Source organism: Cherax quadricarinatus, chromosome 26 (genome assembly GCF_038502225.1).
Source record: "Cherax quadricarinatus isolate ZL_2023a chromosome 26, ASM3850222v1, whole genome shotgun sequence".
NCBI classification, from domain to species: Eukaryota; Metazoa; Arthropoda; class Malacostraca; order Decapoda; family Parastacidae; genus Cherax; species Cherax quadricarinatus.
This window is the reverse complement of record NC_091317.1, coordinates 8,748,616-8,820,704: the sequence shown is the minus strand read 5'-3', so window position 1 is coordinate 8,820,704 and position 72,089 is coordinate 8,748,616. Positions and strand designations below refer to the sequence as shown.

Genomic DNA, 72,089 nt, shown 5'->3' with positions numbered 1-72,089 from the left:
TAATATACAGTCCACAAATTTATATATTTACCAGTATTCCTGGTGTATGTATATTTCACTTAATTAATAGGTCCAGAGCAACTTGTGGTTATGACAGTGGTAGGTATCGAAGGGGGACATTTTTTGCGACCTAGGTGTCCCAAATTCCTACTTGTCTATTAACATTGATAAATAATAATTATCTTTGTTATTTACTGTTATGTACATAATGAGTTACATACAGATAAATGCAATTTTCCACATTTAATTTGCCCGTTGGTCCTTCTTGAACCGGAGGTAATTAGTGAAGTCATTAATTGGTTAATTACTTAATAATTATATGTGAAATGACAGGAGGTGGATGTTAAGTTCACAAATTTACTTAATGTGTAGTGGATTATAATAATTGTGGAAATTTATTTGGTCCCTAAAGTTCCACAGGACAGATCCGGCATGGCCATAATGGAATGGCTGAGCTGGGTGGCTCTTATACCCCACCCAAAACAAAGCATTCTCTAGTTGGCGTGGATTGTTGGTAAGCTTATTTAATTTATAGATTTACCCTTCAGGGAAGGAGTAGGTAGTTTTACTGGTAGTACACTAATATTAGGATCATTGAGGCAACTGTAGATAATAATGTTAACCTAAGACCTTAACATAGGTAGTAATAGGCCGATAATGTAGGCAAACACTAGGATAAGTTAGCTAGGGAGAACTGGCAGCCCTAGTTTGAATGAAGAGACAAGGGTCTGGAAGAGAGACCAGCTCGTTCTTCTTAAGACAGACACCAACTGGACAAGACGTGCCGTGATCAGCAGACGGCGCCCCCCACGTGTCTTCACATAAGAGACCTGGGGAAATCTGGTAGAGGCACCTCGATGTACCATAGATGACCTCCTCCGTCAGGCCCATACAGTAAGATAAGACCTCCACTTTATCTCGTAGATTTCTGGCCAGTGTCTGGGGAGAATTGTGAGTGAGTTTGATCTGTGGGCCTGTGTTGCAGATGGGAGTGCATGCCCAGTAAGTACCAGTGTCTCTCGTCTATGTAGAAGCTAGTGTAAGTGTCTGCATAGTTGTACTAGGGGATACACACCCTCTTGGATATAGGAATTTCTGAGGTGCAGGCAGGTCACTAATAACGACTGAGTATTGCAGGAATTAAGGCTCCCGGTTGCACGTGGTTTCTGAGGGAAAGTCCAAAGGGGTTAAGGCTAAGCTTAGGGAAGTTGAAGATCAGGATATATGCTGCAACACCAAGTAAGTTAGTCCTTTATATGTGCATGCAGGCGAGTTTTCTTGCAACATCAATCATTTATGAAAATCTGCCCTATAAGCCACTTGTGAGGCTGAGGTACCCACCTCAGAGCTCGGCATCAACAGAGTTTGCCAGGGTAGGTGACTCACTTGGAGGCAGTCCACACAAATTTTCACAAAAAGTGGTCCTTCAAAACCGTGATGTGGAATAGCTAGGTTAAGCTATCATAGCTAGGCCACAGTTAGGAACCAGTTTAACAGAGTTAGGTTAAGTTAGCACACCTAGGCCCAGAGTTACACAGAGGCTAGGCCAAGCTGACTATACACAGAAGTTGTTATTTGCAGTAATTTGCAGGCAGACCAGGTAGGCTAGAGAAGCTTGTGAATTTAATTATTTACAGTGATTACAAGTAATCCAGAGTAGGAGACTTGTGTGTTGATTACTTACAGTGGATTTGCAAGGTAGCCACAGTTAGGCTAGGCTTGTGCAATATTTACAACAGTTATAGTAGCTAGGACAGATTTAACCTAGTTATTATTTATAGGGAGTTCTAAAAGCCAGGTTTAAGTTATAGCACACTAGTTAGGTTAGGATTTACCTTATCCAACCATCCACGCTAGACAGAGTAAACTGGGCAGTTAGGCCAAGCTGTTTACATACATTATTCATTTACTGTTTCACAAGTTGATTTGTTGAATTTATTTGTGTTAACCAAGTGATTTTAATTTGTATACTGCACTTTTTATTGGGTGATTTTCATTGTCTTTGATTCATGTTAATGTGGGATTTGTGAATTGTACCTGAGACTAGGTTAAGTCCTGTAATTATTTGCTGGCATTGTACAGGAAAGTGCTAGGTTAAGCTTTCACATCGATACACATTTTGATTGGGATCTGAGAGCTAACAGTGTACATTTTAAGTCAGAGTAAAGACAATATAACAAAGGGAATTGTTAAGCTTGTTGAGAAGCCTTGAGACTCGTTCATTCTTACCTAACACCGTGACGTGCTGTGGGGTGGACTGGGTAAAGTACAATTAGTGTCACACTCCTCATTAAACTTCGACAATGGCAGATGGGAGTTCAGGAGAGTCTGGTTCAGTGTTAACAAAATTAAAACGACCAGTAGCGGCATACAAAGGGTATCTGAACAGAACACGTAACAGGTGCAAGGCTACTTGCCAACGCAGTAACGTAGACTGCGATGATTTGCAAGACTGCTTGAAGAGTTTGGGGGAAAAATGGGAAGCCTATGAACAAGCATTCTCAGCATATGAGCTACAGGCTATTGAGGATAATGAATCCCAGGGTAGTCTTCAGCAGGCTCTGGACGAATTCACTAAGGATGATGTAGATTGTCATCAGGAGATGAATATGTATAAAGATAAGTTAAGTACATTAAAGGCTAGTATTCCAAGGGTGGTGTTGAACACTGCAGGTACCCCAAACAGCCACACACCTGTCAATATGTTGCCCAGGTTGCCCCAGTTGAATTTACCGACATTTGACGGAACCCTAACTGAGTACATTGCTTTCTGGGATCAGTTTAAAGCCCAGATAGATGACAGGAACGATTTGTCAGATGCCGTCAAGTTGCAGTATTTGCGGTTGCAGCTCAAGGGTAAAGCCTTAGACCTGGACCGGCACTACCAGATTACTGACACTAATTACCAACATGCCAAAGACCAATTACAAGACATGTTTGGCAACACTGAAGAGATAAAGGTAGCTATACTTTATCGGTTGTTGGATCTAGAGGCTTGCCGACATGACCCTCAGAGCCTAGAGAAGTTCCGTATTGAAATTATGAGCTTGACAAATAGTTTCAGAGATTTGCATGATGAGGATGATTCAGAATGGGTCCTTAGCCGGGTGATTCAGAGGAAACTGGCTAGCACTACAGTGCATGAGTTACACTTAAAATATCAGACGAATAGGTTCACGATACAACAAATCGTTGAGGGGTTGGGAAATCTCATTTCTCATTTGAGTATAGGTGTGAGAGAAGAGTCACCACCATCGCCACATAAAAACCCAGAAAGTTGCTCAAAGATCTCGAGAGATCAGTCTAAAGCTCGTACGACTAACGTTGGAGTGTACTATGGTAAAGAAGTGTCTAAGGTAAGAACCTCTAAGCAGAACCTCAGAGGCAATCATGCCAGAATATGCGTATTCTGGGAAGGCGAACATGCTAGCACGAGTTGCTCGGAGTATATAACACTGAGCAGTAGGCAACAGAGACTAAGGGAGTTGAGACTCTGCTTCAAGTGTTGTGGGGAACACTATGCGAGAGACTGTGGCACCCAGCTCAGTGAGTGTCGAGTCTGTTGCAAAGGTAAGCACCATACCGCACTATGTCCCAATAATTTAAGGGAACCCCAAGCTAGTAGGGATATCTCTCAGGTAGAGATAGAAAGTGAGTCCGAGCCTGAAATGGTAGCCAGCGTGATTAGTGGGAGTGAAGTCTCTAATCCGAGTGAGAATCACGGAGGTGCTGCCCTACCTACAGTCATGGCAAAGGTTGTGAATGGGCACAGGTCCGAAACAACCCGATTATTCTTTGACTCAGAAGCACAAGTATCCTTGATAACAAAGAAGTTGGTGGCTAAATTAAAGTTGAAGGCCACAAAGAAAGTTAGTATGATGTTGGGAGGGGCTATAAGTCAGGTCCCACCCAAATCTTATGATGTGGTGGATGTCACAGTCAAATTAGGTGGACATCGCAGAGACATTACAGCCTTGGTGGTAGAGACGCTACCCACGGCAATTACAGCGAGAGGTCTTGCTGCAGCAGCTAAGCGATTGAAAGACCTTGACATGAAGCTGGCAGACCAGGGAATTACCACTGACACAGTCAGAAATGTAGGTATCCTGGCGGGAGCCAATCATATAGATGACTTCCTGTCTACACGACGGACGTTTAAGGAAGGAATTGGTTTATACAGATCCCCAGCAGGATACATCATAGGCAGCAGGATTCCACCTGAATTCCCTGCCACACCAGATAGAGGAGAAGCTGTCCCCATGATAGCTGGGGGAGTAGTGATAATGAATACCAGTATACACTATGAACCGCCAGGGAAGCTGAACCAGGAAGGTAGTGACAAACACTCGGCCACCTTCGGAAAATACTTTTACAGGGTACGTAAAGAGGGAGACAGATTGCCATTAAATCTAGGGAACCTCGTAACAGTGGGAGGAAAGGCTACCAAGGCATGTGGGCCACTGGGTGGGAAAGTATGGAGCCGCTCAGTCAAGGCTAGACATACAAAAGACGTTAAAGTTAAAGCAAAGGGTACTAAGACCACCGGAACCAACAAGTTTACACCCCCAGAGGTCCACACAGGGGAAACTGGATGGTTGAAGTTAGAGCGGAGTCTGCTCGACGAGAGTGGCCGGACGGCACTCGTGTCCAGGGTCCACTGTGGGGGCTCGTGGAAGGTGAACTTGATTTAGACTTAGCGCCTACCTTTGCCGGCGGGAGGATGTGGAAATTTATTTGGTCCCTAAAGTTCCACAGGACAGATCCGGCATGGCTGTAATGGAACGGCTGAGCTGGTTGGCCCTTATACCCCACCCAAAACAAAGCATTCTCTAGTTGGCGTGGATTGTTGGTAAGCTTATTTAATTTATAGATTTACCCTTCAGGGAAGGAGTAGGTAGTTTTACTGGTAGTACACTAATATTAGGATCATTGAGGCAACTGTAGATAATAATGTAAACCTAAGACCTTAACATAGGTAGTAATAGGCCGATAATGTAGGCAAACACTAGGATAAGTTAGCTAGGGAGAACTGGCAGCCCTAGTTTGAACGAAGAGACGAGGGTCTGGAAGAGAGACCAGCTCGTTCTTCTTAAGATGGACACCAACTGGACAAGACGTGCCGTGATCAGCAGACGGCGCCCCACGTGTCTTCACATAAGAGACCTGGGGAAATCTGGTAGAGGCACCTCAGTGTACCGTAGATGACCTCCTCCGTCAGGCCCATACAGTAAGACAAGACCTCCACTTTATCTCGTAGATTTCTAGCCAGTGTCTGGGGAGAATTGTGAGTGAGTTTGATCTGTGGGCCTGTGTTGCAGATGGGAGTGCATGCCCAGTAAGTACCAGTGTCTCTCGTCTATGCAGAAGCTAGTGTACATGTCTGCATAGTTGTACTATGGGATACACACCCTCTTGGATATAGGAATTTCTGAGGTGCAGGCAGGTCACTAATAATGATTGAGTATTGCAGGAATTAAGGCTCCCGGTTGCACGTGGTTTCTGAGGGGAAGTCCAAAGGGGCTAAGGCTAAGCTTAGGGAAGTTGAAGATCAGGATATATGCTGCAACACCAAGTTAGTCCTTTATACGTGCATGCAGGCGAGTTTTCTTGCATCATTTGTGAAAATCTGTCCTATAAGCCACTTGTAAGGCTGAGGTACCCACCTCAGAGCTCGGTGTCAACAGAGTTTGCCAGGGTAGGTGACTCACTTGGAGGCAGTCCACACAAATTTTCACAATAATTACAATATTAATTTTGATAAGCTAAGCTCAAGTCTGGCTAAGTTTATATTAATTTGTATAATACTAATTTGATAAGACAATTCTGGCCAAGATTTATATCATGTATGTGTAATTGATAAGACAAGTGTGGATAAAGATTATATTGTGCATAATATTAATTTTGCTATGCCAAATTCTGGCAAGGATTTATTAATTTGTATAATATCAATTTTGATGAGCCAAGTTTGTATTAATGTACATTTAAAATTTATCTTACAATTTTTTACATGTAATTGTTGAGCTCAAGTAGCTGGGATTTATTCAAAGGTAGGTTGTGTCAGTGTTGTGAGTTGTAATCAGTGTTATTAATTGGGTTGAATTTAATACATTGCATCATGGCTGAAAATGGGGAAATTAATAAAGACAAAAATATGGAGTATAGAGTAAAGAAAGCATCACTACAGGCTAAGAAAGTTCATGTAACCAAGGCATATAATAAGTGCTTGGAATTAACGAATCAAGAAACTGTGAATACTGATGATTTAAAATTGTATTTAGATGCTTTTGGTAATAGATATGATTCATACAAATTATATTACAACAAATATGAAGGAGATTTGTTAGTAAAATGTGTAGATGAGACTGAAGTAGATCAGTATTATGAATTAGAGGAAAAGATTCTTTCTTGTAAAAGCCAGGCCTTGAATAAATTAAAATGTGTAAACCAGGCAGTTAATCAGTCTGCTCCAACAAATAATATGTCTGTGCCAAAACTCCCAGAATTATGTTTACCTGTGTTTAATCCTGGAGAAAATTGGAAGGAATTTTGGTCAATTTTTAAAGCAGCTGTGCATGACAAGAGTGACCTAGCCTGTGTAACTAAATTATTTTACCTCAAAGGACAGGTAAGAAGAGAGGCTCACATACTGATACAAGCCTTTCCCAATGTAGATGACTCTTACAAGGAAGCAGTTGACTTGTTGAAAGTCACTTATGGTAATATAGAACAAAGTAGGTTGGATCTAGTGAATATCATTGTTAATTTAAAATCTCCAGATCAAACTTACAAAGGTTTACAACAGTTTAGAGTTAAACTGGAGAGCACTCTCAAAACTTTAAGTAATAAATATAATCTGAAGGAATCAGACTGGTTATTGAGTGCCATGGTACAGAATAAATTAAGCTGTAAAACACTTGAATAGCTCTCGAATAAATATCACATGGGTTATTTAGGTCTGGAGGAAATAAGACTAGGTCTACAAGAATTAATTGTTCAGTTGCAGACCAGCCAACCAACTCATTTTAAAGATGCAACACATCATAACTCTGAGGTATCTGTCAAGTTTCACAAAGGGAAAATTTATCCCAATGTTAATAATCAAATTTCATTTCCTAAAAAGAGTTGCATAGGGGCATATCAAGTAGCAGGAATCAGAAATAATGATTCTCCACAAGGTAAGAAGAATAAGTACCCTCCTAAGAGTAGCCCAGTTAATAAGAAACCAGTCAAAGAAAGGAGAGATTGTCTCTTCTGCAAGGGTACTCATTTTTCTAAGAATTACAATGCATACAATTCATGGAATGATAAAGTTGAAAGATTGGAGGAACTTGACAGATGTATCAGGTGTTTGGGTAATCACAATGTAAAGGATTGTTATGCCAAATTAAACTTCTGTTATCAATGTCACAAAGGAAGACACCATATAGTCATGTGTGAAGGTCTATATGATAATGTTGATAATAATGATAATGTTGACAATCCTGACACAACAGTGGCTAATGTAAAAATTGCTGTTAATGTTAATAATGATGGTTTTGCTGAAGTAGCCTTACCTGTGTTACAGGTAAAAATTGATGATAAAAGGCATAAATCAAAAAATGTAAATGCATTATTGGACCAGGGATCCCAGCGTACTTTCATAAAACGTAAATGTCTTGATGGTATGAAAGTACAGATGGGAGATCCCACAACTTTAAAATTATCTGGTTTTCTCTCGGATAAAAGGGCTCAATTGTATGACACTGTTTATGTAACTGTCAGGTTGGGCAATGAGAAAAAACGTGTTAATGCAGTAATTGCAGATAGACTTCCAGAGAAAATATGTACAGTAGGGCTTAGTAAAGCTACAGAAAGACTTTCACATAATGTAAATTTAGTACCTTCTGGGGTAAGTGATGATTCTGTAGGCCCAATAAATATTTTGATAGGTAGTGACTATTATGCCTCCTTTGTAAAGGGTATGGTAAAGAAATGTGGTGTCACCCTTTTGAAGACTGCAGGAGGCCATGTAATGTATGGTAGGATTCCTCGTAATAATAATTCATGACAAGAGGAAACTACAAATACTATAACTGTGTCTTACTCATGAAGTCGTGCCCCAGTATAATTCTTCCATAGAGGATGGTGTTGAGCCAGTGCATAAATTGTGGGAATTAGACAGCATTGGAATAAATGTAAATGAAGAAAGTCCAGACAATTCTTTTACTAAAGAACAATACCTGAGAGATGTAAAATTTGAATCTGGACAATACTGGGTACGACTTCCGTGGAGACTGAACCATCCAGAATTGCCCACTAATTACAGAATGGCATATGGACAATTAAAGGCTCAGCTCTGCGAACTGAGTAAGACACCAGAATTGTTAACTGCCTATAATGATATAATTGCTGAGCAGTTAATTAATAAATTTATAGAAGAGGTACCTCCTGAGCAAGCCAAAATTTATGGTCACTATTTGCCACATCACAGAGTGAAGAAGGATTCTAAGACCACTCCTTTGAGGATTGTGTTTAATTGTAGTGCCAGGAGTAACAAAAATGTACGTAGTTTAAATGACTGTTTGATGACAGGTCCGTCGTTGACGGAAAAATTAGGAGATATCTTATTAAATTTCAGAGTAAAGAATTATGCCTTTATGGCTGACATAAGTAAAGCTTTCCTAAGAGTGGGTTTATAAGAGGCTGACCAGGATTGTACCCGCTTCTTATGGCCTGAGAATCCTATTGACCCACTTAGCCCTCTGAAAACCTTTCGCTTTAGGAGCTTATTATTTGGTGCTACATCCAGTCCGTTCCTACTTCAAGCGACGATAAATGCACACCTTAAATGTACGGGAAATCCATTGAGTTAAGTAATGAGCAAACAATTTTATGTGGACAATTTCCTGGGTGTGACGTCAACTGAAGAGGAACTGTTAATGACTTATGGAGAGGCTAATAAAATAATACAAAGTGCAAATATGCCTCTGAGAGAATGGAATAGTAATTCGTCCAAATTAAAGGACAAAATAAGTAAAGATTTCCCTGGAGATGAAGTGCCAAAATGTAGTAATGTATTGGGATTAACTTGGGATACTGAGAGAGATTTGTTAATGTTAAAACCTAATAATTACAGTATGCCCAACAAATTAACTAAGAGAGTTTTGCTTGCTGAAGTTTCCAAATGTTTTGATCCACTAGGTTTAGTGTCACCCCTTACTATAAGAGGGAAATTATTAATTCAGGAAGCATGGAAACTTAAATGTGCTTGGGATGAAATTCTACCTGAGGAATTCATTAACAGGTGGGATGAATTAATTGGTGATTATGAGAAAATTCTAATGTTGGAGTTAACACACCAGGTGGCCAATCCAAATGGGAAAAATGTACTCCACATTTTTTGTGATGCTTCAAAATTGGCATATGGAGCAGTTGCTTACCTTCAATGTAATAGTGTTAGCTCTCTTGTTATGTCTAAGACTAAAGTGTCTCCAATTAAATCACGTACCTTGCCTCAGTTGGAATTAACAGCCATTTATGTAGGTGTCAAATTAGCTAATTATATAAGAAATAAGTTGCAGGAGGTAAATATTAGCGACACTATAATTTGGTCTGATAATGAGGTATCCTTACAATGGATTCGCAATGGAAACAGTAAAATTGTGTACGTACAAAACAGAGTTGCTGAAATTTATCAGATGCAAGAGAAGTATAATAGTTTGGGTCAGCATATGTTAACATTTAATCATATACTTGGTGAGGAGAATCCCGCTGATTTCTTGTCTCGAGGTTTACCTTATGCTAAATTTGTAAATGCTGTATCATGGTTTAAAGGACCGAGCTGGTAGGTAAATAAAGCTAATTGGCCTGTACGAAAGGCGTATATTGCTCCTGTTGAAATTACTGTGACCACCGCTCCAATAGTTTGTCCTTCTTTATCCATTAATATAAATAGGTATTCTTCTTTACCCAAACTGATCAATGTAACTAAATTGGTGTTTAAATTTCTAAACAAGATGAATATTTCATATAAGTTTTCACATCCTCTTGAATTTTGGATAAAGAGGGTACAGGAGGAAATTTATGGAAATGAGATTAAATTGATGATGGAAAGAAAAATTGTGAAAGGTTCCATAATAGAGAAATTGGGGCTGTATTTAGAGAACAGTGTAATTAGGTGCAGAGGTAGGTTACAAAATGCTGAATTGGGTGATTATGCTAAACAGCCTATCTTTCTGCCCAAAACTCATCATCTAACAAATTTGATTGTTCTAAATGCCCATAAAAATGTAAAGCATGGTGGGGTACAAGATACCTTAAATTGTATTAGGGAAACTTTCTGGATTCCACAAGGATGGCAAAGTGTAAAAAGGGTGATTAAATTTTGTGTAATATGTCGCCGTGTGGATGCCAGATCCTATATGTACCCAGGTCCTCCACCATTATCAAATGAGCAATTTGAGTCGTTTAGCAACGAACTCCTTCCGGCCGCAGTGTGGAAAATACTGCATATATTTTCCGGAAATACAGTAATTTATAGGTAAATAGATGCCCTATATTGTATTTTTAAAAAAAGTATGTTATCGAAAAAAAAGAAGAGAGGCTCGCCATGTTGGTTTTGAATTGAACAGAACGTTAGAGTGAATGGGAAGAATTTTTCGTGCTCTAGAGGTTAAAATTGGGCTGACACCTCTCAAATAGGAGGCAAAATTGTTGGATGTGCATTCCTGCATAATTTGGGTATCAGACGACTGGACAACACAGCTCCAGGAACCTCAGATAAGTCTGTTTATGTTTAATTCTGGCCAGTAATTTCATAAATTTAGACAGTGAGGTTTTCTGGGTATAATATACATTAATCTCCAGTCAAATTGGTGAGTGATATTAAGATATATTTTCCTTCTGTTATGTAATTGTGTATATATATATAACCATTTATTATTTTTAATATACAGTCCACAAATTTATATATTTACCAGTATTCCTGGTGTATGTATATTTCATTTAATTAATAGGTCCAGAGCAACTTGTGGTTATGACAGTGGTAGGTATCGAAGGGGGACATTTTTTGCGACCTAGGTGTCCCAAATTCCTACTTGTCTATTAACATTGATAAATAATAATTATCTTTGTTATTTACTGTTATGTACATAATGAGTTACATACAGATAAATGCAATTTTCCACATGTGTAGACTGATTTTTTTCTTCAGAGAACTGCAGGATAATGAGAAAAATAATTATGGCAGCCTGTATCCCTCTAATAATGCCAGCCATGTTCGCTCTACACTAACACTTCACAACAATTTTTTAAAGAAACCACTGACCACTGTTAGTCACTTAGCAATGGCCTAGCAGCTACTAGTAAATTTCCTGTTATCTTATTCCCAGAGATCCCACCTAACCTGACTGGGAACTTAAGTAAGTAAGTAAGTAAATTTATTCAGGTATACACAAATACAGTTACATAGAATTATCATACATAGCAGCATATGTGTAGAGAACCTAGGATAACCCAAAAAAGTCAGACAGAGTGACTTATTTCCATTGGGGTCCTTTTACCTTATTATTATAATATAAAGGTTATAATATTTTCTTATTATTCTACAATGAAGATAACATCTTATTATCATACTAAAAAGACTATCTACTACACGAGGGTCATTAAGACTATCTACAATACGAGGGTCATTACTAGGAATAAAGTAAAATTTACACGTATTTTAGCTAAAAAATAGAAAATCATTCCCCTCTCTTTCTGTAGCTTCATTCAATGCAGAGACAGACAGTATAATAACCTATGTGACATGTCAAGATATCTTATTAATGAAAATAAGATACCAGATATACTAAGCAAATTTCCTAAATTTGCTTGTAACAGATAAGTGAACTATAGATATGTAGATATAAATCCATATGTATTCCTGTTAACCCTTTGGGGCCTAGTTCCTAGGCCTTTTGTGTATCCATATGCTCTCGCGCTACCGTCCACAGGATGGATATGGGGTGCACAATAAACTAGCCACTTCGGTGGCAAAATCTAAATCTAAAAATCTAATTCATCAGACACTTTTTGGCAGTCTTCTTGAACTGGTTCATGCTATGACTGGCTTTGACATGTGCGGGTAGTCTGTTCCATTCCTTTATTGCTGTACAATAAAAGGTGTTTGACGCCTGGCCACTGACTGTGGGTACTACAAAGTTGTGCTCTCTCCCCCTAGTACTATGATTGCTTTGGTTCCCAACCTTGACAAAATTGACAGCAAGATATTCTGGACACTGTTCGTGAGCAATATTATAAACATGATTTAGCTTCAGTTGTTTTACTCTGTCTTCAACATTCAGCATATCCAACTGCTGTAATTCATCCTGGCCTACATGTTCTCTTGGTCCCAGCCCCAGGATGAATCTTACGATTTTGTTCTGGGTGATTTGCAGTCTTTCTTTCAGTTTTTTTGTCAAGGCAGAGTACCATGAAGAGCAAGCGTAATCCATATGGCATTGTATAAGGGCTAGACATAAGGTCCTGCGAGCCTCAGTAGGTAGACACTGTGCTTGTCTATACAGGAACTTCAGTCTGGCATTCGCTTTCTTTACTACACTGTTCCCTATCAATTCTCCTGACATGCATGGGTCAAAGGGGATTCCCAGATATTTTACTGATGAAACCAAAGTGATGGACTCCCCATTACACTGAACATTAAAATTATTTACCCTTCTCAGTTTGTTTCATTCCAAAGAGAATGGCTTCAGTTTTCCCTAGGTGTAATGATAGTTTGTTGTCTACTAACCATTTGCTGCAGGACTCCAGTTCCAGTGTTAAAACATTAGCAATATCTTGTGGGTCTTTACCTGTCACTAACAGAGCACTGTCATCTGCATACAGTAGGAGTTTGCACTTGACACTGATAGGCATATCATTGACATAACATAAGAATAATAAGGGACCCAGAATACTACCTTGGGGAATTCCACATGTTATCGGCAGGGGTTCTGATTCCGTTTTGTTGATTTTGACTATTTGTCTCCTGTTGCTAAGGTAGGACTTAAACCAGTCTACAGAACCTATACCGATAGCTTGAAGTTTCTTACATAATATATTGTGGTTGACAGTATCGAAGGCCTTTTGCAGGTCTAAGGTTACCATACCTATGAGGTTCCCTTTTGACATTTCAGTTCTCAGGTAATCCATCAGATTAATAAGGGAGGTATCGATTGAGTAGGATCTTCTAAAGCCCGATTGATAGCTATGGAGAATGCTGTTGTCATTAAGGTACTTAACTACTTGAGAATACACCGCCCTCTCCAGAATTTTAGATATTATACTGAGTATACTAACAGGTCTATAGTTGCTTACATCAGACCTATTATTTTTCTTGAAGATAGGAGTAACTCTGGCCTCCTTGAACCCCTCCGGTACGGTATTAGTGGTTATTGATAGATTTATTATGTGAGCAATAGGGATTGACAGTTCAGAAGCACCATCTTTTAGGAACTTAGACGGGATGTTATCAGGGCCTGTGCTCTTAGTTGGGTTTAACCTGCTTAGTTCTTTTTGAATGAAGTCATGAGATACACTTACTAGTTGACAACTGTTTGGGGTTACCCCTTTATTGGTATAGTATGTTTGAAACTTATCAGAGTCTGTGTTAAAGGTATTTGATGCAGCTGGTAGTTTACTTACTAGTGTTGATGCAACAGATGTGTAGTAGGAATTAAAGCAATTTGCCACCTTAGATGTTTCGTGGCATACCTCATTATCGATAGTGAGTACTATGTTAGACCTATCTACTGGCTTATGGCTATACCCCAACTGTTTTAGTTGTTGCCAGAGCTTTCTGGGGTTATGCTTATACTCTTCAATTTTTGAGCAATAGTGCTTTGCCTTTGCTCCTTTTATAAGCCTCTGTACTCTGTTCCTCACCCTTTGGAATTCATTTAGTGCTGCAATATCCTGTCTGTTTGCTTTAAATCTTTTTAGCAGCTGGTCTCTGAATTTCATATTATCTAATATCTCAGTATTCATCCAGGGTTCAGTTCTTCGTTTAATCCTAACCTCTTTAACTGGTGCAATATTATTAAGAATGGTAGTGAACATTGTTTTGAATTTTTCCCAGGCATCGTTTATGTCCGTGCAACTTGTTATCTCTGTCCAGTCACAATTGTGTAGCCTATTTACCAGTGTTTCTTTACTGTAGTTTCTAGTTGACCTTATTTTTATTGTCCTGTGTAGGCCTATCCTATCCCTAGTGATTTTCCCGGTGCAGTAAATGATGAAATGATCACTAAGACCTGTGGTAATGACGCCTGACTGACTAATGTTCTCAGCGCGGTTGCAAAGTATGTGGTCAGTTAGGGTGGCTGAGAACTGTGTGATCCGGGTTGGTGTATTAATTAGTTGGGTGTAGCTATTTAATCCTAGAATTTGCTTATACCTTTTGCATAGCCCGTTATTTTGCTGCTGAAAACAGATATTGAAGTCGCCCAGTATTATTGTCTCGCAATTGTTTTCAACTCCGGACAAGACTCTGGAAAAGTCTTCTAAGAACTGGTCCTGGGTAGGAGGGCGGTAACTAGTTCCTACTAAGATGGGTTTGGTCTTGGGAAGCAGCACTTCAAACCATAGAATCTCCAGTTTATTGTTATTTAAATCAGGTCTTGGGTTGTAAGCTAAGTCATTTCTAATGTAGGCACATACTCCACCACCCTTTCTGTTCCTATCTAAGTGTTTTATATTGTAACCTTCTATTTTGACCTCGTCGTCAGTCACCGTATCATCCAACCAAGATTCAGAGATGGTTATAACTGCCGCCCTAATTTTGTTAGCTAGAATCCTAACTTATTGTTCCCGTTTCTCTTTCCGGAGAAATAAGTCACTTTGTCTGACTTTTCTGGGTTATCCGAGGTTCTCCACACACATGTTGTTATGCATGATAATCTATGTAACTGTGTTTGCGTGTACCTGAATATAATTCCCTCACATATTTGAGCAGCATATTTTTCTCATTGCCTTACGGCAGTGCGAAAACTTTGGTCGCCCTTAATAACCCCACCATCACCACTAAATGTTTGCAGCAGTGGGAATTCTGCGCCAGTCTTCATCGAGTGTGAACGTCTTGCTCTCGCCTGAGATCAGTGACAAATTTTCCCCGTTCTCTCTGAGACACTTGTTCTCATCTACTTTGCCCATTGGGTACATTACAGAAGGGGCCCCAGTCATCGAAATGCCTAGCCATGCTAGGTGTTCTAGTGGTACACTCTGTAATCATTATTTTACTACATGTAAACCACACAATAACCAAATTCTGTAAACTCAGTATTGTAATCCTTATAGAGAGTTCTCGAGTTCTGATGACCAGAGCTTTGGTAAGATGGGTAAGGAAGAAGGATGGGTAAGAATGGAAATATTGGAAAAGGGTGGGAGGGGGGGGAGAGGTAGGATATAAAAGGTAAGTGGCCCAACCACTTTGGTGTAATTTAAAAAGTGTATGTGAATTGATAAGATATTTTTTAAGAGGTATAATACTAACCCATCAGAGTCACATAGATATAATAGGTATATAAGTACATGACTCTGAATTGGTAGTAGTTATACAAGTTGCAATTTTTTTTTTCGCGATTGCACAACGGATATTTATACGACAAGAAAGGCAATAATTTTCTGGCTAGTTTATGAGTTCGTGACAATAGCTTCTTAATGGTGGTGTCCAACCATAGTGAATAGCATAATTTTACATTAGAAAGTTATTTAAGATGTCTCCCTAATTGGGGGCGATGATTTTCTCAGTATACATAGAAGGATTCTGGTGGTATCCAATCTTCTTCATCAGGTAAGTTGCTCAAAATCATGGGTCGAGGGTAATCATCTTTATGAATAAAACGACGAACCCTCTGTGGGAGAGTCATTCTTTGAGTCCTGTGAGGCGGAGTATTGATGGTGTAATCGGTGGTATTTATCACTTGTATAGGATGTTCTCTATCTGGCATGTATAGTTCTTGCATTGTATAAAGTTGTTTCTTTTTTAGGGTGTCAAGGCGTACATTTATGGCAGTAATATCTTGTGTGTGTAAATCTGCCATTTTAACTCTGTCTCTCCTCCTGGTATCGGTAGTAAAGCGAAGAGCTCTATTCTGGACCCTTTGTAACCGTAGCATGTTGGTCTTTGTTGTTAATGACATTGGGACACAAGGGTATTCGAGTATAGGTCTTATTATCATTTTATACAGATGTTTTTTGACATGTTGAGGGGCTTGATTGAATCGAAAGAGTCTGCTAAGACCGGCTTTGGCTGTGTTGATCTTTTTAGTTACATGAGATGTTGAGTGGAGCAGCCTGTCTATTTCATATCCCAAGATCTTGTTAGGGTTTCTAATGGCTACAGGTGTACCTCTGATGGAGATACCCCCTTTATCTTCGATGGTTGATGCAAAACATCCTATCGTGCTAACAAGGACCTTGTCAGGATTAGTCGTAATTATCCATTTCTTCTCCCAATTAGATGTTCGACGAAGTTCAATATTCATTTTTTCTATGACTCTCTCATACTTGTATTTTCCTGTTACTGGAGTTGATGAGACGACATGAATAACATCATCTGCAAACTGTGTCACAATTGTGTCATTAAACTCTGGTTGAGGAAGGTCATTCACATAAATGTTAAACAGAAGTGGACTGAGACAAGAACCTTGTGGGACACCAGCCGTCGGTATAAAAGGTTCTGTCGACTTGCCATGAAAGGTGGGAATGAGTTTTCTTTGAGTTAAGAAATTATAAATTACTCTGAGAAAAGTCCAGTTATGGTCTGGTAGGTCAATGAGTTTGTATATAAGGCCATCATGCCATAAGCTATCAAAAGCTTTATGAACATCTCTGGTGGCAATTAAGGCAAGATTGCCCTGCTGTTTTAGATTTGCTACAGTGTCAAAAATAACATTTATTGCATGATTGGTACCTCTATGTGTTCTAAAGCCAAATTGTTTTTCAGTAAACAAGTGATTAAACTCCATATAGTAATTCAATCTGTTGGAAATGACTCTCAAGAACTTTTCCAGTGACTTCAAGTAAAGATATAGGTCTATAGTTCCCAGGTTGGTGGATGTCTTTATTGGGCTTAGCAAGAAAGATCATCCTAGCAGTCTTAAAAACAACTGGAAAATGTCCTGAGGCCAAGATGGCATTAAAGATATTTACCAAGGACTGTTTGCAATTTCTAGGTAGGTACTTTATTTGTTTCATTGTTATTCCAGAGAGGCCAGGGGCTCTATTTCTCATTCTTCCAATAACCTGACTTATCTCTAGTAATGTAATAGGTCTAGTAAGCGGGTGGGTATCTTCAAGAGTTGAAGTATCGATGGTAGGTAGTGGTTGTAGATCATCCAAGTTCTCATCTCTCCATTCATTTACTAACTGATAATGATTATTATTAAATTGACGACTGTTATTGTGAGAGAGAATTTTCTCCCATACATCACCCATCAAATTAGCCTGGTCCTGTGGATCGTCAAGTTTAATTTCAACATCTTCATCATCCTCATCAGTGAAGGTATGAACTAGGTAGTTAGGAACCTTGTGCTTTCCCCCTAAAAGTTGTCGGATCTTACTCCAAAATTTTGCTGGTTCACGTTTATATTGATTAGCTTGAAGAACTAGAAATTTCCATATGTCTCGTTTGTGTTGACTAATCATGTTAATTAATTCGTGCCTTAATCGGTGCAGTGTAGCTGCTGGTGGTTGTCGCGTTTGAAGATGCCTTCGACATTCTGCTTGATAATTTCTTAAAGTGTCTCTAATTTCTCTAGTAGGTTTATATTGTTGGTATATCTTTGTGGAAGCTAATTGGCAATTTGCATTGGTAGCTTCAATTATTCGATTGTGCAGGGACCTGATTGCATCATCAATTGCACTGGAAGGTAGATTTTCCAAAGACACAATTTCATCCTCACCCAGATATGCCCTGAAGGGGTCAAATCCTAGGGTGTTAAGATTGGGTTTAGGAGTTACAGGTATTCGAAATGGAGAAGTTTGTAGTTGTATTATAACAGGGATATGGTCAGATCCTACATTTCCACCAGGAGATATACGACAGTGAAAGATGTCACAGTCTCTGTTTGTCAGTACTATATCTGGTGTTCCTGGATGAGGTCCAATGTACGATTTGAAGAATGGGCCTTGAAATGACAAGTTTCTAGCTGTCATAATATTAAAGAGTTGTTTTCCTTTTAAGTCACCCAGTGGAATACCAGCTCCACAGTTGAAGAGGGCAGGGTGATGAGCATTAAAATCTCCAGCTAGAATTGTTGGAATATTTCTGCTTAATATCCTATGTAGAGGAATTGACTCTATATATGGCTGTCTCGGGGGAAAATATCCAGTTCCTATCACTAGTTGTCCATGCGACGTTGTTAGTTCTATTGCAAGAATGTTATCTTCATCCACATGAATATTTTTAAATGTATATCCTAATTTAACCAAGATGGCTACACCACTAAAGGGTCCTCTCGATTTCTCCACAGTACAGTATCCACGTAATTTAATATGTTGATCAACTCTTGCAGCTGTCTTGTTCAAAAGTATAACATCGGGATTGTAGTTATGTAGTTCAACCTCAAGAAGGTAACGGTTATTAAACAAATGTTGACCATTAAGTTGGAAAATTGTAATCCCCATTATTTCTTTTTCTTCGCTCGTACACTGCGTTCTGAACGCCTGCAAGTAATGTCATGTGTTGTATCTTCACTATCCCTGCTGGACTCGTCAAGGGGAGGAGGAAACTTTTGCGTGGATGCTTGTGTATTAAAAATGCCATCATCTTCACTAGAGGTAGTAATATTAACAGACTCATTAGAATCGTTAGAGTCATCATCATAAAACTGAGTTGTGCTATTCTCAGTTTCAGGAAGCAGAGGCTCGTGAGAGTTAATGGGAGACTGTGTAGGCTCCAAGGGAATATTAGATAGGCAAGGTGAGTTACCTTGGGAAAGTTCCTGTGCAACAGGATCAGCTACAATAGCGGGAGAGTAGGCACCACTTTCTGGGGCATTGATGTTCAGGTGTTGACTTATCGGGTTGAGAGGAGCTGACAACCTGGGTTTGCGAGGAGGGCGATCCCTGGGCCAGGGATGACTTAGGCTTATTTTTAGATGTAGAGTATGGTACATACTTCTTGTTATGAGAAGGCTGGGTCATAATAGCCTTCACATTTTCAGGGATAGTGATGGGAGTGATCCCATTAGCCATTAACAGATCATTTAAAACCTGAGAGCAGAGTTGAATGTCACCACCTGCTATGTCTTTGGCCATCAAGTACATTAGTTGTGCTCTCGTTATATCCCCGTCAGTGGATACCTGAGACATATGAGATGCGACTGAACCTTGTTGTTGTGTCTGTTGTAAGTGAGGGTTAGATTGGGGCGCTCCAAGAGGGGCAGAATTCCAAACATTGGAACCATTGGTAGAGACCTGAGGAGTCCCACTTGATCCAGGCAGAGCTGGGAAGAAAGTTTGGGACATGGTTGGCGGTGCCTGGGGAGTGGTCTTCTTAGAAGTGGATAGTTTCTTGGCGTCAAGAATTTTCTGCATTTCCTTTTTTCTTTCAGGACAAATAGCAGAAACAGCATGATGTTTTCCATTACAGAGGACACATTTAGGTGTATTTTTGTTGGTACAATCACGATACGAATGTTGGCCAGAGCAAATGCTACAAATTTGCCCTTGTGTACTGCATTTGTTGTTGTTATGACCAAAGGCATAACACTTGAAACATTGTGTCACACTGACAAAGCGTTCCAGAGAAATTTGGTCAGGTGTACATCTGGTGCCAAAACATTTGAAGCCATTTTGACACACAAGTTTGGCCTCCTCAGGTGTCTCGAGTATTAATTTTAAAGTTACCTTATTGTTGTTGGGATTCGAGAATTTATGTGCTTCTACAGCCCTAAGGTCAGAATTCTCGGTATTAATGTCATCAACAATTTCATTAACAGTGCTGTGTTTCATAAAACTGTTGATTCTGGCCACAAACACAGTCCTCTGAGCTTGATAGCTGTCAGGTGCAACTGGGGTAACACCAGAAGTCTTCAGTTTATCCAGGACATCATGCTTTAGTAGTTGAAGTAACTCTTCTTCCGAAGAGAGGAGAAGTACTGCTCCAGCGTGGGTTTGAAAAACATCCACTGGAGCAACAGTTGAGTTGGAGCAAATACATTTGAGAATTTCTTTCATGGACATTTGATTTCCATCAATGCGTAATCTTACACGAATCCTCGCCATGATGCCTAGGAAGGAGCATCTGGCAGAGGAGTTGCTTAACAAAAAGGTATCTTTCCTTAATGTTAGCCTAACATCCTATTTCAGCTGACTTATGAAGGTCAGCCCCTAAGATAGCCTACCCTCGAGTAGTGAGGGGAAAGGGCCCAAGGCAAAGATCGGCTGGATTTTAAAAAAACCATACGGGCTACCAGATGGTCAAAATGCCTTGTGTTAACTCGCCAAAGCGAAGTTGCCGAAAAAGAAGAAGATAGAACAGTCAGAAGGATAGCAATGTATGTAGTGTGTTAAGTGTGTGGGCCAGTGTTGTTGTTTGGGTGAGGGGAGGATGGGGGGATGGGGATGAGAGGGGTGAACAAGCAAGCAAGTCACCGCCTTACCCTCTTGATGGGATGGGGCTCGAAGTGACTGCAAGCAAGTCTCCTCTCAGCTCTGGTGAAGAATTACTCAGGATAACCGAAGAAAATTCTCGAGCAACAGTGTTCAGAGTTGCTCAGCTGAAGAGCAGGAACGACGACGTCTTCTCTCCACGGTGGCTGGGCTGCAACTCCTGTCTTCTTTTGTCCCTTATAGAGAATAAACTTTGAATTTGAATTTGAATTTTAGCCAGATCCATTTTCAGCTTTGCGAATAATTCTTTAACGGTTTTGGTGGAAAGCCGGTTACTGAATTTGGGTGTGAGTATGGGCGTCCAGCTCTCCTGATGCTTGATGAGGGGCTCAACCTGGTCTATTTGGTAACTTCTAATTTTTGTTTCTATTTACAAAGGAACTCCTGATCCCTTTTCTTTAATCGGGCAGTTTTGGCCAATATATCTTTTCCATACTCTGGGAAGCCCGGCTCGATACATCGTAAGCCGCCAGTGACCTTTATAAACCCAACAAGAAACAGCAGCAGCAACAATGTCTCTCGCAGATGAACTTCTCAACGATTTTGAGGACGGAGAAGAGGATGACCTGCTGGCCAACGAGCTACAAAAAAGAGAGACTGAAAATGGAGGCAGCGGTGGTGGGGACACCATGGATGTTGACTTTAAGGTGCCGTTACCTGTTAAATCCAGACTGAGGTCAGTACGTCAGGTGGCTACACTCTGGGACTCTGACAAGCTCAAAAACATTAAGCAACATATTGAAAAATATGCTTCAAAGCCACGAAAATCTGAAGATTTACAGGGCCCTGTTGAAAATGACCCAGAGTATAAGCTGATTGTTGAAGCCAATAACATTAACGTCGATATTGACGATGAAATCGGAACCATTCACAAATTTGTTAAGGAAAAATATGCAAAAAGATTTCCAGAACTTGAGTCACTTGTGGTAAATCCATTGGAGTATCTTAATGCAGTCCGGGAATTGGGCAATGATGTAGATAAGGTGAAAAACAGTGAAGCATTGGCCCAGATTCTAACCCAGGCGACCATCATGGTGGTGAGTGTCACAGCATCCACCACACAGGGAACACTTCTCACCGATGAAGAACTCGCTGCCATCGAGGAAGCGTGCAAAATGGCCCAAGATCTAAATGCATTTAAAATTAGAATTCTTGAGTATGTAGAGAGCAGAATGAGTTTCATTGCACCAAATCTTTCTTGCATTGTTGGGGCATCAACGGCAGCAAAGTTAATGGGAGTAGCTGGTGGACTCACTAATCTTGCAAAACTCCCAGCAAGCAATGTTCTCTTAATTGGCAAGCAAAAGAAAACTATGATTGGAATGGCCCAGACCTCCATGTTGCCTCACACTGGCTACATTTATTATTGTAATATTGTTCAAGAAACTCCTCCAGATCTCCGTGCTAAAGCTGCTCGTATTGTCGCTGCTAAAGCAACTTTGGCAGCAAGAGTGGATAGTATGCATGGTAGTTCCACCGGGGCAGAAGGATTACGTCTTAGAGAAGAAGTAGAGAAAAAGCTTGATAAATTACAAGAGCCTCCACCAGTGAAAGCAGTGAAACCACTGCCACAACCCATTGATGCCCCAGGGAAGAAACGTGGAGGTCGTCGAGTTTTGAAGATGAAAGAGCGAATGGCCGTCACTGATTTGCGCAAAGCTCAAAATAGGTCAGCACTTGTATGTTTCGTCAGGCTTATTGCTCTACTAATTTATGTTACACAATAACCTCAAGGGAGGTTCCTTGATGCCAGTGAGGGGCTTTTGATCTAAGGAATTGGACCTGTACTCCCCTCCTTGGATCAAACCTGAATACATCTCATTTTGCCAGGCTCTGTATGGCCCCCCCACCCCCCATTGATTTAGTGCTCCCTCATGAATGTAATTTAATGTTATTGTATAAATCTGTTCTCAGCTGTAACAAAATAAAATGTAAAATTATAGTTTAGGGATGCCACTGTATAATGCTATATAGTGAGGAGAAATTTGACACATTTGCACCATAACATATTATATAGTGGAATACACAAATAACCTGCACATAGAAGAGAGGAGCTTACGACAACGTTTCGGTCCGACTTCACCCATTTACAAAGTCTCACTAACAGGAAGGAGAGGAGGGAGTATATATAGGCCTGTTAGTGTGGCTTTGTAAATGATCGAAGCTGGACAGAAGCATTGTTGTAAGCTCCTCTCTTCTATGTGCGGGTTATTTGTGTATTGTTCCAGTCACGGTATTGTGCCTTTTTTTGTTATTTATACAGTGGAACCCCAGATTTCGTCCAGTGCAAATATCGTACAATTCGGATTTCGACCACTTTTTTGGGTAAAATTTTACCCTGGGTTTCATACCTCCGCTCAAAAATCATCCGTACCATACGCATCCGCCTGGGCCATTCATACATTCGTGATACTAATACGTAATAATAATCGCTCTTGGGCACATTAAATGTCTTATTTTAGGTTAATATAGACATTTTCATTAATCCATCTATGATATTTTCTTCAAAATTATATAAGAAACATGTTACATAGCATATAAACATGCAGTGTTTATATGCTGTGGAGATGTGCTAGCCAGGCAGAGGGAAAACATTACGTTTTCTCTGGTCCAGCATCAGAGGAAACGTGTATGAATCTGCGTTGGGCCAGTCACCACCCTTAATACATAACACTTTTGTTAACAATTCTCTGCATGAATTATTCATTACTTCTCCCTCTGTTTATGATGGCATCTAAAGGTAGTTGTTAGAAATGATTAAACTCAGTGAACATGGTATGTCAATTGAAATTAAAATGTTTGTCTCTCTGTAAAGATTACAGTGTGGGGTTTACATATTATAGAATATTAATTACAATTTGTGGTGTACATATTTTAAAATATGAATTACACAGAAGGCCACTAGCATGCCTAGGCATTTCGGGCAGACTAATACTAATTCCTGCTCTATATTGACACAGGTTATGGAGCATACTGATATTAAAGTTAGTAAGTAAGTTTATTCAGATATACACAAATAGTTACATAGATTATCATACATAGCATCATATGTGTAAAGTACCTAGGATAACCCAAAAAAGTCAGACAGGTAACTGGGTAACTGTAGTGATTAAATAGATTTACAATAGTGAGGTATGTAGTTCAAAGCATTTAAGAATATTACAATTTGTAAATTTAGTAATGAGAATGGTTTTTGCCTTGGCATGATACACAGTTTATATTAAAGCTCCTATATCTCAAGTAAACTTATGACTAGCTTAAGATTTATTAGGCAATAGCTATATTCAGAATTTTATGTTTACAGTCATTTGGGTGAGTGTCAATGTAAATTAGGGGGAATCACAGATATCGAGAGTAAGTCTGTTTTGTTTTGGATATGTGCATGGTACGAGTAATAGTATAGGCGGTTTTCATGTAGTTAGCTCACAGTGGAGTGTGTTAGGGAGATAAGATGCTTTTTAAATATACATTATGCTAATACCCATAGTGCTAGGAATGAGATGGATGAGTTGAGATTATCTGCTAGTGCAGGTAACATTGATGTATTTGCCATAACTGAGACTTGGTTTAATTCAAAAAGTCGGGACATTCCTGCAGAATCAAATCAAATCAAATCAAGTTTATTCTCTATAAGGGTTGCAATGTGGGGTTTACAGGATTTGGATATTGTGTGGTTTACATGTTATAAAATACTAATTACAGAGGGGGCCACTAGGACACCTAGCATGGCTAGGCATTTTGGGCAGACTTAGATTAATTCTTAACATTAAATCCTTACAGGTTATGGTATTAAAGCTAGGTGACTACATTATAATTTGTGAGTTTAGCAATGTGAATTGTTTTGTTTTAGCACAATACAAAGTGTCTATATTGGAGTATCATAAGCAAACTTATGACTAGTTAGGATTCATTATTTTAAGATTAAGATTAGTATTTCTGTGTTTATAGTCAGTGGGCGAGTGAGTGTAATTGTGAACCACCAGGTGGTTATCATGTAGTTAGTTGTCGGGGTGTATCAGGGAGATAAGATGTTTTCTAACTGTAGTTTTGAAAGTGATGAGTGTGTCTGCAGTTCTAGAGTTTTCAGGTAGGGTGTTCCAGATTTTAGGTCCTTTGAAATGCATTGAATTTTTGTAAAGGTTTAGTCGGACACGGGGAATGTCATAGAGATGTTTGTGTCTGGTGTTATGCCTGTGTATCCTGTCACAACTATCAAGAAAACGTTTTAGGTCAAGGTTAATATTGGAATTTAAGGTCCTGTAGATATAGATTGCTGTAGCTATAGTAAGTGTGGATGTTCTGAACAGGGAGTAAGTTAAGATCTATGAAGAGTGGGGGGGGTGTTGCCAGGGATGGGATTTAGTGATTATTCTTACTGCTGCTTTTTGTTGGGTTATTATTGGCTTTAGGTGTGTTGCTGCAGTTGAACCCCAAGCACAGATAGCATATGTGAGGTATGGATATATAAGTGAATGGTATAGTGTGAGAAGGGCAGTTTGCGGCACATAGTATCGTATCTTGGAGAGGATCCCCACCGTTTTGGATACTTTTTTTGTTATGTGTTGGATATGAGTGCTGAAATTTAGGTTGTTGTTGAGGTTTATGCCAAGGAATTTGCCCTCATTATGTCTGGCAATTAGAGTGTTGTCGATCTTAATGTTAAGTTGCGCAACACCTGCTCTGCTACCAAACATAATATAGTAGGTTTTGTCAGTGTTAAGTGTAAGTTTATTGGCTGTCATCCAAGTCGATATTTTAAGCAGCTCCTCGTTAACAATGGTGTTGAGGGTGGCAAGATTAGGGTGGGAGATGACATAAGTCGTGTCGTTAGCAAAGAGAATGGGTTTCAGGCGTTGGGATATGTTTGGAAGATCATTGATGTAAATGAGGAAGAGCAGGGGTCCAAGGACACTTCCCTGCGGAACTCCAGTATCAAGTGGCCATATTGATGAGGCTGTGTCTTTAATGGTGACATACTGATACCTATTAGAAAGGTAGGATTTGAAATATGTAAGCGCAAGCGGGAGGCCTGGCCATGGACCGGGCCGCGGGGGCATTGATCCCCGGAATAACCTCCAGGTAACCTCCAGGCATGGCCTCTTATACCATAGTGGTCAAGTTTGTGGAGTAGGATGCCGTAGTCAACTGTGTCAAACGCTTTTCTTAGGTCAATAAAAATTCCTAGCAGATATTCCTTATGTTCCAATGCTGTGTAAAGCAGGTCTAGCATTTTTAGAATTGCATCATTAGTGCTTTTATTTTTCCTGAATCCAAATTGGCAGGGGTTGAGTACGTTTTGTGCCGTTATAAATGAATACAGGCTCCTGTGCACGAGTTTCTCGAATATTTTGGATAGCAATGGTAAGTTTGATATTGGCCAATAGTTGTTTACATCTGTAGGGTCACCACCTTTATGTATTGGTGTAACCCTTGCTGTTTTGAGTAGTGTCGAGAAAGTGCTAGTTTCTAGTGACTTGTTAAAAAGTAATGTAATAGCATGCGAAAGGACATGGGCCACTCGCTTGTACAATAATGGTGGGACGTGAGACAGATTCCCCGAGTTATTTTTAAGTGACTTTATGATCGCGGTGACTTCCGTGGGCTCAGTTGGTACAAGATAGAAGGAATTTGGGAAATTTCCATCTAGGTAGTCCCCGGCACGGGCATTGGTACATGGGATTTTACTGGCGAGATTAGATCCTATGTTTGAGAAGAAGTCGTTTATCTTGTTAGCTGTATCAGTGGGATGCAGTGGTGTTTCATGAGGTTTAGTTAGAACAATATTCTTGTTTTTTTTTCAGTTTGTGGGTCCCCAGAATCTGGGAAAATGTTTTCCAGGTCTTATTTATATCTCCTCTTGTGTCAGTGAATCTGCTGGAGTAGTACAGTTGTTTGGCTTTTATTACTTTGGTGAGAACTGATGAATAGTGTTTAAGAATATCTTTGTGTATTAAGCCCTGTCTATATTGCTTTTCATATTGGTGTTTCTTATCACTGGATTTCAGAATGCTGCTGGTTAGCCATGGGCAACCAAGCCATTTATTCGTGATCTGTTTCGTTTTTATAGGACAATGTTTGTTGTATAGTCTAAGTATTTTGTTAAGAAAAATGTCTGTCCAATTGTCACTACCATTGGCATTGGAGAATTCTGTAGGCCAGTCAACAGTCTCTAGGTCTGCTGTGAAATTCCTTATTGAGGCCTCGTCATGGAGTCTAAATGAAACTTTGTTGTATTCGAGTGGTGGCTTAGTAATGTTTGTTAAGAGGAAGGTTGGGTAGTGGTCAGCAGTGCTGTCTGTGATTATCCCTGATTTAAGGGGGGCTAGTATATTGGTCCATATGTGGTCTATTATGGTTGCACTTGTCTCAGTCAGCCTGGTTAGTTTAGTTATTGTTGGTATGAGATGTGTGTTGTTCATATTGTTGATGAAATCAGTTACAGTCTGATCATCTGGTAGGTCAAGGTTGATATTGAAGTCTCCAGCTAAGAGAAGGTGGTGCTTCTTCATTTGTCTGTTTGTTATTAGTGCCTTGAGATTCTCACTGAAGTTTGGGATGTTTGTGTGGGGTATCCGGTAAATGGTACCGATTGTTATAGGCATTGTGAGGTTTTTTACAGTAAAATTACCAAAAATTTATTCCCCATATTCATCAATAAAGCAATTGGTGTTAATACAAGATAGTTGGTTAGAGTAATAGATTGCAGTACCACCCCCACCTTGGTATGGTCTCCAGTTGTGGATTGCTGTGTATGCTGGTAGTGGGTAGATATCTATTGTGTCCTGCTTAAGCCAGGTCTCAGTAAGAATAATGCAGGAGAAGGGTGTCTTTAGTGACTCAAGGAGTGCTAGGAGGTCATCATAGTGTTTGCTTAAGGACCTGATGTTGTAGCTAAGAACTGATAGACTTTGAGCAGTGTTCAGGATAGTGCTGGCTTGTGATGCTGTGTAATAAAGGCAGTTACTTTCCAGTAAGTTTTGATTGTGTGTTTGATTATGAAGGTTTAGATCAGGGTCAACGTGATCATTCATCTTTTAGGTTTAAACAGTGGTTATTTATATCCTGTATTATGTGGCAAGTTCTAATACTGATTTCTGTAGTGGTGGGAGGTTTGGACAAGTATATAGCTAAATCACTTTGGTCATATAGAGTATTGTCACTAATAAACATAATGAAGTTGATATTGTCTATGTGTTGTGCTAGAATGAGCTAAGGTACAACTAGGTATAAACTAATACTATGAAAAAAACAAATTACAAATGGCACCAGATTCTCTCTTGTAATTGCACTAAGGTCTATTATAATGAATTTGGTGTTGTCTATGTATTGAGCTAGAATGAGCTAAAGTACAACTAGGTATAAACTTATAATATGAAATGCAAAATAAAATGGTACTTGCAATTGCACTAGGGTCTGATAGAGTTGTTAACAAGAATGTCACATTCAGGGATTTAAATTGTTCCAGGTAGATAGAGTATCGGGATGGGGGGGTAGGGTGGCACTGTATGTCCGAGTTCGCTTGAACTGTTGCATAAAAACGGGTATTAAGTCTGAAGTAACACATACAGAGTCTGTCTGGATAGAATTTTCAGAGGGGCGTGAAAAATTGATTTTAGTGTAAAATATACCATTCCCTAAACTTAGATAGGGACCAAGGGAGACTACTATGGGAGAAAATTGTTAAGGCCACAAGGCACGATAACGCAGTAATTCTAGGAGACGTTAACTTTAGCCGTATTGATTGGAATTTCTTGACTGGGAATTTAGAATCAAACGACTTCTTAGAAGTAGTTCAGGATTGTTTTTTGAGGCAGTTTGTGACAGAGCCTACAAGGGAAAATAACCTGCTTGACTTGGTTTTGGCAAACAAGGAAACCCTTGTTAATTATTTAGAAATTACAGAGGAACTCAGAACAAGCGATCACAAATCAATTACCTTTAGCATTGAATTAGATTAGATTTTGCCACCGAAGTGGCTAGTTTATTGTGCACCCCATATCCATCCTGTGGACAGTAGCGCGAGAGCATATGGATACACAAAAGGCCTAGGAACTAGGCCCCAAAGGGTTAACAGGAATACATATGGATTTATATCTACATATCTATAGTTCACTTATCTGTTACAAGCAAATTTAGGAAATTTGCTTAGTATATCTGGTATCTTATTTTCATTAATAAGATATCTTGACATGTCACATAGGTTATTATACTGTCTGTCTCTGTATTCCTCAATAAGTGGACAATTAAGCACATAGTGTTCAAGAGAGTGACCATATGCCTGATCACATAATTTACATTTAGTTTGATCATCATCTGTGTGTCTCCCAAACTGCCAGAAGTACTTGTAACCAAGCCTAAGCCTGGCCACTACAACATCAGTCAGTCTGTTCACATTGCAAGTTGCTCCATAAACATACTTATCTACGTTCATGTTATCATAGTGGGTTATAGATCTACTCAGGCTTCTAACTGCATTCCTATAACAATCATTTTCATTATTTACTTCTCTCCTAATATTATTCCTAATGCTAGACACAGTTATACCAAAGTTATATTCTACATTCTCCTTCTCGATACTCTTCTTGGCTAACATATCAACTTTATCATGAAGAGGTAATCCAATGTGTGATGGGATCCATAGCAATTGTACATTAATTCCTTTGTCCCTAATTTTTGAGTATCTATACCTGGCTTCCCCAATGAGCATGTTGTTGGAGTCATTATATGAGCCAAGAGCCTTCAATGATGACATAGAATCAGTAATGATGATAGAATCAAGCTCAGTGTCATAGGTTAGCTTTAGCGCCATTAGGATTGCAAACAATTCAGTTTGCAGTGTAGACGCCCAGTTGTTAATTCTTATGCCTAACTCAACAAATTTATTATCGTTCTTAACTAGGGAGGTGGCAACAAGAGCAGATGCAGCCCTGCCAGAAGACTCCTGTTTAGATCCATCAGTGTATATAACTTGTGATAACTTGTTACTACCAGCTAGGTGAGAAATTTCTTCTTGAGCAGTTGCTCTAACAAGAGATTTAAGGAAGGGATTACTAGCAATGAGCTTCTTGGGAGGGACTTGTAGGTATGTGATATTAAATGAACACATCTTCCATGGAGGGGTGAAATGCTCTTGTTGCCTACAGTGATACAGTTCATGCAGGTTATAAAACTTAATGCAATTGCACGTTTTCACAATCCATTTAGATCTGTGTGTATTTACCTCTAGACACTTGGTAAGATTCACTGTGACAGTGTCTGGTTCGTTTCTCAACATTCTAATACCGAGTACAGTGTTAATTTCAACAATCCTATCACTGATGTATGATAGTAGTGATAATTCAGTAATGGTCTCAGATTTTCACTTAGCAGATTACAATGGGCTTAGAGAACACTTATCATCTGTGGTCTGGAGCGACGAGGAGAGCTATCAGTATGACAGCTTTCTTAACACAATACATGCTGCCCAAACGACATTTATCCCATATAAGGAAATTAGATTGAATAGAAATGACCCCAAATGGATGAATAATAGGCTCAAATATCTTTTAGGACAGAAGAAAGGAATTTATAGGCATATCAAAAGAGGTGAGGGTTATCTTATGAATCAATATATTGACATTAAGAGGGACATTAAAAAGGGGATAAGAAAAGCTAAACGGGACTATGAAATTAAAGTCGCCAGGGATTCAAAACCTAACCCAAAAAGTTTTTTCCAGGTTTATAGAACAAAAGTTAAAGATAGGTCCCCTTAAAAATAACTCTGGGCATCTCACTGACAAGAATGAAATGTGCTTTATTCTTAATAATTATTTTCTCTCGGTTTTCACTCAGGAAGACACTAACAATATCCCAGTTATTAATTTTTATAGTGGGCCTGATGATGATAAATTATGCAATATCACAGTCACTACCGAAATGGTTATCAAGCAGATAGATCAGTTAAATGCCCGGGCCCTGACGAACTTTTTTCAAGGGTTCTTAACCCTTTGAGGGTCGACAGGCCCTCTCCGAGACTCGTTCTCAGGGTCGGCCAAATTTAAAAAAAAAAAAAACTTTTTCTTATGAAAAGACAGAGAATCTTTTCCCGATCATAATGACACCAAAAGTATGAAATTTGATGGAAAACTTACGGAATTATGCTCTCGCGAAGTTAGCGGTCTCGGCGATGTTTACGCATCGGCGATTTTGCCCCATTTTCGGCCAATTCCACTGTACTAGTCAACAAAAAACATGAGTATTTCGCTAGAACTCCATTTTTTTCTATCGAATGAGTGCAAGAAACCACCCATTTACCAATTTCAACTATCCAGTACAGTGGTCAGAATTTAGCAATTTTGCCAATTTCACACAAATTTCAAAAGATGCCAATTTCCGAATAGGGTCCAGAATAAACAAGAAAGACATTCCTGGCACTAAAATGGCATTTCCTCTGTTCATTAGTCTCGTCTCAAGGCCCCTCTTACATTCTTTTGCTTTCCACTTTGAATTTTTATTCTCACAAAAAATAGAAGATTTACTGTTATGCAGACTACTGCATTAGTGTAAAAAATGGTATAAATAATATTGGCGCACTTGCAAAATAATATTAGACTCACCAGTTGACGTGTATTGGACGCTTGGCATGATTTATTTACTTTTGAACTTTGGTAAAAATCGAACATTTCTGCTACTTTGAGCTCAATTTCAAGGTACTTTTCATTGTAAAACCAGTCACAATCATCTCAATTTCTGTAATATGTCTTCCATTCTATAAAATGAGACCAAGAAAACCAGAACACAACAATAAATACCATACGAAAATACAGTGCAAAGTTGCTGTTTTATTCCAAAAAAATGGTCAAAGTTTTTTTTTTCTCATTATGCACTGTGTGCTGCAGGATTTTTTTGTACTGTGCACACTGACCACATAGACCCATTCTTTCATATGTAGGCCTACCAGCCTTCTCCCACTAGATTTGAGGGCGCTAGAATTTAGGCATACTAGTACGTCAAAAACCCTGGGTCGTAAGCCGTAATAGTACGGCCGAAACCCCCAAAGGGTTAAAGAGTGTAAAATGGAACTCTGTGAACCTTTAACTAATATTTTCAATTTATCTCTTCAAACAGCTGTAGTGTCTGATATGTGGAAGATGGCTAATGTAATTCCTATTTTTAAAGCAGGGGACAAGTCTTTACCGTCAAATTACCACCCAATAAGCCTAACCTCAATTGTAGGCAAATTACTAGAGTCAATTATTGCTGATAATATAAGAAGCCATCTCGATAGGCATAATTTGATTAATAATACTCAACATGGTTTCACCAGGGGCCGTTCCTGCCTAACTAATTTATTAACCTTCTTCAGCAAAGCTTTTGAGGCCGTTGATCAGGATAAAGAATTTGATATTGTTTATTTAGATTTTAGTAAGGCTTTTGATAGAGTACCTCATCAGAGGGTGTTGAAGAAAGTGGCTGCTCATGGCATTGGGGGAAAAATGCTGTCATGGATCGAGTCATGGCTCACTAATAGGAAGCAGAGAGTATGCATAAATGGGGTTAAATCTGAGTGGGGATCTGTAACAAGTGGCGTTCCGCAGGGATCAGTTTTAAGGCCATTGTTGTTTATAATATACATAAACGACCTTGACGAGGGAATTACTAGCGACATAAGCAAATTTGCTGATGACGCGAAGATAAGTAGGATAATCGATTCAGACGTTGATGTCTCACAACTTCAGGAGGATTTAAGAACATAAGAACATAAGAAAGGAGGAACACTGCAGGAGGCCTGTTGGCCCATACTAGGCAGGTCCTTTACAATTCATCCCACTAAAAAAACATTTGCCCAACCCAATTTTCAATGCCACCCAAGAAATAAGCTCTGATGTGAAAGTCCCACTCAAATCCAACCCCTCCCACTCATGTACTTATCCACCCTAAATTTGAAACTACCCAAAGTCCCAGCCTCAATAACCCAACTAGGTAGACTGTTCCACTCATCAACTACCCTATTTCCAAACCAATACTTTCCTATGTCCTTTCTAAATCTAAACTCATCTAATTTAAATCCATTACTGCGGGTTCTCTCTTGGAGAGACATCCTCAAGACCTTATTAATATCCCCTTTATTAATACCTATCTTCCACTTATACACTTCGATTAGGTCTCCCCTCATTCTTCGTCTAACAAGCGAATGTAACTTAAGAGTCTTCAATCTTTCTTCATAAGGAAGATTTCTAATGCTATGTATTAATTTAGTTATCCTACGCTGAATGTTTTCTAACGAATTTATGTCCATTCTGTAATATGGAGACCAGAACTGAGCTGCATAATCTAGGTGAGGCCTTACTAATGATGTATAAAGCTGCAGTATGACCTCTGGACTTCTGTTGCTTACACTTCTTGATATAAATCCCAGTAATCTGTTTGCCTTATTACGTACGCTTAGGCATTGCTGTCTTGGTTTAAGGTTGCTGCTCACCATAACCCCCAAGTCCTTTTCACAATCTGTATGGCTAAGTTCTACATCATTTAACTTATGAGTACTAGGGTTATGGGCACTCCCAAGCTTCAGAACCTTGCATTTATCTACATTGAACTGCATCTGCCACTTTTCTGACCAAGAATAGAGTTTGTTTAAATCCTCCTGAAGTTCCATAACATCTATGTTTGAATCAATTATCCTACCTATCTTTGTGTCATCGGCGAATTTGCTCATATCACTGCTCATATCACTAGTAATTAACTCATCAAGATCATTGATATATATTATAAACAACAACGGGCCCAAGACTGATCCCTGTGGAACGCCACTTGTTACAGATCCCCACTCTGATTTAACCCCATTTATGGACACTCTCTGCTTCCTGTCAGTGAGCCATGACAAACTCAATTCGTGGTTAGAAAAGTGGCAGATGCAGTTCAATGTACGTAGATAATAATAATTATATCTTTATTTACTACAGGTACATGTACATGGTATACAGGCCTAGCTGACAACAATGACATACTACTACAGAGGACCCCCGGTTCGTGATATTAATCCGTTCCTGAGAGCTCATCGTAAACCAAAATTATCGGAAAGCGAATAAATTTTCCCCATAAGAAATAATGGAAATCAAATTAATACGTGCAAGACACCCAAAAGTATGAAAAAAACTTTTGCCACATGAAATATTAAGTTTAATGCAATAGAATAATTACAATAACAACAATAACAATAGAATAATAACAATGAATAATTGACACTTACCTTTAATGAAGATCTGGTGATGATTGATGGGATGGGAGGAGGAGAGAGTGTTGAACCTATTGTTTAGAAGGGGAATCCCCCTCCATTAGGACTTGAGGTAGCAAGTTCTTTTCTGGGGTTACTTCCCTTCTTCTTTTTATGCCACTAGAACCAGCTTGAGAGTCACTGGACTTCTGTCGCACAACATATCTGTCCATAGAGGCCTGTACCTCTCGTTCCTTTATGATTTTCCTAAAGTGGTTCACAACATTGTCAGTGTAATAGTCACCAGCACGGCTTGCAATAGCTGTGTTAGGGTGATTTTCATCCATAAAGGTTTGCAGTTCAACCCACTGTGCACACATTTCCTTAATTTTTGAAGTAGGCACAGTGGATTCCACAACTGGCATAGGCTTCTCAGGGTTAGCCCCAAACCCTTCAAAATCTTTCTTAATTTCCATACTAATTCTCACCTTTTTTACCACCGGGTTGGCACTAGAAGCTTTCTTGGGGCCCATGGTGACTTATTTTGCAGAAACAAGCTCCAAAAACAGTGATAATATGGAATGTACCGAATGTATCCTTAGATGCGCGCACACTGGCTGGCTTGTAAACACTGGCACACATGGGGCAGTTCAGGCCATATGTGGACACGTCTCGTATGAATCGTATCGCATACCGGGTTTTGTAACGGGAACCAAGGCAAATTTTTTGCATTATAATGCATCGGATACCGGATGTATCGGATACCGATAGCATCACGAACCGGGGGGTCCACTGTATATAGAAAGCCCCTTGTTATGCTCCGCATGTCGGGCAAATTAGGTCAGCGTCCCAGGATGCAACCGACACCAGTCGACTAACACCCAGGTACCCATTTTACTGATGGGAAACAGACAACAGGTGAAAAGAAACACACCCAATGTTTCTACTCTGGCTGGGAATTGAACCCAGGCCCTTGCTGTGTGAAGTGAGAGCATTAGCCACCAGGCCACCAGAGCCCCGATAAATGTAAAGTTCTAAAGCTCGGAAATGTCCATAACCCTAGCACCTACCAGCTTAACAATGTTGAACTTAGCCGTATAGAATGCGAAAAGGATTTGGGGGTTATGGCAAGCAGCAACCTTAAACCAAGACAGCAGTGCCTAAGTGTGCGTAATAAGGCAAATAGATTGCTGGGATTTATATCAAGAAGTGTAAGCAACAGAAGTCCAGCGATTATACTTCAGCTTTATACATCTTTGGTAAGGCCTCACCTAGATTATGCAGCTCAGTTCTGGTCTCCATATTACAGAATGGACATAAATTCATTAGAAAACGTTCAGCGTAGAATGACTAAATTAATACATAGCATTAGAAATCTTCCTTATGAAGAAAGATTGAAGACCCTTAAATTACATTCACTTGTTAGACGAAGAATGAGGGGAGACACGATAGAAGTGTATAAGTGGAAGATTGGTATTAATAAAGGGGATATTAGTAAGGTCTTGAGGATATCTCTCCAGGAGAGAACCCGCATTAATGGATTCAAATTAGATAAGTTTAGATTTAGAAAGGATGTGGGAAAGTATTGGTTTGGAAATAGGGTAGTTGATGAGTGGAACAGTTTACCTAGTTGGGTTATTGAGGCTAAAACCTTGGGCAGTTTCAAATATAGGTTGGATAAATACATGAGTGAGAGGGGTTGGATTTGAGTGGGACTTGCATATGAGAGTGGATCGAGTTATCAGAGCTTATTTCTTGGGTGGCATTGAAAATTGGGTTGGGCAAATGCTTTGTTAGTGGGATTATTGTAAAGGACCTGCCAAGTATGGGCCAACAGGCCTGCTGCAGTGTTCCTCCTTTCTTATGTTCTTATGTTAATGGTAGTTTTGAAAATGGTGGTTGAGTCTGCAGTTCTAGAGTTTTTAGGCAGGGAGTTCCAGATTTTAGGCCCTTTTATGTACATTGAATTTTTGTATAGATTTAGTCAGACATGGGGAATGTCATAGAGATTTTTGTGTCTGGTACTGTGCCTTTGGTTCCTGTCACAACTATCAAGAAAGCATTTTATTTCAGGGTTAATATTGGAATTTATGGTTCTGTAAATGTAGGTTGCACAGTAGTAAGTGTGGATGTTCTGTACAGTGAGTAAGTTTAGGTCTTTGAAGAGTGGGGGTGTGTGTTGCCTAGTATTGGATTGCGTCATAATTCTTACTGTGGCTTTTTGTTGGGTTGCTGCTGTTGATACCCAAGCACAAATGGCATATGAGAGATAGGGATAGATGAGTGAATAGTATGGTGAGAGTTGGGCTGATTGTGGTTTGTAGTAACGTATCTTAGGATCCCAACCATTTTGGATACTCTTTTTTGTTGTGTTGGATATGGGTGCTGAATTTCAGGTTGCTGTCGAGGTGTAAGCTCAGGAATTTGCCCTCATTTTTTTTAGCAATGAGAGTGTTGTCAATCTTAATGTTCAGTTGTGCAACACCTGCTCTGTTACCAAACATAATATAGAAGGTTTTGTCAGTGTTGAGTGTAAGTTTATTGGCAGTCATCCAGGTTGATATTTTTAGTAGCTCTTCGTTAACAATGGTATTGAGTGAGGCAAGATTTGGGTGGGAGATGACATAAGTCGTGTTGCCAGGAAAGAGAATTGGTTTCAGGTGTTGTGATATGTTGGGAAGATCATTGATGTATAAGAGGAAGAACAGGGGACCAAGGACACTTCCCTTTGGCACACCAGTATCAAGTGGTCATGAAAGTTAAGACACTTGTGCAACATCTGGTTATCTTTATTGTAGACGTTTCACCATCCAGTGGCTTTATCAATACAGATTCTTGGACACTGGATGGCAAAACGTCTACAATAAAGATAAGCAGATGTTGCACAAGTGTCTTAACTTTCATCTTGTCGGTATTGTATACCTGTCTTGCACATCAAGTGGTCATGCTGATCAGGTTGTGTCCTTAACCCTTAAACTGTCCAAACGTAGATCTACGTTTGCATGCGTAGCGCTCCAAACGTAGATCTGCATTTTTTACATAAGAAAGCATATAAAATTGAATGTAGATCTACGTTCGGAGCACTACGCGAGCGAACGTAGACCTACGTTTGGACAGTTGAAGGGTTAATGGAGACATATTGATACCTGTTAGTAAGGTAGGATTTGTAATAAGTACATAAGTGCATGGCCTCTTATACTGTAATGGTCAAATTTGTGGAGTAGGATGCCATGGTCTACTGTGTCAAAAGCTTTCCTTAGATCAATAAAGAGTCCCAACTGATATTCCTTATTCTCCAATGCTGTGTAAAGCAGGTCTAGCATTTTTACAATTGCATCGTTTGTGCTTTTATTTTTTCTGAAGCCAAATTAGCAGGGGTTGAGTATGCTTTGTGCTGTTATAAATAAATATAATCTCTTGTGCATGAGTTTCTTGAAGATTTTGGATAGCAATGGTAAGTTTGATATTGGCATGTAGTTATTTACATCTGTGGGGTCACCACCTTTGTGTATTGGTGTAACCCTTGCTGTCTTGAGTAGTGTCAGGAAAGTGTTAGTTTCTAGTGATTTGTTAAAAAGTAATGAAATAGCAGGTGAAAGGACGTGAGCCACTCGCTTGTACAGTAATGGTAGGACTTGAGATAGATTCCCTGATTTATTTTTAAGTGGCTTGATATTTGTGGTGACTTCAGTGGGCTCAGCAGGTGCAATATAGAAGGAGGTTGGAAAATTCCCATGTAAGTAATCACTTCCTCGGGCATTTGTACCTGGTATTTTACTGGCAAGATTTGATCCTGTGGTTGAGAAGAAGTCATTTATCTTGTTAACTGTATTAGTAGGCTGTAGTTGTGTTTCATTTGGTTTAGTTAGGACAGTGCCCAGAATCTGAGAGAGTGTTTTCCAGGTCTTTTTTATATATCCTCTTGTTTTGGTGAATCTGCTGGAATAGTAGTTTTTAATAATATCTTTGTGTATTAAGCCCTATCTATATTGCTTTTCATATTGGTAATGGTAATAATATGGCTCTGGGCTGCATTAAATATCATTAACTAGGATGTGGAAGAGTTGGTGGAGAAATATCACCCTAACAAGGCTGTTGCAAGCTGTGCCCGTATGGTCCAGTGACTCTCAAGCTGGTCCTAGTGCCAGTAAAGGCAAAGAAGGGAAGTAATCTTGGATAGGGTTTTGATACCTGAAGTCCTTATGGAGGAGGATTTCCCTTCCGAACAATAACCATTTCTCCCTTACCCTCCTCACCTTCTTCCGTACGCCAATAAGTCTCTTCAGTAAAGGTAAAAGTGATTTAAATGTTCATTTATCTATTAAGACTAGTCATTTATTTTCATTTCTCATTGTTTTCTGTATGTAAAACTACAGAGGACCCCTGAATTTCGTAATTAATCTGTTCCAGAGAGTCTGCCGAAAGTTGAAATTCATGAATTTCGAAACCATTGTCCCAATAAGAAATAATGTAAATCCAGTTAATCGGTTCCAGACACCTAAAAGTATTAACAAAAATGATTTTTTTATGGATTAAATATAGATTTACATACAGAAAACAATGAGAACTCAAGTATAAAACAATAACAACATCACACTCACCTTTATGGAAGACTTGTTAGTGTATGGAAGATGGGAGGAGGGGAGAGGGTTATTGTGATGTTCCTCCAAAAATGTTTGCACCTCACTCCACTTTGCACAAATGTTCTTAATCTTTGAAGAAGGCAGTTTCTTCCCTCTCTCTTCCTCCTATGAAGCAGTTTCCTCAGCTGGTGTACATAAGAGCATAAGAAAGCAGGAACACTGCAGCAGGCCTGTTGGCCTATACTAGGCAGGTCCTTCACAAACCATCCCATTAACAGAATATTTGCCCAACCCAATTTTCAATGCTCCCCAAGCAATAAGCTTTGATAATTCTATTCACTCATGTGCAAGTCCCACTCAAATCAAATCATGTGTGTGGGGAAGTACCCTGGCTGGTTTGTGTGGGGAAGTACCCTGTCTGGTGTGTGGAGAAGTAGCCTGTCTGGTGTGTGGGGAAGTGCCCTGACTGGGAATTTAGAATCAAATGACTTCTTTGAAGTACTTCAGTGTGACTTTGTAAATGGTCCAAGTTGGACCAAAACGTCGTCGTAAGCTCCTCTTTTCTATGTGCGGGTTATTTGTGTATTATACTTCAGGATTGTTTTTTGAAGCAGTTTGTGACAGAACCTACAAGGGGAAATAACCTGCTTGACTTGGTTCTGGCAAACAAGGAAACCCTTGTTAATAGTTTAGGAATTACAGAGGAACTTGGCACAAGTGATCACAAATCAGTTACCTTTAGCATGGAATGGAAGTACAGTAGGGCCTCACTTATACGGCAGGTTAGGTTCCAGGCTACTGCCGTAAAGCGGAAATCACTGTAAAGTGGAACACCCTGTTTTTCCACTTATAAATGCATACAAATACTAGATAACAAGTTTACACTAACATATATTAAGTTAGCAATAGAACTAAGCATCAGAAAACAATAAAAAAGTACAATACACACATAGCGCACTCATTAATTACCTTAAAATACTATTTATAGTCTTAATCTAGGGTGAGACAAGTAGTATTTATTATAAGAAATCAAATGTGGTATGTATGGTAGTCAGCCAGGCTACCATACCAGGCCACCCCACCTACACATAATATTCTATTACATTTAAGCATCCCAGAGCGGTAATCAGTCCCTCAGCCTTAGAGGTGGTGTTTACAGCACCGTGGTTGTAGAGATTCTGAAGCACAGGTAAAGAGACTGGCACTTATATAGGCGTCTCTATTGATAAAGCCACTGGATGGTGAAACGTCTACATTAAAGATAACCAGATGTTGCACAAGTGTCTTATATTTCATCTTGTCAGTATTGTATACCTGTCTTGCACATCCCAGAGCGATAAAATGCATATACAGTTTACTCATTACTTACTTTAAAATATTTGTAGTCTTAATCTAGGGCGAGATGAGTAGTAATTATTTTAAGAAATCAATCGTGGTATGTATGGTAGCCAGCCAGACCAACCCACCCACACATACTATTCTGTGATATTTAAGCATCCCAGAGTGATAAAATGCATATATGTACAGTTCACTCATTACTTACCTTAAAATATTTGTAGTCTTAATGTAGGGTCAAGGGTGAGTAAACGAGATAAAACGAATCAATGAGAGAGAGAGAGAGAGAGAGAACAAGTACTTCAGAGAGGACAGGTGCAGAGTTATGAAAGCAAACCAGGCGAACGTAAGTTTTGTAAACAAAGTGTACACGTCTGGTTTGTGTACAAGTTGTCTTTACATTGATACGGTAGAATAAATAACTCATGTAACACCATTTTTAGAAGAAATGACACTGAGTGAAGACAGTAGATATAAGTCACTCTGACTTTTTTGGGTTATCCCAGGTTCTCTACACATATGCTGTTATGTATGATAATCTATGTAACTGTATTTGTGTATACATGAATAAACTTACATAAATACAAAAGGAATAATTTTCTACAGTTACCCCAGTAACACATTTTCTCTTATGTTAGACTAGAGAAAATGTTATTCTTGCTGTCACTTGTACAAGTTATCTAGATACCACATATCATATTTATGTTTATTTATTCTATTGTGGGGTGTATTTATCATCTTTATATGTTATGTATCGTGTTTATTATATAATTTTGAACAAAATATCATGGATGGATTAATAAAAATGTGTATATTAACATAATATACGACATTTAATGAGACTCGGTTATTATTATTATTATTATTATTATTATTATTATTATTATTATTATTATTATTATTATTATCATTTCTAATATGGCGTCATTTGTGCAAGTCGTCTGGCTACCACATCTCATATTTATGTTTATTTATTCTACTGTGGGGTGTATTTATCATCTTTATGTTATGCATTGTGTTTATTATATAATTTTGAAAAAATATCATAGATGGATTAACGAAAATGTGTATACAGTGGACCCCCGGTTCACGAAGTCATCGGTATCCGATAAATCCGGTATCCGAAGCATTATATTGCAAAAAATTTGCCTCGGTTCCCATTACAAAACCTGGTATGCGACACGATTCGTACGAGACGTGTCCATGTGTGACCTGAACTGCCCCGTGTGTGCCAGCGTTTACAAGCCAGCCAGTGTGCGCGCATCTAAGGATACATTCGGTACATTCCATATTATCCATATTATCACTGTTTTTGGTGCTTGTTTCTGCAAAATAAGTCACCCTGGGCCCCAAGAAAGCTTCTAGTGCCAACCCTGTGGTAAAAAGGGTGAGAATTAGTATGGAAATTAAGAAAGATTTTGAAGGGTTTGGGGCTAACCCTGAGAAGCCTATGCCAGTTGTGGAATCCATTGTGCCTACTTCAAAAATTAAGGAAATGTGTGCACAGTGGGTTGAACTGCAAACCTTTATGGATGAAAATCACCCTAACACATCTATTGCAAGCCGTGCTGGTAACTATTACACTGACAATGTTGTGAACCACTTTAGGAAAGTCATAAAGGAACGAGAGGTACAGGCCTCTATGGACAGATATGTTGTGCGACAGAAGTCCAGTGACTCTCAAGCTGGTCCTTGTGGCATTAAAAGAAGAAGGGAAGTAACCCCGGAAAAGCACTTGCTACCTCAAGTCCTAGTGGAAGGGGATTCCCCTTCTAAACATTAAAAACTTCGACACTCTCCCCTCCTCCCATCCCATCAATCATCACCAGATCTTCATTAAAGGTAAGTGTCAATTATTCTATTGTGATTATTCTATTGTTATTATTGTTAATTATTCTATTGCATTAAACTTAATATTTCATGTGGTAAAAGTTTTTTTTTTCATACTTTTGGGTGTCTTGCACGGATTAATTTGATTTCCATTATTTCTTATGGGGAAAATTTATTCGCTTTCCGATAATTTTGCTTTACGATGAGCTCTCAGGAACGGATTAATAACGTGAACTGGGGGTCCACTGTATTAACATAACATACGACATTTAAATGAGACTCGGTGATTATTATTATTATTATTATTACTAATATGACATCTCAAGATATAAGACACTCTTACTGATTTTAATGTGTACCTGCACGCCAGCACAGTATGTAAGTTTATTTAGGTACAGGTATACATATGTATAATTATCAGAGTATATATAAAATATGAAATAACTTATAAAAACACTTGAAATTTTGGAGCTTCTAGACATAATGGAGAGACTTAGTGCTTACGGATCTCACAGAGAATGTAAACAAACAGGGTGGGGCGCAGTGACCGTATTAGAAAGTCAGGTGGGGGGAGCTGTATAGTGAGTTTTGGTCATAATTTGAAATGACCGTATTAGTGGAACGCCGCAAAGCGAAACGCCGTAAAGCGGGTCCCTACTATGACAGTAGGGATAATTCAGTAATGGTCCCAGATTTTCGCTTAGCAGATTACAATGGGCTTAGAGAACACTTATCATCTCTGGACTGGGGTAGCAAAGGGAGCTATCAATATGATAGCTTTCTGAACACTATACATGCTGCCCAAGGAACATTTATCCCATATAAAGAAATTAAATCAAATAAAAATTACCCAAAATGAATGAATAATAGGTTGAAATATCTTTTCAGGCAGAAGAAAGGAATTTATAGGCATATCAAAAGAGGTGAGGGTCATCTTATGAATCAGTATATTGACATTAACCCTTAAACTGTCCAAACGTAGATCTACATTTTTTCAACATTTGAAAGTATGTAAAAAAATGTAAATTTTTTTTTTTTTTACATTTGAAAGCGTGTAAAAAAACTTTGATCTACTTTTTTTTTGTTATATTTGAAAATATGTAAAAAAACGTACATCTACTTTTGGAGCACTAAGCATGTGAACGTAAATCTGTTTGGACAGTTTAAGGGTTAAAAAGGGAATAAGAAAAGCTAAACGGGAGTACGAAATTAAAGTTGCTAGGGTTTCGAAAAGTTTTTTCCAGGTATATAGAACAAAAGTTAGAGATAAGATAGGTCTCCTTAAAAATAACTATGGGCACCTTACTGACAAAGAGAATTAAATGTGTTCGATTTTAAATAATTATTTTCTCTCGGTTTTCATACAGGAAGACACTAACTATATCCCAGTAATTAATTTTTATAGTGGGCCTGAAGAAGATAAATTATGTAACATCACGGTCACTAGTGAAATGGTTGTGAAACAAATAGACCGACTAAAACAAAATAAATCGCTGGGTCCTGATGAGCTTTTTTCAAGGGTTCTTAAGGAATGCAAAATGGAAGTCTGTGAACTGTTAACTAATATTTTTAATTTATCTCATCAAACAGGTGTAGTGTCTGATATGTGGAAGATGGCTAATGCATTCCTATTTTTAAAGCAGGGGACAAGTCGTTACCATCAAATTACCACCCAATAAGCCTAACCTCAATTGTAGGCAAATTACTAGAGTCAATTATAGCTGAAATTATAAGAAGCCATCTGGATAAGCATAATCTGATTAATGATACTCAGCATGGATTCACGAGAGGCCATTCTTGTCTAACTAATTTATTAACTTTCTTCAGTAAAGCTTTTGAGGCTGTTGATCACGATAAAGAATTTGATATTGTTTACTTAGATTTTAGTAAGGCTTTTGATAGAGTACCGCACCAAAGACTGTTAAAGAAAGTTGCAGTTCATGACATTGAAGGAAAAGTGCTCTCATGGATCGAGTCATGGCTCACAGACAGGAAGCAGAAAGTTTGCATAAATGGGGTTAAATCCGAGTGGGGATGTGTAACAAGTGGCGTTCCACAGGGATCAGTCTTGGGCCCATTGTTGTTTATAATATATATCAATGATCTTGATGAGGGAATTACTAGTGAAATGAGCAAATTCACCAATGACTCTAAGATAGGTAGGATAATTGATTCAAACGTAGATATCAGGGAACTTCAGGAGGATTTAGGCAAACTCAGTACCTGGTCAGAAAAGTGGCAGATGCAGTTCAATGTAGATAAATGCAAGGTTCTGAAGCTCGGGAGTGTCCATAACCCTAGCACTTATAAGTTAAATAATGTAGAACTTAGTCATACAGATTGCGAAAAGGACTTGGGGGTTATGATAAGCAGTAACCTTAAACCAAGACAGCAATGCCTAAGCGTACATAATAAGGCAAACAGATTACTGGGATTTATATCAAGAAGTGTAAGCAACTGAAGTTCAGCGGTTATATTACAGCTTTATACATCATTAGTAAGGCCTTGCCTAGATTACGAAGCTCAGTTCTGGTTTCCCTATTACAGAATGGACATAAATTCGTTTGAAAACATTCAGCGTAGAATGACTAAATTAATACATAGTATTAGAAATCTTCCTTATGAAGAAAGACTGAAGACTGTTAAATTACATTCACTTGTTAGACGAGAATGAGGGGAGACATGATAGAAGTGTATGAATGGAAGATTGGTATTAATAAAGGGGATATAAATAAGGTCTTGAGGATATCTCTCCAAGAGAGAACCTGCAGTAATGGATTCAAATTAGACAAGTTTAGATTTAGAAAGGATATAGGAAAGTATTGGTTTGGAAATAGGGTAGTTGATGAGTGGAACAGTCTGCCTAGTTGGGTTATTGAGGCTAAGACCTTGGGTAGTTTCAAATTTAGGATGGATAAATACATGAGTGAGAGGGGTTGGATTGAATGGGACTTGCATGTGAGTGGATAGTTATCTGAGCTTATTTCTTGGGTGACATTGAAAATTGGGTTGGGCAAATATTTTGTTAGTGGGATGGATTGTAAAGGACCTGCCTAGTATGGGCCAACAGGCTTGCTGCAGTGTTCCTCCTTTCTTATGTTCTTTTGTGGTGTACATAATAACATAAGAAAGCAGGAACACTGCATCAGACCTATTGGCCCATACTAGGCAGGTCCTTCACTAACCATCCCACTAACAGAATATTTGCCCAACTCAGTTTTCATTGCTTCCCAAGCATTAAGCTTTGATAATTCTATTCACTGAAATCAGATCGTGTGTGTGTGTGGAGAAGTACCCTGGCTGGTGTGTTCTTCCTTGAATTCTGTCATGTTTCTCGCCTTCTTTACCAAAGAGGTAGCACTAGGAGCTTTCTTTTGGCCCATGGTGACTTATTTAGCAGTTGCAAGCACAAAAAACAATGGATTATTACGAAATTTATCGTATGAATGTGTGGGATGATGGTCACTCGCCGAGAAACAATGACACACTGACTCTGAATGGTGTGTGTGGGAGCCTTTGTGTGCACACGGCTGCTGGGAGGCCGCTTGGACGCTTTCCATATGACTGCCAAATTTTGAGGCATATGAAATGCGAGGCTATAATATTTTGACAAAAAAAAGTTGCTGAAAGTCAAAATTCTTGAAGTGCGGGGTTCACGAAACTTGGGGGTCCAATGTACAGTGGAACCTCAAAAATCGAACTTAATCCGTTCCAGGAGCTAGTTCTAAATTCGAAAAGTCTGAAATTCGAAGCAATATTTCCCATAAGAAATAATGGAAATACAATTAATCCGTTCCAGAAACCCAAAAATATTTACACAAAAAATACATTTTATAGAGATTAATTACAGTTTTACATACAACAAATACTATAGTTTTTAATTATGTATAGTAATACATATAAAATAACATTTTTACTTACCTTTATTGAAGATTGGTGATGGCATCTGGAAGATAGGGAGGAGGAGAGAGGGAGTTGGGGTTAGTGTTTGGAAGGAGAATCCCCCTCCAATGAGGACTTCAGGTAAAGCCCTCTCTGGGGTTACTTCCCTTCTCTTTCTTTTAATGCCACTAGGACCAGCTTGAGAGTCACTGGACCCCTGTCTCACAGAATAACTGTCCACAGTCCTCTGTTTCTGGCGCCTCTTTAACATTTCCCTTAAATGGGACATGGTTCTGTCACTGAACTTGTTGCAAAGATGGCTTGTTTCAGCTTGCTCAGGGTGGTACTTCTGCACAAACATTTGGACATCATTCCACTTGGCACAAATCTCTTTAATCTTTGAAGAAGGCACCTCATCCACTCCCTATATTAACACCTTTCGCAACATCAGCTTCCTTGATTTGTTCTTTCTTTGACAGGATAGAACCGATGGTCGACTTGTTTTTCCCATACATCCTGGCAAGCTCAGCAAGTCTAACACCACTCTCATACTTCTGTATTATTTCCTTCTTCACATCTATGGTGTTTCTCACTTTCTTTACCACAGGGGTACCACTAGCAAGTTTCTTTGGGCCCATGGCAGCTTATTTCCGTCCCACAAACGCTAAACACAACAAAATAATCGTAAAATGCGTTAATGAGAGCGCAGGTTAGTGTTCACTCAAGCATAAACAAAGCTAGACTGCTTACAGCGCCTGCGCGGGGACGCGGACAGAGCGGGCGGCAGACAGGTCCCGTACCCGGCGGTCCAAAAATAGGGGCGTGTTCGATAATAGGGACACAGTTTGTCCGAAAAAATGGTCCTATTTTCGAAACGTTCGATATGTGATACATTCGATTTTTGAGGTTCCACTGTATTGAACTTGCCCCTAATTTCGAACTACAGGGTACCGGACCTGTCCGCCAGCCCACGTCCCCGCGCAGGCGCCTTGAGCCAGTCTGGCTTTGTTGATGCTTGAGTGAACACTAACCTGCACTCTCATTCAAACATTTTACGATTAATTCATTGTGTTTAGTGCTTGTGGGACTGTGAAATAAGCTACCATGGGCCCAAAGAAACTTGCTAGCGGTACCTCTGTGGTAAAGAAAGTTAGAAACACCATAGATGTGTAGAAGGAAATAATACAGAAGTATGAGAGTGGTATGAAACTTGAGCTTGCCAGGATGTATGGAAAAAACAAGTCGACCATCACTTCTATCCTGGCAGAGAAAGAACATATCAAGGAAGCTGACATTGCGAAAGGTGTTAATATGCTAACCAAAAAAAGACCACAGACAACTGATCAGATTGAGAAGTTGTTGCTGGTGTGGATCAAGGATAAAGAGATGGCAGGTGATAGTGTTTCAGAGACGATTACATATTTGTGAAAAGGCAAGGAAGTTGCATGCTGATCTGGTACAGAAAACTCCTGGAACCAGTGCTGATAATGAATTTAAGGCCAGCAGAGGCTGGTTTGACAGATTTAAGAAGCGTAGTGGCATGCACAATTTTGTAAGGCATGGTGAGCTAGCCAGTTCAAACAAACAGGTGGCTAAGAAGTTTGTACAGGAGTTTAAGGTTTATGTAGACACTGAAAAATTCAAACCCCAACAAGCGTTCAGTTGTGATGAAACATGCCTGTTTTGGAAGAAAATGCCAGAGAGGACATACATTACTCAGGAAGAAAAGGCACTCCCAGGACACAAGCCTATGAAAGACAGGCTAACTCTTTTGTTCTGTGCTAATGCTAGTGGTGATTTTAAAGTGAAGCCTTTACTTGTGTATCATTCAGAAAATGCCAGTGTGTTTAAGAAAAATAATGTCATAAAGAGCAAGTCACGTGTCTTGTGGAAAGCATGGGTCACAAGGCAAATTTTCCAAGAGTGGGTCCATGAAGTGTTTGGCCCCAGTGTGAGAAAATACCTCCTAGACAATAATTTGCCACTCAAGTGCCTCCTGTTAATGGACAATGCTCCTGCTCATCCTCCAAACTTAGTAGACCTCTTGTCTAGGGACTTCAGTTTTATAACAGTGAAGTTCTTGCCTCCTAACACCACACCTCTCCTCCAGCCCATGGACCAGCAGGTCATTTCTAACTTCAAAAAACTCTACACAAAAGCAGTGTTTGAAAAGTGCTTTGAAGGGACCACAGACACTAAGTTGACCCTAAGAGAGTTCTGGAGGAATCACTTCAATATCTACAGCTCCATAAGCCTTATAGGTAAGGCTTGGGATGGAGTGACTTCCAGGACTTGAACTCTGCTTGGAGACAATTGTGGCCAGATTGTGCCCAAAAGAGGGATTTTTGAAGGGTTTGAGGCTGACCCTGACCCAGCTGACCCTCTGCCTGTTGTGGACTCTATTGTGGCATTGGGGAACACCTTGGGGCTGGAGGTGAGTGGCGAGGATGTGGAAGAGTTGGTGGAGGACCACAGGGAAGAGCTAACCACTGAAGAGCTGGAAGAGCTTCATCTGGAACAGTATCAGACCACAGCTGAAGAACTTGCTTCAGAGGAGGAGGAAGAGGGAGTGGATGAGGTGCCTTCTTCAAAGATTAATAAGGAGACTTGTGCCAAGTGGAATGATGTCCAAATGTTTGTGCAGAAGTACCACCCTGAGCAATCTGAAACAAATCATCTTTGCAACAAGTTCAGTGACAAAACCATGTCCCATTTTAGGGAAATCTTAAAGAGGCGCCAGAAACTGAGGACCGTGGACAGTTATTTTGTGAGACAGGGGTCCAGTGACTCTCAAGCTGGTCCTAGTGGCATTAAAAGACAGAGAAGGGAAGTAACCCCAGAGAGGGTTGTGATACCTAAAGTCCTTATGGAGGGGGATTCCCCTTCCAAACACTAACCCCAACTCCCTCTCTCCCTCCCTGTCTTCCAGATGCCATCACCAATCTTCAATAAAGATAAGTAAAAATGTTATTTTATACGTTTATTTAAATTTGTTAATACATAATTGTACACTATATTTGTTGTGTGTATGTAAAACTATAATTAATCTCTATAAAATGTAATTTTTTTTTTTTTTGTGTGAATATTTTTGGGTTTCTGGAATGGATTAATTGCATTTCCATTATTTCTTATGGGAAATAATGCCTCACTTTTCAAACTTTTTGAATTTAGAACTAGCTCCTGGAACGGATTAAGTTTGAAATTTTAAGTTCCACTGTACTTCGGTTTTCGTCCATTTCGGATTTTGACCGACCTTCTGGAACGGATTAAGGATGAAAACCGGGGTTCCACTGTATTTAGATTTCCATTGGAGAACATATTTGTTTTGCAGTCTTCCATAGTTAGTTCTTTAAGGTTAAATAAAATTGCCAAGTGTGAGCAACACTTCAACAGCAGTAAAAACATTGAATTTAAATATTAGATACGTATTTTAATTCTTTATTGAATAAGTCATTGCTAAGATGCTCTTATATTTTAATAATTTGCTTTTATATTTTTTCATAGAATGAATTTTGGTGAAATAGAAGAAGATGCTTATCAAGATGACTTGGGTTACACTAGAGGACAACTGGGAAAGGGTGGCGCTGGACGCATTAGAAAAATCACGGTTGATGAGAAAACAAGAGTGCGTCTGTCAAAAACTCTGCAGAAAGAGGTTCAGCGGCAAACATCTTTGGGTGGTCAGACAACAGTAAGAAGACAGGTAGCTGGTACAGCTTCCAGTGTTGCATTTACCCCACTTCAAGGACTTGAGATAGTTAACCCACAAGCAGCTGAGAACAGCAATCAAGCTAAGGCCAACAAATATTTCTCAAATGTCTTGGGTTTCAAAAATGTGAATAAATGAAGTGTATTAAAAACTAAAATATAGTATTGTATAAACTTTTAAAGTGATTATTATTTAATCTTGAAAAAATCCATCTATGAAGAATACAAGAACCATACTAACAGTAACACAACCACAGCTTTTCCCCTCAGCCTAGTAGGACCACATCAACTCTTTTTATTGACATTATGATTAACATGCCAGAACTGCTGCTCTGTATGACCCTTGTAGGTTTAGCGCTTCTTTTTTATTATAATAATAATATGAAAGAGCTATATGTACATGCTATATTTACAATATGCATTTATCATTGTTCACTGTATCCATTATAATTAATCATGGGGGAGCGCAAAATCTGTAGGATTATACAGCACGGGTGGGAGGGGGAGGTATTCAGGCTCAGTTCAGGGACCGAAGCAGATACCCAATTCCCTAGATCAAGAGCCCCTCTCCAGCATCAAGGAACCTCTCTTGAGGGGTCACTGTATCCAAATAGGATGAGTAGGGCCAAATCAAGCCTCTCCAGTTCCACCTTTGCCACAGACATTAACTAATAAATGCCCAATTTCATCAACTGTAATCACCATCCTCTTGACTTATGTTCTTCCCTCAATACCTCTGCCTCTTCCCACTTTCTTCCATTCTCTACCTTCTGCCATGCGACACTGTATGCCTCTTACAGGTTCAGCACTTTCCATGAATATAATAATAACTGTAGTACAGTATGTTGTACAACTTTTAGTTTCTGTTAGATTTTAATATACTCAGCCCCATTGGTTGCACAGAGGCTTTACCTGATATGCCGTATGTATGAAATATCAGTGATATTCCTTTCTAGTGTTGTGTCTGAAAGCTATTACAACTATGTAGGAAATATGTAAAGTAAAAGGACACAAGTGCAACTAATGTGACATTTTATTGTGGCAACGTTTCGCTCTCCAGGAGCTTTATCAAGCTGTTACAAACAGTACATGGACACAGAGGGTATATATAGGCTCAGAGTGAGGTGCAGTATTAGTGGTAGTAGTAGTAATACAATATAGTAGAACAATTAACTCGCACATGAGTAAAAGGATATAAAAGCTATTACTTGGGTAACATAAAAATAGGTTAGACGAATATAGACTGGATAGAGAAGGCCTGTTTCAGTGTTCATTCTCTGTAATGTGCTTTGTGTAGTATTAACAGGAGAGACTGTGATGGCAGGGTTTACTGTTTTCAGGAGGATTCTTGCTAAGACTTCAGAGATGGTGAAGCTGCCTTTGTTTTGTTTAATTGTATTCGAAACAGCGATTAATGCTGATTCAAGGCACTTGTGTCTGCGGAAATTAGTTTCTTTGATCACTAATTGGGCGTCCCTGAATTTCATGAGATGATTGGTGGAATTTCGGTGTTGTACACAGGCGTTGTTCAAGTCATCGTTCCTCCATGCGTAAATGTGTTCATTGAGGCGGGTGTCGAGGTTTCTTGCTGTTTCACCTACATAAATCTTGTCGCAGCCTCCACAGGGTATAGTGTAAACTCCTGCATTGACTGGTTCGTGGTGCTTTGATTTTGTCCTGGTTAGATCCTTTATTGAAGTGCTGGAAACGATAGCGACTGGTGTTATCTTGTGAAAGTACTTTAGAAATGTTCAGTGCAACCTGGCTGTTGGAAAGAATTATAACTTTGTTGGGAGTGGTGTTGGTGCGTGGAGAATTGATGATCTGAAGAGCTCTTTTCTTGCAGTCTTTGATGAAAAAGGAAGAAAAATGTAACTCAGTGAAGGTTTGGTGAATGTATGTACATTCCTCGTCAATTCGGTATGCTCTTAGGAAAAACCCGATGATGATGCCTCTTTTGGTCATGGTATCTTGACTGGAATAGAAGTGTGTGAGATCATTTTTATTGGTAGGTTTCCGATAAGCTTGAAATCTTAGGTTGTTGTCTACTTTGTGAATGAGGACGTTGAGGAAAGGTAGCTTGTCATTGGACTCTTCTAGTGTAAATTGGATCGCCGGTTCAACTGCGTTGAGCCTTGCCTGAAGATTCCGTACATCAAAACGTTTGGGAGTTATTACGAGGACGTCATCCATGTAACGTAACCAAGTGACGCTTGAAGGGATAATGTTGGCGAAGTGTTCGGACTCTAGGTGTTCCATGTACAAGTTGGCTAGGACGGCACTGATGGGGGACCCCATTCCCATGCCTTAGGTTTGTTTGTAGAGCCTGTTATTGAAAGAAAAACAGTTGAAATTAACACAGAGTTCAATCAAGTCAAAATCTCCGGGAGGTAGAGGAAGATTAAGGTCCTGATTGACTTTACGTCGTAGAACCTCGATGGCTTTTGTGGTAGGTACTTTTGTGAAGAGGGAAGTCACGTCCAAACTGCTTAGTTTCTTGTTACGGATGGAGAGGTTTCGGATGCGGTTGAGAAGGTCGCCTGAATGTTTAAGATGAGTGGGGCTGATGGTCCCCAGAAGGCAGGAAAGATGTTTGGCAAGAACTCCGGCTAGTTTGTGTGGTGCACTGCCTATACCTGACGTGATTGGTCCGAGAGGAATATTATGTTTATGGGTCTTGGGTAAACCATACATGTGTGCTGGTTTAGGGTTGCTGGGTACCAAGTACAGAAGTTTCTTCCCTTCTCTAGTGCATTTGAGTATTTGTCTGGTTTTGTATAGAAAATCTTTGGTGAGTGTCTCCCACTGTTGAGTGCTGATGGGTTTGTATGTAGACTGATCACTCAAAAGGTCCATCATTTTAGTGTTGTAGTCACTGGTGTTGAGTATGACGACTCCACCTCCTTTGTTGGCAGTGGTGACGATAATGTTGAGGTCGTTGGTAAGGTCCTTAAGGGCAGTGATGTATTGTCTAGGAAGATTAGAAGAAGGTTCACATAAAGCTGCAGTGAGAATGCACATTAGTTGCACTTGTGTCCTTTTACTTTACATATTGTCGGTAATTCTACCAATATTATTTAATACAATATGTAGGAGATATACTTAAATTCTTTTAGGGGTTATGTGATGTCTTAAGTTCAAGCTACATATGTTTGTGAAAGCAGACTTTTCATTAAGTAGTGATTGTTGTAAGGTAGTTTTTGTTAATCCCCATGCATTGATACTGTACTGTTAGATATAAATAGGTTTGATGAAATTTTGGGCTTAAGGTTTTATAAATAAATTTTGCACAGCATTTGAATTAATATTGAACTAAAACTAAAGTACTATGAAGGCTAGTAACCCCTTCTCCTGTATAAATTACTAAATTTGAAAAGAAAAACTTTTTTCTTTATAAATTTAATAACTTGTACAGGTTACCTTGCCTCGGTGGGATACAGCTGGCGTGTTCAAAAAAAAAAATTAATTTGTTCAAAAAATCACAAATATCAATAGTCAAGCTTTCATAAAATAATTGTAAATAATAATAATATAGTATGATAAAAAAGTATGGTATATTTGTAGAATTTAGTCTGGAAGACTTGGAATAGACTTAATATAAGAATTTGATCCAAGATAAGGGCATGTGCCATATTTATTGACATTTTTGGATAATCTTGAAAAGAAGATCAGAATTAATAAGAATCAATACAGTTTTTTCTTTATTTTATTCATTGGGTGCCATAGTGTTGAGGGCGGCGGCAGCGGCAGCAGCGACTTCCAAGCTCCGTACTTTTCTCCAACTACCAGAGCTACCAATGCTCCTATGATGACCTAGTTACAAGCAAAACTGCACTACCCAACGTAGCACCCAGAATGACCAAAGATTACCAACAGTGAAACCTACAAATCGAAAATAATAGAGATCAAAGGAAGACTGCACACAAACCGAAAGCAACACCCCGCTGCCAGCCGAACAACGTAACCCTAAGCTTTGTATACTACAACTTCTTCTTAACTACAACAATTCCTGTAGTATTATGAGGCGCAATCTAAGAGGAAACAGCACCAAGGCCAGCAAGAAAACACCGAAAAATCAACTATTCAACAAGTGTAGCAAGGAGGACGCCGGCTCAGCAACCACCCCACTCACCACCGCTCAAGGTGACACCACAACAATAACAACAAACATGGCTGCCACCAGCCCATCCTCCCCTCTCTTTCCCGGATTCAACCTACCAAGTAGTCTCTCAGGTATGACCAACGATCCAGATACCCTAAAGACATGCATCTCCAACTTAGCTATTGAAAATATGAATCTTCGAGAGACGCTAACAAAACAAGACACCAGGATGACACAACTCGAGAACAAAATCCTCAGTCTTGAACAAAAGTTAAAAACACCAGGAATGACTAACTGTGGCAAGACCATCCAGTCATAGATAGCCATACCCAACAAATAATATCTCTTAATACAAAGGTTGAAGAAGCAGTAAAAGACTGGAAGAACAACTTAGATAACCAGTTCAGTGACTACTTTGCTCTCCAAGAAGATAAAACTGAGCAAGATAAACTATCGGACGCAGTAATAGTTAACAGTCCACTTTTTCCCAGTGATATGAACCAAACAAACAGTAAAGAAATTACTCTGCAGATCATAAAGGACCAAACAAGTGTTATTGTACCAGAGTCTGAAATAAAAGAAGCCAGGTTACTAGGATCCCATGGTAGAAAAAGTGTTATGCTTAGATTCCACTCACATGACAGGAAAAAAGACTTAATTATTGCATCTATTAAAGTAAAGAAAGAGGTATACATAAACGAGTGTCTTACCAAAAAACGTCAGAACCTCCTGTATAGATTATTATTATTATAATCAAGGGGAAGCGCTAAACCCGGAGGATTATACAGCGCCTGGGGGGGGGGGATGTGGAAGGCATTCAGGCTTAAGTCGGGGAACTGGAGCACAGATCCAATTCCCTAAATCAAGAGCCCCTCACCAACATCAAGGAACCTTCCTTGAGGGGTCCTGTATAGAGTCAGAAAACTTAAGCGGGAGAATAACGACACAATACGCCAATGCTTCACACGGGATGGGAAAATTCTAGTTAGGAAAACAAATGTAGGTCAACTGTACACAATCACGAACGAGAATGATCTATCACGATTTCTCAGGGATACTAATCTTACAGAGAATAACTAAACAATGTCCAACTTAAAAGCCTACGTAGTGTAGTGTATGTTTTGCTCCATTATTGTTCAAATTTCATTGTGCAATCTCTTAGTAATTAAATAATCAACTACCTCATTTTGTGATTTTACTAGTAAGCATAAGTCACCTTATGTGATTTTGTTATTTACTATTGTTCGCTTAAACATTAGCTGAATTGATACTTTCTCTGTCCATATTACTACCTCATATTTTTTTAAATACTATCAATTGATATTACTTACTAAAATTAATAATTATCATTTTTACTAAAATTCCAATTTACTCTTAACATTTTTGACATTTAATAACCATTACTTGTCTAATTACCTTTACCTGTTTTAATACCACATTTACTATCTTAGATTACTCTTAATTACCTTGTACTGCCATATAACCTCAAGTATAACTACCAGTGCAATATTGAATGAAATAAACATTACTTTTTCACTTTTTTTGTAATCATTATTACTTACTAAAATTTTATTAAACACCATATTTACTACCAGTCAATTTTACTTTTGTACATTAAACATTATCTTATACTTCCCATAACATTTTGTTGCCAAATTTTCAAGTTTGTATATTCAACCCCAACCTTTATATTATCCTTTGTACCTGTGTACCTGGGTATCTGTCTACCATCTTACTATCATATTATAACCAAGACATTACCATTGTTATTTTTTTACTATTATTCTTTTGGTACTTTAATTGTGAATTTTATTTTGTCAATTTAAATCTAGTTATAATCTTGATCTTGTCAACAACCTATACCAGACTCTAGTGCAATTGCAAGTACCATTTCAAATTGTATTTTTATATTATAAGTTTATATTATAATTCCTACCATCTGTCCATTTAACTTTGTTTACCATTACTTAATTTTAGTCCCTTATATATTTTCTCCTTTATTTTAGCTTTATATAACTACCCTAGTTTATATATTCACAGTTGTTAAAATAATCAAGGTGCTATTCTCAGGTGCTAAAGTAGAATAAGTTCACAATTTTGCCATTATATTCCAAAGCTCATTTATTTGATTACCACTTTATTGTTCACCACAACCTATATTAGTCCCTTTTATATTATAATTTTATACTATAATTCTAACTTTAAAAAATTACCTTTATAGTACTACCTACTATCATATTCCCAAGCTCCATTATTTGATCATCACTTTATTTGTATTACTCCCTTTTATATTGTCTCCTTTATTTTAGCTTAAAAAAAAAAAAAAAAAATACCTTAGCTCATTATTTTACATTTGTTAAATAATTCAGGTGCTATTTTTTAGCTTAAGACTATTTACTTTGTTTTATACTTAATTCTAACTATAGATTCACTACAAATCTTATGATTACAAGCATTGATCCTGATACCAACCTCTTATTTAATGACTTAAATGAATCAAACAGTTACTGTAATTACTACACTGCAGAACAATCAAAGGCACTTTTCAGTGCCAACAACAACATAACTATCTTTAACTACAATATCAGATCTTTAAGCAAGCATTACGATGACCTCATAGCATTACTAAATTCCTTACATGCCAATATGTCCATCATTACACTAACTGAAACCTGGCTAAAGCCTGATAGTACAGATGTCTATGCCATTCCTGGTTACACAGCCATACACAACTGTAGGCCAGACCAACAAGGGGGTGGCACAGCCATATACTTCTCAGACCAACTAGAATGTATCACTAATACTTGCACAAGGGATGAACATGGGGAATATATAATAGCTAAATTCAAATCCAAATACCTACAAAAACCTCTCACATTGATAAACATCTACAGAGTTCCACAGTCAAACATTAGCCAATTTAGTCAAAACCTAGGAAGTATGATAACTGATGCACGCATGAACAAAGATCACTTACTACTCTCAGGTGACTTCAATATAAATCTCCTGCAAGACCAGGACCCACACGTTACTGAATTCACAAACACAATGAGTAACTGTATGTTACTACCAACAGTAACAAAACCTACAAGAGTTACAGAGACTAGTGTTTCCCTACTTGACCACATCTGGACCAACACCATATCCCCTTTAACCCTTTGAGGGTTTTGGTCGTACTAGTACGTCTTACGCGTAGGGGTTTTTGACGTACTAGTACTCATAAATTCTAGCGGCCTCAAATCTAGTGGGAGAAAGCTGGTAGGCCTTCATATGAAAGAATGGGTCTATGTGGTCAGTGTGCACAGTCTAAAAAAAATCCTGCAGCACACAGTGCATAATGAGAAAAAAAAACTTTGACCATTTTTTTTGAATAAATCAGCGACTTTGCAGTGTATTTTCGTATGGTATTTATTGTTGTATTCTAGTTTTCTTGGTCTCATTTTATAGAATGAAAGACATGTTACAGAAATTGAGATGATTTTGACTGGTTTTACAATGAAAGGTGCCTTGAAATTGAGCTCAAAGTAGCAGAAATGTTCGATTTTTGCCAAACTTCAAAAGTAAACAAATCGTGCCAAGCGTGCAATACACGTCAACTGGTGAGTCTAATATTCTTTCACAAGTGCACCAATAATATTTATACCATTTTTTACACTAATGCAGTAGTCTGCATAACAGTAAATCTTATATTTTTTGTGAAAATAAAAATTCAAAGTGGAAAGCAAAAGAATATAAGAGGGGCCTTGAGACGTGACTAATGACTAGAGGAAATGTCATTTTAGTGCCAGGAATGTCTTTCTTGTTTATTCTGGACCCTATTCGGAAATTGGCATCTTTTGAAATTTGTGTGAAATTGGCAAAATTGCTAAATTCTGACCACTGTACTGGATAGTTGAATTTCATAAATGGGTGGTTTCTTGCACCCATTCGATAGAAAAAATGGAGTTCTAGCGAAATATTCATGTTTTTTGTCGACTAGTACAGTGAAATTGGCCGAAAATGGGGCTCAAAGTGGGCAAAATCGCCGAGACCGCTAACTTTGCGAGAGCATAATTCCGTAAGTTTTCTATCAAATTTCAAACTTTTGGTGTCTTTATGATCGGGAAAAGATTCTCTATCTTTTCATAAGAGAAAATAATGTTTTTTTTTTTAAATTTGGCCGACCCTGAGAACGAGTTTCGGAGAGGGCCTGTCGACCCTCAAAGGGTTAAAATCAGGCATAATTACAGATAATACCACAGACCACTACCCTACTTTCCTCATAACAACTCTTGGTAAACTACCCCAAGACACTACTAAAGTCACCTTCAGACTTCACAATGAGGCAGCCATTAATAACTTCACAACAGCAGTAGCAAACATTGATTGGCACACTGAGCTAGAAATCTATACAGATATTGACGAATGTATTAATAATTTTCTAAAAAAGACCCAATACCTCTATAACAAGCACTGCCCTGAAAAAACTAAACAGATGACAGCTAAGAGACTGAACAGTCCTTGGCTAACACCCAGCATTCTCAAATCCATAAATACAAAACACCAATATGAAAAACAGTACAGAATGGGTCACATAACCAGAGACCAAACAAAACGTTACTCGTCAATCCTAACCAGCCTGATAAGAAGGGCAAAAAAATTGTATTATGAGAATAGATTATCCAACTTACGAGGTGATATAAAAAAGACCTGGAAAACCCTATCAGAAATTCTGGGAACAAAAAAGATATCACGAAATAGCGAAATAAAATTAGCAAAATCAGATGAACCCCAACTCCCACCAACAGAAACAGCAAACAGACTCAATGATTTCTTCTCCACTATAGGACAAAACCTTGCCAATAAAATCCCAAGCTCAGATACCCCACCAAATGACTACCTCACCGGCAACTACCCGAACACACTGTTCCTAGCTCCGACTAACCCATACGAAGTCTCCCTTATTATCAGCGCACTAAAAAACAAGGCAGGAGATTTAAATACCTTACCACCCTTTATATACAAAAAACTGTCACAAGTGCTATCACCAATCATTGCAACACTCTTTAACAAATCCATAGAATCCTCCACCTTCCCTACAGTACTCAAAATAGCAAGGGTCACCCCGATTCACAAAGGAGGAGACCAAACAGAGTTGAATAACTATAGGCCAATATCCAACTTACACCCTCTCTCAAAAATCTTCGAAAAATTAATTCATAAACGAATCTACTCCTACCTTATCTCCCAAAACATACTCAACCCCTGCCAATTTGGATTCAGGCCTAATAAAAATACTAATGATGCTATTATACACATGCTAGAACATATATACACTGCAATAGAGAAAAAAGAAGTCCCACTGGGGATCTTCATTGACTTACGTAAAGCTTTTGATACAGTTGACCATGACTTGCTCCACGTAAAATTGTCACACTATGGTATAAGAGGGCACTCCCTCAACTACCTAAAGTCATACCTCAGCAACAGAAGCCAATATGTGTACGCAAATGGGGCAAACTCTTCTGCGCAACCAATTACAGTTGGTGTCTCACAGGGAAGTGTCCTTGGCCCTCTTCTCTTTCTCCTATACATAAATGACCTTCCAAATGCTTCGCAATTACTCAAACCCACACTATTTGCAGATGACACTACATACGTCTTCTCTCACCCGAGCCCAGTCACGCTAGCCAATACTGTAAATACCGAATTACAGAAAATATCTACCTGGATGAGGACTAACAAACTTACACTAAACATTGACAAAACCTACTTCATTCAGTTTGGTAACAGAGCTACAGATGTCCCTCTTAACATAATGATAAATGGATCACCTATCACAAAGCTAACAGAGGGAAAATTCTTAGGAATCCACCTTGATAATACTCAAATTTCATACACATATACAACAAATTTCTAAGAAAATTTCCAAGACTGTAGGCATGCTATCGAAGATACGGTACTATGTTCCACAGTCAGCCCTCCTGGCCCTATATCACTCTCTTATTTACCCCTATCTCACCTATGGAATTTGTGCATGTGGCTCAACAACAATTAACCATCTCAGACCACTAATTACCCAACAAAAGGCTGCAGTTAGAATGATAACAAATTCTCACTACAGGCAGCACACTCCACCAATATTCAATACACTAAACCTACTCACCATACAAAACATCCATACTTATTACTGCACCTATTACATACATAGAACACTTAACTCTGATATTAACCCTCCCCTCAAACATCTCCTTGCCAACCTCAACAGAACACATGACCATAACACAAGGCACAGATCACTCTTTGATGTTCCTCGTGTCCATCTCACACTATGCAAAAACTCATTGCACATAAAAGGCCCTAAAATCTGGAATTCATTACCTGTAAATATAAAAGAAACACTACCTGTTTATAAATTCAAGTCTCTTCTCAAAGATCACTTACTTACCCAAAACCAAATAAATACTGAATAACTGAACCTTAAAAATTGTATATCTTAAATGTTTCTCACAATTATATCACATAAATGTTAAACCTAAAACCCAATCTAACTATTATTTTTTAAATACACTACCTAACAGAATACTCCATACGACTGAATGTACAACAATCCATGCAACCATATGACCTGTCTTTGTAATACTCATTTGTGCTTTATAGTTATCTGTTTACAATAATGTATTATCACTGATTTCATCATTGCTTAGTTAATTTTAAGCCAGCCCGTAATGCTATGCATAGTATAAGTGGCTTTGGCATGCTGCTCTTATCTGTATTTTTTGTACCTCTGTATGTATGCTCAAATTGTTAATAAATAAAAAAAAAAAAAAAAAATACAATGCCCCGGGTAATGGAAGGCAATCGGTTTTAATCCAAGGAAAGGAAGAATAGCTCAGATTTTTAATCAAAAACTCTTCACTGGCATCAAGCAACCCACTTTGTAAGGTACATCTCACAAGGGAGGTGCCTTGATGCAGGCAATTTGATCTTGATCCAAAGAACTTATCCTCCCCTTCCTTGGACTGAACCTAAATGCCTTCTATTTCCCTGGTGCTACATGGCCCTATGGATTTGGTGCTTTCTCTTGATTAAAATAAATTTGAAGGGTACAGGGTTAAAATTAAAATAAAGGAAGTAGGGTATTAAGAACATTCCTTATGAACTGGTTTTAGTCATATGATCCAGAGTGTTGCATTTGTCCTTGTGACCAAGGTCTTCTGCTGGCTTGCTAGTCTACAGGAGGGCCCAGCATATACAGCACCCTTTTTTGTTCTACATTTTCATTGGCTCTCAACTGAGCCATTGTTCATTGGTACTTTTACCATTTTTCCGCCGTTTTTGTATAACAGTTGCGTAAGGGAAGGGTGACTGGCACCATACTTTAAGGTAAACATTGTATTAAGTGTATTCATTTTTTTTTATTCCTAGCTGTATTGAGCACTTACATGATAGTGTAAACACACTGAGGTGTTTTAGATGCATTCGATAATGAAAAAATGCTCTTTTCCACCTGCTGATTTTCATCTACTGTACGAGGTCAGGAACATAAAAGCTGTACAAATGGGGCCCTCCTATTCAACAGAATCTCACACTTCGTGTGTTGACACACAATAATTATCTCAGGAGTCACAGTATTGTGTGGCCTATGTGAATTTAGCACTTATTTTTGAATACTGTATTATCACTACATTCATGGGAGCACTAAACCCATTAGGTCTGTACCAATCCTGGTGAGTATTACTAAGGGGAGCCAATCCTGGTGAAGGGAGGCAATCAGATTTGACCCAAAGAAAGGGAATGTAGTTTCAGTTCTTTGAATTAAGAGCTCCACACTGGTATCAAAGTACATTTCCTAGGAGGATAAATGTTTTCTCAGCACGATTGTCTTGGCAATAAGGACAGTCATGGTAATTATAGATATAAATGCATTCATGGGGCAACACTAAACCTGTAGGAGTCATACAGGTACTAGGGGAATGGGAGACTATTAGATTTGATCCAAGGAAGGGAAGGATAAGTCCACTTCTTGGATCAAGTCCTCACTGGCATCATTAAATTTATGGGTATTGTGCTTTTAAGCTAATTCTTGGTACAATAAAAACAAATGGAAAATAAAGTTTATTTCAGTTTAAAATACAGTACATCCATATCACTGATTTAATATTATAATATTTAGGGGAAAGCATATAACCTGCAAGGGGTCATTTGGTGTTTGGGAGAATGGATAGCACTTGTGCAATCCAAGGAAGGGGAGGATGCCTGATTCCTTGCATCAAGATATTCTTGGGGAGCAATGAACCCAAACCTTTTACTAGAGGAACTGGAGGCAATCAGGTTTGTTCTAAGGAAATGGAAGGCAGGTTTGATTCCTTAGATCAAAAGCTCTTCATTTACATCGAAGAACCATAGGGCAACTTATTTAATAACTTATTTAATAATTGTAGCTGTATAGCCCTTGTGGCTTAGCGCTTCTTTTTGATTATAATAATAATAATAATAATAATTGTAACAAAGACAAAAATCAATCACGTGAAATGAGTTGTTGACCACCTTGAGCTTGCTAGCTCATCACTTAATAACAATGTGTTCAGTTCATGTTCTTTGCATACCTGTATAAACTCTTCAGGTAAGATTCCTTGATGTTGGTGAACAGCTCTTGATCAAAGGAAATGGAACTACTGTATAGTATGTACTTTCTTCCTTGGATCAGATCTGATTACAGTACCTCCCTTTTCTCAGCACTGTATATCCCCTACAGGTTTAGCCCTTTTCTGTGAATGTACCATCGTAATAATATTACTACAACTATTATTATTATTATTATTGCGTGTTAAAGGAAATGTGCAATGCGTATGTAAAAGGTTCCAACATCGATTTTTTCCAAGCACCTGCCCCCCACCCACCCCTTAACCCTTAAACTGCTGAAGGGTCTACAGTAAATGTGCCCCAGTGCCAGCAATTTTGAAAATAAAATTATTTTTATCTTATAAAGTTCTTCCTGATTTTAAGTGTAATAAGATTAGAATGAGTGAAATCTGATTAATGCTTACTAAAATATGAAGGTTTGAAAGTGACAATGATCATTTTATGGTAATAAGAGTGCTTGCCATATGAAGTTGCTATATGAAAAAAAAAAAATAAATAAATTTTCCCAATTTTTTTTTATGGGTCATATGTTTTACACAATCAATGTTTTCATATTTTTCTCTTATATTCATTGTTCAATCACATTAAAATGTAAACACTAAACAAATATGATCGGCATTTACTGGCTCCCACAACGCCCTGCACATAATTTTTTTTATACTGTACAGATCTGTTTTCTCCGTGGAATTGATCCTTATGGGTTTAACGTTTGGTTATGATTATAATAATAATTATGGACCATTTTTGGAGGCCAAAGGATTTTAGTGGAAATTTAAGTCAATGGCATTTTTTTGGTGTAAATTGATGTCACTGGCAGCTTAAGGGTTAAAAATGCTCAATAGGAGGGTAACACTGCTGACATTGCTTTGTATCTATGATATTTTTAACTAGATTAGTCCCTACAAAGAAACTGCCATCGAATTTACTGCCAATACTTTATCACTGAATTATTATAAATACACAGATGTAGTAAAAGTACAGCTTTGTATATCAGTGTTCAGCCTCCACAGTGCCCCCAACAAATTCTCAGTACAAGTATACAGTGGACCCCCGCTTAACGATCACCTCCCAATGCGACCAATTATGTAAGTGTATTTATGTAAGTGTGTTTGTACGTGTATGTTTGGGGGTCTGAAATGGACTAATCTACTTCACAATATTCCTTATGGGAACAAATTCGGTCAGTACTGGCACCTGAACATGCTTCTGGAATGAAAAAATATCGTTAACTGGGGGTCCACTGTACTTAGAAACATTTTTTCTATAGTAAGAGCACAGAGAAAACTATTTAAACTAGTTATGTACTGTTGTGTACATTAAATACTGCATCAAAATGAATATCTTGAGATTTATGTCTGTAATAATTAACAAGACAGATCTTTCTTTCTTTCAACACACCGGCCGTATCCCACCGAGGCGGGGTGGCCCAAAAGGAAAAACAAAAGTTTCTCCTTTCACATTTAGTAATATATACAGGAGAAGGGGTTACTAGCCCCTTGCTCCTGGCATTTTAGTCGCTTCTTACAACATGCATAGCTTACGGAGGAAGAATTCTGTTCCACTTCCCCATGGAGATAAGAGGAAATAAACAAGAACAAGAGCTAGTAAGAAAATAGAAGAAAACCCAGAGGGGTGTGTATATACACTGGAACCTCAAATATCGAACTTTCTTCGGTCCAGAAGGCTGTTCAAGTGCCGCTACCAAACGAATTTATTCTCATCAGGAATAATGTAAATTAGATTAGTCCATTTCAGACCCTCACATATACACTTATAAAAGCACTTACAAAAATACACTTACATAATTGGTTGAGTTGGGAGCAGTTCGATTTTTGAGGTTCCACTGTATATGCTTGTACATGTATGTGTAGTGTGACCTAAGTGTAAGCAGAAGTAGCAAGACGTACCTGAAACCTTGCATGTTTATGAGACAGAAAAAACACCAGCAATCCTACCATCGTGTAAAACAATTACAGGCTTCTGTTTTACACTCACTTGGCAGGACGGTAGTACCTCCCTGGGCGGTTGCTGTCTACCAACCTACTACCTACAAACAAGACAGATGTTATAACAAAATAATATAGCAGTGTTTCCTCATGCTTACTATAATCAATCAAAAACACACTTTCATGATGTTTGCAATCATGTCATTACGATTTCGTAGCCTCAAAGCTTGCACTTGCAGCTGCCCTAAAAAGCAGCCTGCTTTTTAGGGCAGGCATCCTGAAGGATGCCTTCCTTGTTGCCAGTAACTGTGATGAGGAGGCTGAAAAATCCTGTCTACTACTTCCAAAAAGACTCTGAATGACCTTGGCTTTGAAATCTCCACCTGTCCTTACTTGAAGATGAAATGTTCCGTCTTCACAAAATATCATGACAGGATCGTCACTGCCCTCTCAAACGAAGAACTCAAATCATCCATCGAGGAACAGAATATCTGGGCTTCGGTGGAAACCATTACAAAGATACTTAATGATGCCTCATCTATGCTCAAGATCACCTTCAAAGACATTGCTATGGCTGCCCAAGCTCTATCTGATGGACTGGCCATTTCATACCACTACATACACTCTAGTAACATTGAGCCTGAACGTTTTAAACCTCTCTCCCTGCTGGATCTGCTATTCATACAACCACACTACAAGACTGCCCCATCAAGAACAAGAAATTTTGTACCAACTGCGGAAGTGAAGGACACGACTACAAAGCTTGCATCATCACCAATACTACTCCAACATGCCTAAACTGTAAGGGTACCTACCCATCATACCCTTGCAGCTAAGTGTCCCCTAAGAAAAGAAGTTGTGAGCAAGAAAATTCAAGAAGAAAATAAGAAGAGCTCCTCTAGATCGCCTACCTATGCTGCAATCATGAATCTTCAGTCTAACACTACTAGATTGTTCAAGCTACTCAAACAGACCTCTCTGCCCTGCAACTCACTCTCTCCACTTCCGGACGGTGCTCCTTCCAAGGTGCTGTATTGCATGGTATATGCGCACCTTGCAAATACAGCAAACTCCAGCACTTTCAACACCACCATAAACAAACTTCAGTCTGAACAACATGCCTGCCTTCAGTATCCCAGACTCCACACCTTCAGCTGACATCCTCAAGATTCTTCCCAATGTTGTGAACATCACTGCACCTGCAGACCTGTCTCTTTCTGCTCAAGCAACCGTTCCAAAAACTTCAACCGCCTCCACCACCAACAATGCTGATTATTCTGCCTCAACCACCACCTCCCATGTCTTCAAACCTGTTGATACACCACCACTGCTCCTGCCGACCCACAGTCACCTACCAGCATCATTGTAGATTTGCCCATTGAATCCACTTCTGAAGAAAATATTGATAACTCCAATACACCCTCATGGGAAAACCTTACCTTCTACACTTCTCCAATGAATGCTGACACCATGACTTGCAGTGAGCTCTACAAAAGCCTTGGTGCTGGAACAGTTTAGTTTGCCTGCGAGTCACCACTTCACTTCACACTTACCCAAGTTCTGGAGTTCATCAAGCCTCTATACCACCTCTCTAGCAGCAGCTTCAAAGTTTGAAAATGGCTCCTGTACAAACCTGCCTCCTTAATCACTCCAATAACACCTACTAGTGAGCTGCCCTCTGATGTTCCTACCTGCCTGCCCTCTCCTGCAACCTAGCCTGCTGCCAGCTTCTCAAGACCTCCAACTACCACAAGACCAATGCAAACACAGCCTGCTCCTCCTGTTTCTCCAGTCCACCCCATGAGCACCTCACTGCTGGGTTAAGCCCTGGCACTTCCTGTATGACTGTGGAAACTCCTCTCCAATGATGTTCTTCGCCTGTCCCATCTTCCCCACTCATCCCATAGGGGTCTTACCTAAACTCTCTTGTCTTGTCCTGGAAATAATCACAAAGATAGTGGATCCCAGCAAAGTAATTTGTGGTATAATCTACTGATACCTGATGAATGAATTCTGCTTAGTACAAAACTTGTTAGGAAAGTGTTTATGGGTTTAGTACTTTGTGAAAATAACAATTATTATAATATGAAAGAATATACTTGAAGTCAATTTTCAAAAAAAATTCTTACTTTACAACAGTATTTCCTGAATATTTATTTGTTCTTTTCATGTTAATTCTGAATAATAATAATAATACAATCATCATCATTTTAAGTATTAAACCTGTACAGGTTTTATTTCTCAAACTGTGTTGAAGCACCCGAGGGTAAAAGAAACCATAAGTAATACATGCTCAAATATAATCTTTGTTGTTGGACGATATTGAGGCTAAAACGATAAATTGATTTCTAGTTACATATGTATTGACTAATACAAGCTGTATGATGTATGGGATTCAGCCTTTTTTTTTTCTCTGCAAATATAAAAATTGACTGACTCACATACATATTAGTTTACATATACAGTTGTGGAAAAAAATTTCCTAGAGAGTCTCTCCTGGGCAGAAATACTATCAGGCAACTCAGATGTAGTAAACAAAGGAGCAAAGGCTAATTTTATGAATGAATTAGCACAGCTTGTAATGACAATGGTGACTGGTTGACAAAATTAATCACCGGTACTTTCTGTGCATCTATATAGAAATGGATTTATGATGCATACATGAATTAATTACCATTTGGATATTATATCCAATATTATACAAAAAAAAAAAAAATGATGATTTGAAAAGGTTACCAAATATATTGTAAGGGAAGTGTTACGACTATTAACAGGTCTGTAATCAGTCTCGGTGGGAGACGGCCAGCATATTGAAATACGTATATACAGTAGACTGTTATATTACATGGATTTATTTGCCACTTTTGGGTATTACACTACATAAGATAAACTTAACACGGTTCCATTTGTGGGCGGAGAAAAAATTTGAATGTAGCCCCGGAATATTTCCCCAGCTCAGACCGCCACCTGGCTGAGGGTCAGACCATTGTCTCCTGGTGGGGGAGACCTACCACCATCCCCTGCCAACCCTGTCCGAGCCTTCCATGCATACGCATCTAGTACGATTCTCTCCTTAGAGCTAGCTGTGTTTGTGAGTTGTATTTTGATCTTGTATCTGCCAAGCATTCATAGTACCCAGTAGGCATACTAGTGTTTCTGAAAGTGGCAAGAAAAGGTTAAGTGTTTAAGTCTTGGAGTTACGAAGAAAATTGCAATGTTAGACAAACTTAAGAGTGGCTCACATGTGGTAGATATAGCAAGATCCTATGGCCTTAATGAATTGTCAGTTCATTCAATTAAAAAGAGTGAGGTAAATATACGAGTTTGTGTAATGAATAACTCAGGATGTTATCTTACTTACTGACCGACTTACTGACTGACTGACCTCTACCATCCACCTCAGACCAGTAGGACCACAGCATAACTCTCCACTCTCTTCACAATCATCCACAAACACCAACACCCACAATTTAAGGTAAGAAATACTATTATTTCTGTTGCATTTGTAGTCTTAAGCAATAAAAACAGCATAATTCATCATGACAATGAAGAATTACATATTCAATTTTATTTTTGCAAGATCTGGAGGTCTAAAAAAAAAGTTGTTTGGGTTTTTTGGGGCTACCAGTAATGTAACCCTATTTTTCCTGCAAGTTCTTCAGTTTATCTCACAGGGATTTACCTAACACGGTGTTTTCAGAAACGTAACTACTGTGTAATATAATGGTCTATTGTGTATATATATATATATATATATATATATATATATATATATATATATATATATATATATATATATATATATATATATATATATATATATATATATATATATATATATACACACACACACACACACACACACACACACACACACACACACACACACACACACACACACACACACACACACACACACACACACACACACACACACACACACACAGGCACTCCTCACTTAATGACCGAGTTCTGTACCTTCGACTAGGTCGTTAAGAGAATTGGTAAATAGGTGAGGAGCATCATCTCGGAGTTTTAAGCAGGGTTATCAGCAGTTGTAGAGGGCCTGGGTAAGGAAGATAACAGAAAGGAAATGGAAGGATTTGTAGGGGTAAGGATAGGGGTCTGGTGTGTAGCTTTTGAGAAGAATCCCATTAGTGTGATCTGCTCTGTAATCTTGGATATATCTGAACGGTAATTAATTTATATCTACATTCATAAATCTTTTATATAAATACATAAAGTACTGGCAATTAATACAGTCAACCAGTCACCATTGTCATTACAAACTGTGCTAATTCATTAATGAAAATAGCCTTTACTCCTTTGTTTACTATGTCTGAGTTGCCTGATAGTATTTCTACCTAGGAGAGGTTGTCCAGGAACTTTTTTCTGCAACTGCAAATCATCAATTTCATTGTCTAAGCTGGAGATATCACCATATATAAATAAACATCCATAAAGCAACAAGTCACCTTAATCTAAGACTAGTAGTGTTCTGCAACTGAAGGTTATATACAAGTGTTTATTTTACATCTAAAAACAAAAACAATGCTTTCAATGAGACTATGTAGTGGCAATAACCATATTAGAATAATTTTATTATGCCGCATTCATTTTCAGATTCAATGTTAAACATGTGGAAGTGTTTTGATCATCATGAAACAGGAAAGTGTCTCCTAATGTGGGTCTTTGTCCTATGACTTGTTCATTGGTTAAACATCAACCAATATACAGGAGCTAGGTTTCCACCTCATTAAAAATATATTTACTATGTCATTTTTCTGTAGGTATACCAAGTCTACAGGCACATGCAATCCTATCTTATGGACACATTTACAGACCTGCACATATTTCTAGTGTGGAGATGGCATTACCTATGTCCATGCATACAGTACAATAGAGATGGGGTATTCAAGTCCTGTGGTGCATTGCCAGTGTCATAGTAACAGATATTTCCTTAGTCAATACTGACAAACAAGCTTATGCATAAAAACTTAAAGGACAAAATTAAGAATGACTTCAGTAAGTGGTACATTTCTAAAATAATGCTTATAATTTTTAATAAGTGACAGTTTTAGTTATAATGTTCAACAATAAGTGCCTATGCCACCTGAATCAATCTTGTTGACATAGTCTGTAACCAAGAAGATATCTGGGGAGATCCTTCTTGAGACAAAATTCTTGCCAGTGGACCAAGATGCACCTGAGTCTGAAGAGAATATAAAAAAGTTGCATTAGTTTTAGCATTTCAAACATCTATCTATTCTAATATTTAGCTGGGCTTAAAATTTCTAGAGGTGGGAAGTACAGTGCCTGTACTCCAATGTATGTATGGGAATGTTGCAGTTTACAGGGTAATTTGAATTGCAATGTTTGTGCACATCTGACAAGACACATGTACTGCATGAGAGAGAGAGAGGGAGTGTTTCCTTTGGGTCACCCTACCTTGGTGGGAAATGAATGATGTAGTAAAAAACTATTCATGCTAGAAAACTATTCTGTATGTTTTTTTTTTTTGGTGGTATTTACCACTTAAAACATTCCTAAAGTATCTGTCTGATCCAAAGTAGCATATTAGAATGTTACTGAAATGCTGTGTGAAGTGAATTTTAATCCTATCAAAGCCAAATAAATTAATGCCTAAAATATGCTGCACTGTATATAGGGCACTAAAGTATCCAGAACCAGAATTTTTCCCCAGTAAACACATCATTGCACATCTCTGAACACTGTGATGTTTGGCTGGCATATAAGATAAAAAGCGATAAACACTACCCTTACTACCTGAATTAAAAAATCTAGACAAGCATCTTTTTATAAGTCATGTATTACTTGGTCCTGCTAAAACATTGTTTAATATACAATGAACCCCGCGTTTTGGCAGCTGCAACTTTTGTGAAATCCGACTTTCGTCAATTTTTTTCAGCAAAATATAGCCTTGCTGTTCATGATTGGCCTCGTGATTCGGCAATCGTCTGGTACGTGTGCAAACAGCATCCTAGCGTCAGCCTGTGCACAAAGCCAGTCTCCCACACCATTCACACTCAGTGTGCCCTTGTTTATCAGCAAGTGACCATCATCACACGCATTCATACGATACATTTCGTAATATTCCATTCTTTTTTGTGCTTCCAACTGCTAAATAAGTCACCATGGGCCCAAAGAAAGCTAGTGACAGCCCTTTGGTAAAGAAAGTGAGAAACACAATCGAATTAAAGAAAGAATTCATTTAAAAATATGAAAGTGGAGTGCGTGTTTCAGAGCTTGCCAGGATGAATGGCAAACCCCATTCAACCATCACTTCGATCGTGGCGAAGGGAAAGGAAATCAAGGAAGCTGTTGTTGCAAAAAGGGTAGATATGCTGACAAAAAAGGGATCACAAATCCTCGAAGAAATGGAGAGGTTATTGTTGGTGTGGATTACCCAAAAACAGTTAGTAGGAGATAGTGGAATGCAGTCGATAATTTGTGAAAAGGCAAGGCAGTTGCATGACGATCTCGTAAAGAAAATGCCTGTAACGAGTCCTGATGTTTGTGATTTTAAGGCCATCAAAGGCTGGTTTGAGAGATTTAAGAAGAGTAGTGGCATACACAGTGTGGTAAGGAATAGCAAGGCTGCCAGTTCTGACAAAAAAGTGGCTGAAAAATATGTTCAGGAATTCAAGAGGTACATAGAGGCTGAACAATTCAAAACCCAAAAAGTGTTCAATTATAACAAAACAGGCCTGTTTTGGAAGAAAATGCCAAAGAGGACCTACATCACACAGGAGGAAACAGCACTGCCAGGACACAAGCCTATGAAAGACAGGCTAACTCTCATGTTTTGTAGTAATGCTAGTGGGGACTGCAAAGTAAAGCCTTTACTGGTGTATCACTCTGAAAATCCCAGTGTGTTCAAGAAAAACAGTGTTGCCAAGGCTAATTTGTATGTGATGAGGAAGGCTAACAGTAAGGCATGGGTCACAAGGGATATTTTCCTTGATTGGTTTAATGAAGTGTTTGGCCCCAGTGTGAAGAAATACCTCCTGGAAAATAAATTGGAACTCAAGTGCCTCCTGTTAATGGACAATGCTCCTGCCTCTCCTCAAGACTTGGAAGAGCAAATGGTGCAGGAGTTTCATTTCATCAAAGTGAAGTTTTTGCCCCCTAATACCACTCCTCTCCTCCAGCCCATGGACCAGCAGGTCATTTCAAACTTCAAAAAACTGCACACCAAAGCAAAAGTGCTTTGAAGTGACCTCAGACACTGAACTGACCCTAAGAAAGTTCTGGAAAGATCACTAATATCATCCATTGCATAAACCTTATAGGTAAGGCTTAGGAGGGAGTGACTTCCAGGACATTGAACTCTGCTTGGAGAAAATTGTGACCACAATGTACAAGAGAGGGATTTTGAAGGGTCTGGGGCTAACCCTGAGGAGCCTATGCCAGTTGTGGAAAGTACTGTGGAATTGGGGACTTCCATGGGGTTGGATGTGAGTTTCTAGGATGTGGAAGAGTTGGTGGAGGACCATGATGAAGAGCTAACCACTACAGAAATGCAAGATCATCTGCAACAGCAACAGATCACAGCTCAGGAAATTGCTTCAAAGGAGGAGGAAGAGAGATGGAGGAAGGTGCCTTCTTCAAAGATTAAGGACACGTGTGCAATGTGGACAAAGGTGCAAACATTTATGGATGAACTTCACCCTGACAAAGCTGTTGCAGGCTGTGTTGGCAACATGTACAATGACAATGTTGTGTCCCATTTTAGGGAAGTTTTAAAGAAAACCCAGAAACAGAGCTCTCTGGACAGATATTTTGTGCAACAGGGGTCCAGTGACTCTCAAGCTGGTCCCAGTGCCATTAAAAAACAAAGAAGGGAAGTAACCCCAGAAAAGGACTTGGTACCTGAAGTCTTCATGGCAGGGGATTCCCCTTCCAAACAATAATGTACCTTCATCCTCTCCCCTCCTCCTGTCTTCCAGCCATCCAGAAGTCTTCAAATAAAGGTAAGTGTAATGTTATTATTTTATATATTTATGTACTTGATTTCTCTATATAAATCTTTATTTAATTTGAAAAACTTTTTTTTTTTTTAATATTTTTGTGTGTCTGGAATGGATTAATTGGATTTTCATTATTTCTTATGGGGAAAATGGTTTCACCATTCGTGAATTTCTACTTTCAGCAGACTCTCTGGAACGGATTAATCACGAAACTCGGGGGTCCACTGTATTCCATACATGTCTTTATTTTTAACAAAT

General features: G+C 38.8%; 2 protein-coding genes across 2 annotated transcripts in view; one reads left to right on the top strand and one right to left on the bottom strand.

The window, feature by feature from the left end:
* Window positions 1-21,095: 21,095 nt before the first annotated feature.
* Window positions 21,096-49,349, top strand: Prp31 (pre-mRNA processing factor 31). The gene is made up of 2 exons (XM_070088774.1): window positions 21,096-22,303; window positions 48,964-49,349. The coding sequence occupies exons 1-2, from the start codon at window positions 21,147-21,149 to the stop codon at window positions 49,304-49,306; spliced, it is 1,500 nt and encodes a 499-aa protein (XP_069944875.1). The 5' UTR covers window positions 21,096-21,146; the 3' UTR covers window positions 49,307-49,349.
* Window positions 49,350-61,353: 12,004 nt separating this feature from the next.
* Window positions 61,354-72,089, bottom strand: part of LOC128691606 (superkiller complex protein 3) — a 288,629-nt gene continuing 277,893 nt past the window's right edge. The window contains exon 20 of the mRNA XM_070088954.1: window positions 61,354-69,052. Within this exon, the coding sequence (XP_069945055.1) occupies window positions 68,945-69,052 (108 nt within the window). The 3' untranslated portion in view covers window positions 61,354-68,944. The remainder of the gene's footprint in view (window positions 69,053-72,089) is intronic.

Bases quoted from the DNA above. Each gene is read 5' to 3' on its own strand.
- Prp31 (XM_070088774.1), top strand. From the start codon at position 21,147: ATGTCTCTCGCAGATGAACTTCTCAACGATTTTGAGGACGGAGAAGAG. The intron at 22,304-48,963 runs GTCAGCACTTGT...ATTTTTTCATAG, and splicing joins TTGCGCAAAGCTCAAAATAG to AATGAATTTTGGTGAAATAG.